This window comes from Melitaea cinxia, chromosome 18 (genome assembly GCF_905220565.1).
Source record: "Melitaea cinxia chromosome 18, ilMelCinx1.1, whole genome shotgun sequence".
Classification (NCBI taxonomy): Eukaryota; Metazoa; Arthropoda; class Insecta; order Lepidoptera; family Nymphalidae; genus Melitaea; species Melitaea cinxia.
The window spans coordinates 3,276,615-3,338,916 of NC_059411.1; the positions used below are offsets into that span (position 1 = coordinate 3,276,615).

The 62,302-nt window shown below is 32.8% G+C and overlaps 1 long non-coding RNA gene across 1 annotated transcript; it reads left to right on the forward strand.

Annotated features, from left to right (window-relative positions):
• The first annotated feature begins 29,427 nt into the window (after nucleotides 1–29,427).
• LOC123662306 lies at nucleotides 29,428–45,780 on the forward strand. Its single transcript, XR_006744477.1, has 2 exons — nucleotides 29,428–29,484; nucleotides 45,703–45,780. It is a non-coding gene; the product is annotated as an uncharacterized LOC123662306 (long non-coding RNA).
• The last annotated feature ends 16,522 nt before the right edge of the window (nucleotides 45,781–62,302 follow it).

A 62,302-nucleotide genomic window follows, 5' to 3' on the forward strand; every position in this document is an offset into this window, starting at 1 on the left:
TAACGTTTAAAATGCTAATATCAAGTGCGAAATGTGAATATAACATCTTAAAGCTACGGATCGAAGCATAGTTACCGCAAGTTGTATCGTTTGTTGATCAATCAACCTCAAAACTTTAACCATGGATATCTCTATAACTATGGGGTTTTGAAGTGTGAAAACCGTGTGAAACCGTGTGAAAACGTTAAATTAACGTGTGGAATGTTATAATTAAGTGCGAAATGTGAAAATAAGATGTGAAAACTATAGAATGGAGCATGAGTATCGAAGTTGTATTGTTTGTTGATTTTGGAGTCGAAATCGTTTTTATTTTTAAAATAGCTTATAAAATGTGAACATAATGTGTGAAATGTGAAAATAATGTGTGAAATGTGAAAAAACGCGTGTGAAATGTGAAAATAACGTGTGAAAGGTACGAAATTCTTCTTCTAACCTCAAAACTTTAACCATCGATATCTCCATAACTATGGGGTTCCGAGGTGTGATAGTGGTACCAGGGGTAGTGTTCCCCACCCTCCCCCCCCCCTTCCCCCCACGGTCCCGAAATTCGATTTTACCTAATCTAAAGCTTTACCTAAAATTATATAATTGGAACATATTTGCTCGCCATTTTGTGATTACAATTTGTCTGTGTTTTGCTACTATTTTCCGGACAGGAACTGGTTTTAAAACTGCTGCCCAAATTTGTTTTTTGTACTCTTCCTTTCATCACTATTACTAGATTCGGAGGACGCGTGATGTATCCCTCTTGTTCTGCGGGAACTTTGTTCCACAACAAACTTATAAGTTTCTTCCAGATCCAGAGTTCCCGCAGAATGTCTCGCGCACTCTGTGCCAGGGATACGGAGACTTCTTTTAAATACACCGCTGTGCCGACCATCGTACCGTCAGCAATAAGCGACGGACGATCGCGCCAGCTCGTCCCACCTCCCTCTCACTGGGCAGTCACTGCTGAAGGCATTGTGCTGAATAATATCAAGTTTCGCTCTTCGGCAGTTCCTGCAGGAAGGCGGGACTGATGCCGCGAAGTCCACGCAGTCTGACTTGAGGTGCGGACCGCCACAGTGGCTGCACGCGTCCACCGTTTCCACGCAGAACCTTTTGCTATGTCCGTAGGCGAGGCACCTCGAACACTGGACCAGCGGGGACTGGTCCTCGGCCTTTACCCTCTGGAGGTCTATATGCACGTACCTAACTACTTCGTTGACTAGCTTAACTTCAGGGTGTCGGTTTTTTTTGTGACGGTGTGCGCGCGCACCGTACAAATTTCATCATTACAGCCTATACAGTCCACTGCTGGACATAGGCCTCCACAAGTTTACGCCAAAAATAATGTGAACTCGTGTGTTTTGCCCATAGTCACCACGCTGGGCAGGCGGGTTGGTGACCGCAGTACAGGCTTTGTCGCACCGAAGACGCTGCTGCCCGTCTTCGGCCTGTGTATTTCAAAGCCAGCAGTTGGATGGTTATCCCGCCACCGGTCGGCTTTTTAAGTTCCAAGGTGGTAGCGGAACTGTGTTATCCCTTAGTCGCCTCTTACGACACCCACGGGAATAGAGGGGTGGCTATATTCTTTTGTACCGTAGCCACACAGTACTAATTTAGTCTCATCATTTTTCCCAAACGTGTCAAAAGAAGTATAACTTCAAAAATATAATAACGAAAGACGCAACAATGAAACAACGACATCATTTAATTAATCTAAATAAATTTAACGTCGAAATAACACCGATTTTCTCGGACGGTCGTGTAAAAAGTTAAAAATATCAACGTTAATTCAAAGAAAAATAAAAACAAAAATAACAAAGGAACGGCTCGCCCGTATCTTAAGCCAAACAAAACAAACTAATGATCCCACAGATCATGAAAACCACAAAAGTTAACGACTTAATTCATGTTCTTTTTAAATCCAATCCTTGAAGCTTAGAAAGAATAAAGCGGGCATTAAATTTCTTTATTACGTCTCCTAAATTGTGATACAGTTTAATTAATATTTGCTGTGACCATAATCAATTCGAGATGATCTAATTATTTTTGGAACAACAGGGCAGATTTGATATATTTTAAAGTAAATTATAATTTATAATTATAGTTATAAACTGTTTATATAAGAAATTTAATGGAATGCGTGACGAGGGCGTTACGAAAAGTGTGATCGGGCGAGGTGAACGGAAGTTGTGAGGGAGATATAAATTAGTGAGGATAAAAAGAGAGAGTTATGTTTTGTAAGTTTTATTTCAGTCATGTGCTTTGAAGAACACTCGTTTTTTTTAAACGAACAGGTAAAAAAATATTTTAGTTAGCGCGAGCCTTTTGCTATTGCAGTCAGCAATTAACATCGATATGATGTTTTTAAAGCCTATACGTGGGTAATGTATATTTTAATAGCAGAATGAGTATTTAATTCGATTTCATATTTTTTGAGTCAATTATAAGAATAACAAATCTGAGACTCCTTTTAATGTTTATAGGTTTTCTTGAGACCATCTCAACGCCGCGTCTTTAGGCTCTTATTTGTTCTCTATAATACGTAAATAATGACAGGAAAATAATATTGTAATACCACATGCAGGCATGACCGATGTATGCGTTTATATGTTTTTTTACAACAGTATTACCAGCTTGTTTAATGCTTTTTAATCGTTACAGTAAATAGTTAGAATACCAGATTCATATAGCCGCATTTGTTTTATTTTTTTGTTTTTCATTTTTTAATAATATTTTGCACTCGTAAAGTCGGGCGTAATGATACTCATAAAGTGAAATGTAAATCTTTCTTGACTACTAAGTTAAGTATGTACTTAAGTAACTAAAATTATATGTTCTTGATATTTAAACGAGAAATTTCAGACGGCTACCGTCTGCTTTTATTGTATTTTTACGATACACCACAATAAAAATCTTCATCATTATTATTTTTTTGAACAACTAGGTCGGCAAAACAAGTGTACGGCTCAGATGATAGTAAGCGATTACCTTAGCCTATACTCGTAGACGCCTGCAACATCAGAACCATCGCAAAAAACCCCTCTCCCCCCAGGAACCTTATTCACCACAGGAACACAACACTGCTTGAAATAAGTATAGTTATTATACAGCTGTGATCTTCTGTAAGGTCGAGATACTTCTCCAGTTGGTCTGCTCCAGATTTGGAACAAAATAATTCCTCCTGTGTCCTACCTCAGTCAAATGTGATACTAATGGCGTTACATTTTGAAACTACAATAAATCAATAATATTAAACCAGATAAAACAACAATAAAGGAAAGGAATCAAAAGCCTAGACACTTGAAATAGTAAGTAAACAGAACAATTACCTGTGAATTATTATGTATGAAAAACAACAACAAAAAAGTTAAATAAAACAGCAAAAGCCCAGATACACGCTAGATAAGAACGAACTTGAAGACTCAGTTAGAAGTTAAGTAACAGAACAAAAGTAAATGTACAGTAACGAAGGCAAACAATGAAATTGTTAAGCAACAAAAGATAAATACAAAGGGCATTTAGTTGGGCGATTCCATAGAAGTGCTCCCCACGATGTCACGACTTCAATACGAAAGTGCAGCTCCCTCACTTTTGATTTTAAGGTCTAAAGTATTTGAATAGAGCATAATTGTTGACTCACAAATACGAAATAGCAGTAATATTTTATGAGTTTAAGATGTTTCTAATTAATTAATGATGTTAAAACTGTCTGAGACAACAATTATAGGTGATAATGGCTACCAACTCTGTCTAGACTTTGATTCAATTAATCGACCGCCATAACCTAATAATAATATAATGGATGAATTGAAAATAATAGTTTTTATATTTTGGACAGATTAAAAAAATACAGAATCCAAAGGAAGAACGTAACAAAAAAATCAGAGAGAAATTAAAATTTAGTTGATTTAAAATTCACGATTTAGAAAAAAAGACAACTCCAGATTGGTATTTGAATTAATTTTTTTTTCCACGATTATCATTGTCATTTAGTAGCACGAGACGTCACGAAGGAACCCGTATAACAATATTGTATTTTATTTTTATTCCATTTTTCGTTTTGTTAGTTTTTTAACTTGTTGGTTTTGTGAAGAATATAAAGAAACTGACGTCTCCATTGCGATTTGTCACGCTTTACCGATGGAATGACGCTGCGATTTTCTCAAGACGATTTCTGATTTATAAACGAAAACCGTCTCTTTGCATGTTATATTACGACCTATTTTAAAACATTGCCCATGTTAAATCAGGCTAGGCCCCGTGTTGAGCGAATGATGACTTAATTTCGATCATTTGCTATGGATATTGGAATACACACCAATGCATTGCGTCTTTTATACGCTTGCTTTAAAAATAGTGCGTACAATTTTTGCTTTTTATTGCTCGGCTTTTGATTAAAATAATATAGCTTCGCTAGAGCCGGCAAAAAATTGTTTTATTTTACCCGTCACATTAAAGAGCACTGTTCTCGCCGTAATAACTTTCTGAGTATGTGATCACGATTTTAATAAGCAATATTAAAATACCACTTTTTGTTAGCAAAAAGTTATGGCGAACATTTTTAATATGGTAAAAGTTTATTAGAGTCGTATTAGGCTCTACATAGTATCAACGATGTACCATTTTTATTTTATTTACGTAAATGTATTTGTAACTGGAATTCTCATACCAGAATATTGTTTGTGTGCGTTAAATATCTATTTTAATTTCATGTTACTGAAAATACATTTAAGTGTGTTATTTTAACTATTTAATCCAAATATATACATGTAATATAATAATAATAATGTAAATATTTAAAAACTAACTATACATCGAACCAATTATTACAATGGATAAAAATTAAGTTTAACATATCGTGGTTGTCTGTTTCTATGACAAGAATGCCATGTGCAGGTATCAAACACTCAACCACCAGCTCAACAGCCATAAGCCAGTACTTGTGATAAATTGTCTAAAGTATTTGGACATAACACGAACTATATATTTCATTTGAGTGTAAATGAATTAAGCACTATTATTACATTTATTTTTGATGACAGGACGAACACTACAATAAATATAGAGAACAAGCCAAGGTACAACTGAAACATATCCTCAGGAGATATCCACTGCACACTTGTTAAGTAACCCACTGCATCCCATAGAGGTGCGGTTTATTCTCTACTCGACTAACTATTTCAATAGAATTTTAATTTGCTAAAGTTTTTTTCTGTCTTTATTGTTTGTTTGTAGCCGTGTTTATTATGTTACTGGATAAGTGATTACGATTTAAATATACTAAAAATAAAATTAATAATATAAATAAATCTTAGCTATAGTTGTAAGCCTTCTTGGTTAGTACACTGTTATTTACATATGTGAATAATGGGTTAGGATGTTTATTACTTTTTCATGTGGACACGAAAATCTAATTCAAGGCAAAATAGGCGACTTTTAGTTACTTCTGTGTTAGATATTTTGAGTTTATATCCATACTTTTTGTGCACTAATTTTTTTCAATAAAAATATCCTTTAACCTTATTTAATTTAGTTCAAAATTTATGAAATGTAGTTGTTTGTATCTACTTGTGTGTATGTTGTAAATAATGTTTTAGTATATTTTCAAAAAGTCCATTAAAAATAAATTTACATAGAAATCAAACATAATAATCATAAAATAACAATACAAAAACGTAAGACATTGTATTTTCAACCGGAACCCTTAGTCAACGTATTTATTTTCGCAAATAAAAAGTTATCAAATAAGGAATCCGTTAATAACTCTAAACATAAAATGATAATTATTGAAGTTAAACTTCTTTTGGCGCATTAGGGAAAAATGATGAGAATACATTTTAACGAAGCGAGCGCACACCGTCACAACAAACCGAGACACCCTGAAGTTAGCTAACGAAGAAGAAGTTAGCAACGTGAAGTTAGCTAACCAATGAACGCGCGCGCACACCGCCTTCTTAAGTTCTTACATGCGTACATAGGAACACACACTTTTTAACACATCAGACGTGTATATGTTCTAAAATTAAACTATAATACTTAACTATAAAAGTACAATAATTGACTATAAAACACACGAAATAAATTGGATTACTTTATACGTACCAATTAAAAGTCGTACGTAGGAACAACCGTGACAAGAGTATGTTCTAAGATTACATCGGATTTACGCACATAAATAACAAAGCATTGTGTTACGTAGCTCCGCAACTATCGTATTGTTAATTTAATGATAGATATTGATTATATGCAATAGACATAGCGGGCATAGCCGATGGGGACAGAATTTATAATTTAGATAGCCAGTTGAAATTGCAATTTAGATAAGTAATAAAGGTGCTTCGGGTATAACGTTTTGCATAATATTTTAACTGATTGGTTAGATATTGGAGGTTGATAGACGTGTTAACTGAAATATAATTTTGAGTCTTCAAATTTGTTAAACTATTAACTTTTAGACTGATTATAAGTCTTTTAAGTTTCAGAAAGCTGCAAATGTATATAAGTTAATATAAGAGTGAGGCCAAACGAGCGTAATTAAGTCAGTTGTCAGTTGCGTAATTTCTGCTGCGTTCGGTTTCATACAAAAGTGTGAGTCGGCACACAACTCATTTTGCGTTGCCGTCTGGCACGAACTGGACTTATTCATGGAACGCACCAGAAATCACGCGACTGACAACTCACAAAATTACGCTCGTAGTCCATACGTCTACCATTAAAATTGAAATAAAAAGTGGGTATAGACACTTTAGTATAGACTGGTTGTCGTTCGCGATTTCAGATGCGGGTAGTTTGATAAAAATATTTATGTTACTGTCGTCTATCAGCCGGTTCCTAAGTTAAATGACGCGCCTTCTACTTCTGGAACAGCTAAATATCCAAAACAGGAGAGATGATATATAATTCCGAATATAATGTTCCGATAAAAAAAAAATCGGTCAATCAATTTATGAAGTTTTGAGTTTAGATACATTTATACTGATAACAAAACGAGTGTGCTTTAGACCGTAACATTTTTTTACAATTTCGTCTGTCTGTCTGTATGTTTGTTCCTGCTAATCTCTGAAACGGCTAAGCCGATTTTGACGGGACTTTCACTGGCCGATAGCTGATGTAATAAGGAGTAACTTAAGCTACATTATTTTATTAATAGCTTTGCGAACTAAACCTTTTTTTACAAATTCCACGCAGACGAAGTCGCAGGCACAGCTAGTAGTAATTAAAATCCGAATAAACGTCAGCAGAATAGCTAAAATAAACGTTAACGTAACTCGTCTACAAATTATCTACGTTCGCGTTGCGGTTGAACAAATATTGTCTCATCACTCCATTAATTTGCATACAATTTCAACTAAAAACATATACTTTAAACGTTATTATAAAATCACTTGCAACAATTGACACGGCGTAATAAACATGGCTTATTTGAAAATTTTATGTTTCGTGTGCTCGTTATGTGATATAATGTTTAATTATATAGAAATTTTACATATTAACTGGGTTATAAAGAAACTAGGTATATAGCAGGGTAGTTACACAATAATTATACTGTTATCATTTAAATTTATGCTTCTAATTATTTTATAAGATTGTATTGTTTTTACTGTGATTATTATTTGTTGAAGTACCGGAAGAGCATAAAGATGGAGACACCATCTTCCGAATAGTTACTATCTACTAATATTCGGATTTACCAGTCACCATCTATGTCATCTATTGACGGGATTGTTGTCGTATAAATATGATAATTTGTAAGCGAAGAAGCAGTTATTATTGTTTATTGTATGGTTAACTTTGCTACTTGATAAGTGGCGTATAAGTGATTGGTGTGATAACTTATTTAATATAGTTAAAGTGTGCACTGTGAATGAATGACTAAAGATTTTTAGTGAGAAATAAGTGTTATATTGAGTATTTTCGTGCTCTCCGTCTGGACCCGGTGCCCTCTTCTTACTCTGAAGGCGGGACAGAGCCGCGTCCATTTCAGCCTCTGTGATGGGTGGTGGAACACCCTCCTCCTCGTCGTCTGGCGTCTGCCGAGCCATCATGGAGGCACGAAGCCCTCGGGTTCGTCGGGAAAGAGTTCCCCGCCGATCCTCTCCAGTTGCTCCGACTGGAGCGTTTCGCTGATGGGGGCCGACTGGGCGCGGAGCTTATTCCGCGCCCAATTGTACGGTCGGCCCCAAGGATCCTTCTCCAGACCCCCAAATAACTCCAGCCAGGCCTCCTCCTTGGCTCGGCATATGACTTGCTGCAGGATCTTGTGGAAATATCCTGCCTAACTTAGCTGTGTAGTTACGGCAGTAAAGAATATAGCCACTCCCACTCTTCCCGTGGGTGTCGTAAGAGGCGACTAACACGGTTCCGCTACCACATTGGTACTCGGAGAGCCGACCGATGGCGGGATAACCATCCAACTGCTGGCTTTGAAATACACAGACCGAAGACGGGGAGCAGCGTCTTCGGTGCGACAAAGCCAGCCCTGTGGTCACCAACCAGCCTGCCTAGCGTGGTGACTATGGGCAACACACATGAGTTCACGGCATTTTTGGCGTGAACTTGTGGAGGCCTATGTCCAGCAGTGGACTGCGATAGGCTGAAGTGATGATAAAACTGATGACGCCTTTGTTAAATCTATTTATTATTATTAATACGTGAATCAAAAACTTTGTACTCCTTTTTACGAAAATTGAGTAGAAGTAGAGAAGAAGAAGAGAATAGTATGAAATTTCGCACACTTATAGTTTATATAAAGGAGTTTAGAATGCTAATATTTTTTAACATAATGTATCAAAAAAAAAACATTAAATCAATAAAAAAAACATTACACATACTACTATGCATTTGACACACACACGCATATACCTATACTCTTTTGTTTATTATTATCGTAGTAGTCTTTGACAACAGAACCTTAATAATGTTCAAACTTACAATTTAAATTAATTATGGTCGAATTACGACCACTAGGCGAACACTAGTATAAATAATAACAAGATTAAATATTAAATAAAATAGCAAGCATTTTAGAACAACAATATCCCCTAATTAACTTCTAATTACAAAAAGTCACACGATTTTATTGCGTTAACTTAAATTTTTTTACTACATTCAAATTATTAACATATTCTTGGTTATAATATATGCACCATCTGGTAATAAATAACTATTAAACGTATGGTGTTAATTTAATTAACAGCGAATACATATAAACGTCAGTGTCACTACGGTATCACACACAGAATAAAATGTCAATATTATTTTCGTACTATAACAAAAATGGCGTCAACTCATATGTGTTTCCCATAGTCACCACGCTGGACAGGCGGGTTGGTGACCGCGGGGCTGACTTTGTCGCACCAAAGACGCGTCTTCGGCTTGTGTATTTGAAAGCCAGCAGTTGGATGGTTATCCCGCCATCAGACGGCTTTTTAAGTTCCAAGGTGATAGTGGAATTGTGTTATCCCTTAGTCGCTTCGTACGACACGCACGGGAAGAAAATGTTTGGCTTTATTCTTTACTGCTGTAACCACACAGTTTAATATAAAGTCAATATTATATTCATATAATTATTATTATAATATAAAATTAGAGGGACTGTTTAACCAGTTGTGAGTAAAGTTTATCCGGCAAATGTGTAACAAATAGACTTTAACAGCAGCAGTTAGAATAGGCCATTAGAAACGTGTTTATTTTAAAGTAGGAAACTACAACATTTAGAATTACATTTTCTAATAGAAATATACTATTAAAATAGTCGAATTCTATCGGTAAAAACAATTTTATATTGTTTTTTCAAGTTTATGCGAATTTCATTTATTATAATGAAATTACTTTTTCGGATTTTATCGCGGTTTATTAAGTTTTTTATATAACCGACGTTTTGTATACTTTTTAACCGACTTCCAAAAAAGGAGGAGGTTCTCAATTCGACTGTATTTTTGTTTTACCGACTTCAATTTCATTGACGAGTAATACAACGTAGATCGACGAAAAAATAGTCAAAATCGGTACACTCAGTAAAAAGTTATTACGAATTTTCGAGAGTTTCCCTCGATTTCTCTAGGATCCCATCATCAGATCCTGATTTCCTTATCATGGTACCAAACTAGGGATATCCCCTTTCCAACAAAAAAAGAATTATCAAAATCGGTACATCCAGTAGAAAGTTATGCGGTATAAAACAACGTAGATCGACGAAAAAAGCGTCAAGGAAAAACGCATTATTAGATATAACTCGAAAAGTTATTGTTAGATCTCAAATAAATTTAAATGGGACCAAATGACACACACTACCTTTCGATTAAAAGAAAATTTGTCGAAATCGCTCTACCCAGTCAAAAGTTCTGAAGTAACATACATAAAAAAAAAAAATACAGTCGAATTGAGAACCTCCTCCTTTTTTGGAAGTCGGTTAAAAATACATTCAACAAATTACTCTCATAAAAAATACAAGTCTCTTTAGAAATTCTTTTTGAATTGAAGAAATCGTTAGTCATTATATTTCAAAAGAATAACGTAACTCGGTAAAAGCCACTCAGTTCGTAACAGCAAATATTTAATCTAGGACACAGACTGTGTATGAATCTATTCGTAATTTATGTTAGTTAAATATTAACAGCGTTTTATTAAAGACAGAATTGAAATAAATATACATGTAAAATACGCGCACGCATCCGTGACTGTCTGCGTATTGTTATAATTTTAATTATTTTATTTCTTCTTCTAAATTTATAAGTAACTAGCTGACCCGGCGAACTTCGTATCGCCTAACAGTCGATTCTTTAATTTTTTATTTTTTAAGTTAATAAGTCAACAATTACATTATGTCAAAAATTAAAAATTATAAAACTTACAAAATTCTTTTAATAGTCACTAAAAATCACAATGAAAATTTTTTTTTTTAGAATTTTTCTTTCCGTAAGAACCATCCTCGTACTTCAAGGAATATTATAAAAAAAGAATTAGCGAAATCGGTCCAACCGTTCTCGAGTTTTGCGCTTAGCAACACATTCAGCGACTCATTTTTATATTATAGATATTCTGTGATAAATGTCATAAGATTGTTCCTCTTTTGTTTCTACAAAATTTTTAGAAGATTATCTTCTAAATGCTATGTGGATCTTGTTAGATATTATCAGACTGTATTTTACACTCTTCCGTATTTATTTTTACGAGTAACTGCGGAATTTCTTGCCGATTACTCTCTGTAGAATCTACATTCCGAATCGGTGGTAGCTTTACATTTAAAAAATAATCACTTTAAAATTTTAATTCGTAAAATGACGATTCGAAAGTGCTTTTAAAGCTTATTTGAATTTTTTTTTGACGTTGATTTTGGTTTTAATTTACGCAAAAAGGTCAACTTATTTTCTTCTCTATGGTCGATTCTATTGTTATATTATTTACATTAAGTGTGATGGAATTGGATGGTATGAAAGTATGAACAAATTTTGATGACAATCTACAATTTTATTGGTTAGTCAAAAATACTTTTGAGTTAGACAAGAGACAAAACTTAACATAAAACATTTCATTAAAGGAGTTATTTAATATGGAGTCTTGAATTTTGTTGTATTATTATTTATTTATTTTTTTGAATAAAAAGAAATACATTGATTTATATAAATTTCTTAATATTCTTTTACAATTACGAATCACTAAACATTATTAATGTATCAAAACCTTTACTACTGATACATATGTATATATAAATACAAATCTAACCGACAAGCAATAATACCTAACACCTTGATCTTGTACTGTGTTTGATTATTCATAGATCACGACATTAGCTATTTAGATAGTAACTTCACTTAGATACGTAGGATGGAACCAATAAGACAGTCACTAATACACCTTGCTAGGAATTAGCATCTCAAACGATTTCCCCTCGGTACTGTACAGCGAATTTATGAGAAATCTGGCTATGTAAACCAGTTACAACGCTCGTAAAGGGAACGTTTTAAGTTTTGTGTATTTATTATTATCTTATTTTATCTATAATAATGTTATATAGAGAAAATATATGATTTTTTATTAGATCGATTTTAAAAGTTATTTCAATAGGATTATACAATATCTATATGCACCTATACATCTATACAAATAAATAAAATTGGAGTGTCTGTTTGTAATATTAAAATAACTGCTTTTAACTAAACGCATGTGGATATATACACGGTACATAAATCAAAATATCATTATTTACAATTTTTGTCGTCTATCTATGTGTCTGTCTGTCTGTTTGTTCCGGCTAATCTCTGAAATGTCTGGTCCGAATTTACAGATAGCTGATGTAATAATGAGTAACTTCGGCTACTTTTATTTTAGAAATTTATTTATTTTATAACTTTGCGAACTGAAAAATAACTATTTCACACAAGCAATTTATTGCACAAAACCGCTCAAGTTACGAGAACATTATATGCTAACCAAGGATGTCATTTATTTAAGCCCTTACTTGTTTCTTTATAAATACATTCCGTTCCGATAAAATTAATATTTAAAATTAACAATATTCGTAATTTAAAAAATGCGACGACGGTCTTATACTCTTACAGACAATCCCCATTAATAAAGAAAATATTAATAATGCATATATGTAATAAAGTATGAAAATACTTATTTAAACTACACACCGTCGGAAATACTCCAATGCCGCGTAACTAACTTGTACTAATACCGCGTAACTACAAAAAAAAAAAAAAAAAATCAAAGTTGTGATTTCATGCGTAGGGGCTCTTTATAGCAACTGCTATAAATAACATGTAAGCTAACTAGCTTCGTCCCATGAGGTTGGCAGAGGGCTTTGTCTAATAAAAAAGCTTTAAATGATAAAAAGTAAAAACCGTGGCAGAAACAAAGTCATAAAAGTATACCCGAAAACCACGTATCTGCGTATCATGTTATAAAAAAAATGGTTGTTTTGTATTTTGCGCATGAATATAAAGGATTTTTCGAAGAATAATTGGACTAGAAAGTAAATAAACGTAATAGTTGAATCGCTATTATGTTAGTTACTCACTCAGTGAATGAATTTTGATTGGTAAAGATATAACAAAAAACGAGGTAAAATTTGTCAAATTTAATCAAATCCAATGTATTGTCAAAAGCTTTGATTAGGTAAGGTAAGTTGTGGTTGTAGTTTTTGTAAATAAAAATATGTAAATCAATTTAATTTCAGTTTATTTTGTAAGAGAAATGGGGCGAAAATCAAACTGATTCTTTGTATATAGACGGATTGTACACTTACACTCATCCCAGATACCTCCTCCAAATAAATAGGAGGAGGGACCCCTGAGGTGGTTCAAAAGATAATACCGTTATTATTTTTCTAAATTTTCTAAATATTTGTTAATACAATCAAACTCGCAATTTTATAATTATTACGATAAAAGTAATCGGTATAAAATTAATAACATTGTCCAAGTAAGCGACATCCACTCCAAATCAACTTTTAATTAATGATTAAATATTAAAACGTGTTAATTTCGTAACTTGATATAAATATAAATCAACTATCATTTATTTCTAAGCAAATGAGTAACAATTATGTATATATAATTAATCTCGACGTGATAAGAATGTGTTTTGACACCGCTAGATTATGTTACCCGCATGTTGCCAAGTTTAGATTACAAGTTACTAAGTAAACTCATTAAATGAACTGTTATGTAACCGAATATGCATAGTGGTACTATTACTGTTTAAGTAGCTATAGTTTTAAAGTTAATTTTGTTGACTAAATATACATAATTATTTTTGAACAGTCAGTTAGTCAGTTTTATAAGTCTAAACAATGACTAACTGTAATGGGTAAGTTATTTTGTTATGTTTTGGTTTTATGACAATATTATGATATTTAAGATCAGCTTAATCCAACACAATTTTTTTATAAATAAAGCTTACTTAATGTAACAGCCATAATTTCGCGTACAGAATGTTTTTCTCTGTATTAAGTTCTAAATCATTGAATATTTAAATAAAAACTGGTCACTATAGCGAGCAAAGTTATTTTTAAACAGGGTAAAACCGGGATAGATGCCTCACTTTTTGAAATAGCCACCTAATTTTAAAAATATGATTTTTATACGAATAATTTTTATTAATGTAGCTAGCTCAATCCTTTATGTTGAATTATGACTATTTTTTTTCAACCTAGCCAATGCAGATTAAGCAGAAATTAGCTTTTCGTGAACCCTTTTTTTTGAGGATAGATGCCTACCTATATGGATAGTTGCCTCACCATGAAAATAGTGAGTAGGATAGATGCCCTTTAAACCGTGTAAACGAAAAACTAAAAACCAAATGTTAGGTTAGGCTACTCCTAAAACATCGATTGTCTCCAAGAAACATGGGCCATAGCAATAAAGTTTTTTTTGTGTTTTTTATATCTTTTAATCGGTATAATTAGAATATAATTTTTATATCACACAGATTACTATATATATATATATATATATATAATTAAATATTTACAAGCATTTATTCAACAAAAGTATAAATTTTTAATTGTTGGTCTAAAATATTCATATCAAGTGTCAACATGCACATTGCACAATCATACTTTCTCATCGAAAGCTGACTGTAGGTTTTCTATAGTCCAAGAACATACTCGAGCTCGCACTTCTTCCTTTCTTTTATAATTTCGTGGCATAGTTCTGCTAGAATCAGTAAAACACCCAAACATAAATATACTTAAAAACATAAAAAATATAACAGACACAAAAAAATTATACATATAAACTTACTCTGTATATGGTGAATGAAGGGATAGATGCCCAGCCAAGGGCATCTATACCTCAAAAAATCAGGGCAACTATCCTTTGTGATTGGGATAGATGCCCACGTATTTTTTAAATAAATTATAAACAAAATAGCATCTATTTCCAACTATATGCAGGCTCAATGACCCAGTATATAGACGTGATAAAAAATATAACGGAATTTATTGCTATTTATAAAATTATACAACCTTAAATACTAACCTTTAAAACTATGACGTGTTTGTAAATTTCGCCACGGAGAAAATTACACACACGATCCAAACGCGTCCTTGCCACACGAATATCTGTGGATATCTAAGGTACGGGGCGTCTTCGACTCCTACTTATGCGATTAATTTTTATTTGTGACTTCGGGATGTTAGGTTTTTAGAACATGAGGCATCTATCCCACTGCGGCATCTCTCCCGGTTTTACCATAATTGAATTTTTAAAATCTGAGTCATTTGAAGATACAAGTAGACATTCCAAAGATTTTTAACAACATATTATATCATAACTAGCTGTGCTCGCGACTTTGTCCGCGTGGAATAGTCACTTTACATGTTCACCGCGTTTCTTTAAAATTGGCATAACTTTTTTTTTTATGTCACTAGGTCGGCAAACAAGCGTACGGCTCACCTGATGGTAAGCTATTACCGTAGCTTATAGACGCCTGCAACACCAGAAGCATCGCAAGCGCGTTGCCGACCCAATCCCCAATCCCCCCAGGAGCTCTGGTCACCTTACTCACCAACAGGAACACAATACTGCTTGAAAACAGTATTATTTAGCTGTGGTCTTCTGTAAGGTTGAGATACTACCCCAGTCGGGCTGCTCCATATTTTGAGCAGGAAACTCCTGCTGTGCCCTACCTCAGTTATTTATGAACCTATTGACATGAAACAAACACTAAATGTTAAACTAAGCTTGCCACAATACATAAATAAAAACCATATCTAAATCGGATAAGCCATTTCTGAGATTAGCGTGCACAAACGCACAGACAAACAGACAAAAATTCTGACAATCATCGTTTTATGTGCTATTTGCGTTCATAAATGTCCCAATAATATTTTTTCTCATATAACTTAAATGTACAGACAGCGACGCGTTACATTTTTATTATATGTATTGATTATTGCAATGATGTTTCTAACTAGTTTTAAATTACTTATTTTATTGATCTTATTTGTATTATTTTACAGCCTATCGTTTTGCATAACAATCAATATTCCTTTCACTAACATGTTGTCTGGAAGAAATTACTTTTTAGCAATAAGACCGCCTTGTTGTACAACATAATTATAATTGTACTGGTTTGTACCTTTCATTTTGTGTGCAGAAGAATACATCATTATTATTATCAAGACTAGCTTTTAACCCGCGGCTTCGCCTACGAGAACTACATGTTTTCGGCTGTTTTAATTTCTTCAGTCGAAATATAGCCTATATTTCTCGCTGATAATGTAAATTTGAAAAAAAAAATTAAAATCATATCAGTAATTTTTTAGTTTACCAATTTAAAAAATTAAAATCATGTCTTTTATAATATTAGTGTAGACTACAACTTCATCTACATTAATCTTAATTAAAAACATCAAAGAGAACTTCAATAACAATATCACATTAAAAATAATTATAAATGAAAACAGCTGACCGTTGACTCTCAAAACGAGAGCTTTCACAGAAAAACAATGTTCATTAAAACCTTTTTAAATCGACCCTATTAACAATTACAAACCGGAAACCCGGCTGGTTGGAAAGGCGATAATAATCTATACTTTTTAATTATACCAATAGGCCCCGCCCGGTGTTGTAATTTATATGAAAACGTCCAATCATATTAACGTTCGCTGACGTGTAGTGTCATTTTGGTATGGAGAATATTAATCATATAGTCGTTATGGTCTCAAAATTAGAATGCAACGCTTTTTTTTTTTCGAACACAGTTCGGATATGATTCGATCTGACATTGTTCCAACCTGTTCCTGTAGTTATTATATATATTTTTTTAAAAACATTTCGCTTATTGTCAAGTGTTAAATTCCTTTTTACAATATCAACTTTAATTAAAATTTTATATATCGTATTATAAATATTACTTTAAATGTTTAAATGTTTAACATAATTTACGAAAACTATTCCTTGTAGTATTCTACTTAATCCATATATTTATAAATATAATTCACAGCTGCTCAAGCGGATGCCTTCACACAAATTACGATTCAAAATAACATATTCCCTACTCGACACGACTGGCCATTGGGAGTTACGAAATTAACCATAATTGCTTAATTCTGAACCCATGTTTGCTCAGTAAGGTTCTAAGAGAGAGTGAGATGGCTATAGCAATGTTATAGATGTTGGTAAAGATGGAGAATCTTCAGAAATTTTGTTGATCGCCTTCCAGGTACGAGAAATAACGTGTGAAGGGATTGAAATTGGGATCATTAGATGGCGGCTTTCGAAAGTAATGATGTTCTTGATGAAAAAATACGACTCTCTAAACTGGCACAATAACTTTACAGTTTAAAACCTGATTTTAGAATGTTTATTATTTAACTAGGAGTCATTAATTTTGTTAAGAAGTCTCCCGACATTAATACTATACAAAATATAAAAACAAATACACTTAGTCCATTATCAATGGCACTATGATGGTTATAATGATTTATTGTGAGAAATTGATGTTTTAAGTCATACTTGATGCAAAAAAAATTGTCGAAGATTCGGTGTAAAAACTAGTTGTGATCTGAGTTGGAAATGATAGAGTAAATTAAAAAAAGTATTTTTTAAATATTTTACAATTCTAAATTATTTTATAAAACTTCTTCTTTATAAAAATCTTTTTGACTCTTTCATTTTTTTTTTGTTCTCTGGCTTTAGTCGCAAACTAATTTTAAAGATTAAAATATTATTTATAGGAATTTATTTTATTTTTTCAGATGACGTCGTGACCCGAATGCAGTCATTAAACAGGTCAGTTTAAAAAGGATTTATATTTTATATTACTTATTACTGAAAAATATAGCATGCAGGTTTTATGACCGCATGACCAATCAAAAATCGTAAAATATGCTTTAACGTATTCCTACTCAACACGAAGCGATAAATTTTAAAACGTAAGTGCTGTCGAATCTGCGCTGTTAATAGTGAAATTATTGATAATAAAAAGTATATGAGCGTTCAAAGAAAATAAACCATATAAGTTTTATTTCTAATTTTAAATCTTTGGTTATCGGTTTATTAATTATATACCATAACTATATCGTGTTGTAAATTTGAACAAATTGTCGATTTTTTTTTGATTTTCTTTTAAAAGTTTATTTTTAAAGCGAATTCTATGACACCATACTGTACAACAATTAAGAAAGTAGAACACTGAAAAGTAACTATTTAAACGTGAGTGAAGCCACGTGAGCCAGTTAACTCATACGAATGTAAAACTTACTAGTATAAAATTTCTCTATGAATTACTAAATGAACAATAGTTTTTAAAATTACAGCAAACATTTATTTATTCTAAAATATGTAATTTAATTCTCTCAAAACTTAACAATTAATTTACTTCGACAACTGAATGAACGGAAATATGAAGTTTAGTTTTGTTTCTCGATCGCGGACAGATTTCCGTTTTGTAACAATTTATTGCTCATCGATTGCTTTAATCGGTTTTACGTTTAACAATGATAAATAGTTACCGTTATCAATTATATTCAATAATTTTAAATACTTGTGTATCGTAAAGTTTCTAAATAAATTTGTTATTATTTCATTAAATACATCGGCGATGTTATTGCTTTGCAAAACTAGATATCTCTTTCGGTTTCACCCGTCTCCCACCCCCTCTTGTCAAATAATTGACAATTATAGTAAATAAAGATAATCTTAATCTTTAACTGAATTAGTTTGAATTATATTCATTATTTGATTATAATATAAACATATTATGTTTATTCTAAGATCAGGGCATCTTAAAAATAAGGTACAATAAATTATATTTCGTTTGTACAATTTAGATAACATAAAATTATATTTAATTTACGCAGTATATAGCAGCACTAGGTAATATTAACATTATGTTATATTCATAAATTCATTATATTAGTACAAAAACTCCATTTATTAAATAAACATACTTCGAGAGATAAATATTACTCATAAACTATACAAAACTAATTAACACTTTGCTTTAAGTTCAAGGAATAAAGTTACCAATAAACGCAAGAAATTCAGAATGATCGCGGTACACTCTAATGACTGTTGTAAACAAGAAAGAGTGATGAGCAAACAGCGAATCATCGAAAACTTACAATTATAACCTTTATTACAATCACTATAAGAATTTAGGTTCGAGGATGAAAGAGCGTTTGTTCCAAGCAAACAAAGTTTCGACTCTGATCTACAATAAAAGTTGTATAGCATATTTTTTCCGAGTATTTCGGGGGCAAAGGAAATTGCTAGCCCCGGGCACCGACCATTATATTCTTTTATATTAACGTAATCTCAGTCGCTTATATTTTTTCAAATCGAGCTTCGCATTGTGCTTACATAGACGCAGCAAGAATTTTTTAAAGTGGCAATCACATTATGGAGACCATTGAAAATTCGCTTTTCAACGGATGGAGAAAATATTTGATAAGGTCGTTCGAGACGTATCTATCTTCTAAAATTTTAAAATCAGAGAAAAGGCTTTTCTTATACGTTAAAAACTAGAAATTACCAATATTAGTAAATTATTTCTAGACATGAGATTTTTTTTTAATTGCAAGGTAATTTTATTTGCTGTGTGGTTACGGCATTAAAGAATATAGCCACCCCCTCTCTTCCCGTGGGTGTTGTAAGAGGCGATTAAGAGATAACACAGTTCTACTACCACCTTGGAATTTCAAAAGCTGACCGATGGCGGGATAACCGTCCAACTGCTGGCTTTGAAATACAAAGGCCGAAGACGGACAGCAGCGTCTTCGGTGCGACAAAGCCAGCCCTGCGGTCACCAACCCCCCTGCCCAGCGTGGTGACTATGGGCAAAACATATGAGTTCACGCCATTTTTGGCGTTAACTTGTCCTATGTCTAGGCCTATGTCCAATAGTGGACTGCGAAAAGCTGATGTGATGAATTTTATTTAGTTTATTTTTATTACATTTATTCAGAAAAATTTACAGCTATACATAACAAATTAGAAATACAATTAAAAACTTAAAGCCATTTAGAAGTTTGTACAATTAACAACTAAAGAGTGCTATATTATTTAAGAGTTTGAGAGTAAAACAAAATTAAAACTTAGGATGGTTCGAAAACCTAGCTGGATCATTAAACTGCTTAGACATTATTAGCTGTCGGAAGAGGAATATTCCGTGGTCGCGCCAGAAAAATTAGATCTGCAAATAAAGGAATTACGACGATAATTACTAATACAAGTCAGGTGGGTGGGGTGGAATAGGGCAAAATTACGAAAGAACCTAGTGGGTCATTAAATTTAATTCTGTTGTGGAAGTCTGGGTTATCTATAATATTGTTGACAATTTTATTTAGGTATACTAAATCAGAGACATTTCGACGAAGTCTCAGGGGAAGGAAATGGTATTTTTTACACCTAATGTAATGTACCTAAAATACTTTCCAACCAACACGTAACTTTTTATAATAGTTCAAATGATATCAATTTAATATTTTTAAAACAAAAAAAAGACCACGAAAAATAAATCACGAAAATTAATTAAAAACTTTTTGCATCCAACAGATAATTTAAATCCCCCATAAATCGGACTAACGCTTGTCAACGCGAAATCTCTTTCCCCGAAAACAGTTCTAAATTCAAGTTTGTATATGGAACGTTTATTAACTGCCAGTCCGACATGTTAAAACAGATGTTCCGTCTTCGTTTGACGGATGGGTCAGGCGAGGTCGGCCGCCATCTTGCGAGGTTCCCGCCAATCGTTGCGTCTCCAGGGTGCCTGTCAACGGGCGAAACAATTACCGAGATCGTGACTTTATTAAACAGACTAACTTGTAATCAGAGACGGTTTTTAAAACTTCCGTGTAATGTTATCCTGAGGAGCTTCTTCGAAATTTGAAATGTTTCGAAAATATCAGTTTCTACTTTCGACATTACTTTTACTATTTTATAAATAAGTTTTTAAAAATGGAAAGCGTTGAAAAAAAATATTAACAATATGTTAAAATTAAGATTTTTAAAAGATGAGGCATGATTGATGGTAGTTTGTATAATAATAAAAATCCATTTAATAACACAATATAGTAATGTTCATTTAAATAGCATTATATTAAGTCGCAACCTCCAACCAAAATGCACCTGTGCGGCGCGGACTCATTTTAATGAAGACCTTTTGGTTCCTTCGCAGGTGTCTGTGATTCTCGATCCCGAATCGACGTCTCATTATGTTGTTTAATTCATTATGCGCTTTGTTTTCTTCATTCGTTTTTTGTCCGCGAATAACTTTATTGTCTCCACCACGATTTATAATGCGACGATCCATTATAAATCGTGTCAGACCGCCTTAACATATGTATGTAATTAAGTTGTATAGTTTTTTTAAACGTTTACGACTATCAGGGGAAAGAATGATTCGAAATATTGCCAGTATAAAGGTTTACGTGCACACCAAAAAAGCATTTAATTCCCTCTAAACAATTGAGGTAAATTAGGCGGGGACGCGGTTGAGTTTTTTTTTTTTGTTTTTGTTTTAATGAAAACGAAATCAACCACGCACGGAAGAGTCGCATCGAGTATAACGTTTTATTCTTTTTTTTTTCTATATGGCTACATTTTGAACTGCCGACTTCAACAACTCTAGCAACATCGTTTTGCGTTTCGAATCTCGATTACGAACACTCATTGACGTTTGGAATATCTTACGGAAATAAGAATGTCTTTCAGCGATATAATATCTCATTCGGAAATAAACTTTAAACCTTGCACTATTAAGACGCTTTTCGCCCATCCCTTTTATTCTACACATGACTTACTAGAAATAGACAATGAAAAATCCTTTAAGATAAAATAAGAGAATCGACAAAGCTTGCCTATGACGCCATATCACTGTAATCCTTATTTCTTTCCAGTTAGAGCTCATCATCGCTTACACGTTTAGCGTCAGAGGCTTCAAATAAAAGTTATTGAATGATCTTTGATTAGATGATTATCGAAGGAGTTGCTTTGGATCGTGGCTCTGTACATTTTATATGGTAATTGAAATGTAATATAAGCATTCGCTTTCGAGACGCTCATTATCGGGGTTTTATGACGATCTCTATTGGTAATACGAGTGAAGAGGTTTCGTTTTAACACTGTAACTGAATTAGGTATTCGAATAATTATCGAGAACCGTGTATCGATTACATTACATTTAATGAGCGAATCGGATATCCAAGGTCATTTTAAACCTTGTATAAGTCAAGACCTACACCTTTATAGCTATAGGGCGTAAAAAAAGGACAAAGGGAGCAGCAGATGCAGCAAGCGTCTGAACAATTAATTTTATATAAAAATAACGTCTCTATCTAGAGGAAACCATTTCTCTGAAGATTTGACGTGTTATAAATTTCCGTGAATGTTTTTTTTTTCTCTCGTTTCGTCCGCCATATGCCCGTGCCATGTTTTATTCAGCCACAGCAAGGTTTGTTGGTCCACTGGTTTTTATGAACGTGCTAGTGGTTTAGTTTTGAAATGGGCATTAAAGTTTATACTTATTTATAAATACACATACATTGTTCTCAAACTGAATACGAATTTGAAGTAATTATGAACTGAGAACTTTTGTTTGAATCGTAAATTCGTTGCGAACTAAAATAATGTACGTATTTGTTTTTCGCGTCAGGAAAATTTTATCAAAATAACTTTTTTTTTAATCAACTCTTGCGATCTGAACCTAAAAAATTTATATGCAAAAATTTATTTAACCGAAACATGAAAACGCCATCAATATACAAATGGATTCAAACCCCTAGGCGACAGATGGTCGGACCCCACACTCATATTTCGATAATTTCTATACAATTTTTTTTTCGTTCCGAACTATTCAAAACATTAAATCAACAAATGGTTCCTTGACAAAGAGAGCCGATGGCGATTTTGCCACAATGAAATATTTACGCGAATTTTATAACAAAATACCGAAATGACCCATGAGAACTTAATTACTAAGATCTGCAACACAATTTTGATGTTTGTATTTTGAATTAATATAAACCTTGATTTGCGGTTTTGTCTGTGCTAAGTACCTACTTGATAGTTGATACTAATTGACAAAATATATACTTATTACTTATTGTTATTGATTAGAATTTAGCTTAGCACATTATTTTAAAACGTTTAATACTAAAGTTAAATAATGAAAAGATAATTTGTTGCAATATTTTTTCATATGTACAGTAATGTATAAATATATAAAATAAATATATATATAATAAAAAATATTTTTGCTATGTATTTGGTGATTTATTTGAAAAGAATAAGTAATCTGTTTCTTGACATCACTTCTTAGGATAATCTGAGTTCAGAGCCGTTAGCAACTTATTAACTAAAATTACATTTTTTGTTGAATGACGAGTCATATTTAATTTTTATTTTACTTAAAGATAATAATTTTCTAAGACTAGAGTTAATTATTATTATATGGAAATTGAACATTTATTTATTTAAATAATATTTTTTTTATAAATATGGCTGCAACATTAAAAAAATTTAGACACTAGAAAAACCAACTTCCTACTGTGAACCGGAGATTATCGAAATCTTAAAAATACACGGTAAAAACAATTTTATATGCAAATGCATGTTCAAAAAAATTATATCACAAAAAAAAATCAACAAATTAACATCCAGCTACAAAGCGCATATGGGTGGAGGATGGTCAAAGTGGTGGCGCTTAAAATTAGTTGTTTTAACTGGTGCCAAACACATGCTTAGAACTCTACGTTAAATTCTACAATAAACTTTACGGCTGTAAAAGGAGTTAATTTTTTTTTTCTAAACCATCGTTAAAGTTTGTTTACACCCGCACTTGTAACTAAGGGCTACGCGGTTGGCTACCGACTATCTTTTATACTAGTCAATGGTTCTGCCTTTGTGTATTTTATTCTCTTCAAGTGCCATTATATTTCGAGTGTTGTCAGTTTAAAAATTTAATTTGAAGTCGTTGTTTTTTTTTTAATAATTTTTTGGACATAAATGACGCATTCTTTTTTTATAGATTGTTTTGTTTATATTGTTCAACTTAAGGAATGCGAGTCGAGGACAAAACAGAAAATTAAGTGTAAAGACATTATATTAGTAAATAAAGGTTTCCTATTGGATGTGGACTTTACATAAAGATAGAAACCAGCAAAGATAACCAGCGTGACTTGATTAAGATTTATTGTTATTTGTTTTGTTTTGATGTGCTATTATTTATTTATGACTCATTATACGGATCTGTACTCAAAAGAGTGATTTATGCAATTTTTATATGTCTGTATGTTTGTTCTACAATCACATACAATCTGCTGCTCTAAATAAGAAGTGGTATAAGTTGGACTCAAAATATTGTGTAAATTTTATCTTACTAGTTCAAATATTATTAGATAAATAATACCAGTAAAATTGTAATGAAATTATTTTTATACAGATATTAAATAAAAAAATATCAATAGAAGGCGTAGGTCACCAGCTAATAAGAAACAAATTAAAACCAACATAAAGCATATATAGTTACGGGTTTCTGTAAAGAACTCATTATAGACGGCGCCACGATTCGCTTAAACCGAATATAAAATCATCATATCAAAAATTTCTATCTAATGGGTAAATCTTTCCATAGCTTAATTGGCTAGAGCACCGACACGGTCAGTCGGAGATGCAGGTTCGATCACCGATGGAACGGTCGATTTTTGATATGATATTAAAAAATGGCAACATAAACAAATTTATTTTACAACTCTTTCATTTCACTTCATCTTATTACTATCTATAAAGTTACCCCAAACCGTTAAAAAATACTTCGACCAACTCATTAAGCGTCGTCGAGCTAAAGATATTTTATGATGCTAAATATGCAAAAGCTGTAAAAACCAGCAACATTGCAATACCTAACAAAGTATGAATGGTAACATCAGTAGTAAAATTTTACACGGAGGCGAGAGCTTATAAAATGTTAATTTAACATCAGCGTTAAGTAAAACCAAGAAACAAAGTGTAGTTAAAAATAATATGCCTCCTAACTTTCTAGTTATGGTATCGTAAAAGTCTACTATTGCTGTAAAATGTAAAACTTATGATGACACTACCTCGTCTCTCGTTTGAACGTGGACAAAACATATTTAAAGAATATTATATAAATAAAAATACAAAAGATTATTTATTCCTTTGTTCAAATCAATTTTTGCGGTGGTTTTTGAGGTTTTTTTTTCAATTCCTTTAGTTACAGTTAGTATTCCATAATACAAATACTAGAACGTAACTCTTCGGATTACGTGCAATCATTAACTAAAGACAGAGGAGACACATTCAACATTTGGACACGAACAAATAGATTTACACTCGAGTTACCAAACTAGGTAAGCTAACCGACGTACTCTAACTACTGTTCATACATCGAGAGCATTAACTGATCTGTCAACTCGTATTTGACTCAGTCTGCAAACAATATCTCATATTACACTATATTTACTGATGTACAACAACGAGGGGTTTTTGCTTTTTATGTAAGTAAACAGATTCCTTCGATGTCACTAAGAATATAATACATTAGTATTTGAGTATATTGTGTGATGTTTTTTTGTTATAACGCTAAGCTGTACGAAAGGTCAACGTTCTTTTCAAATTTGAAATTCGAAATCTAGTAGGCAATTTTAACAAAATACAATCTTTCAATCTGCTAGCAGGCTTAAATCCATATGCAAACAAATTTTTTATTTCTTCCCAGATAACGACAAATATCTATGTGACTAATACTAAAGTATGAAATGGGGGAGGATCGAACCCGCGACTGCCAGCGCAACAGCCATAAGCCAGTGTGGTGACCGCTGCGCTTACGTGTCGTCAAAAAATGTCTCCCTTTGACAAATCTAGACTGAAACTAGCATTTAATAAAAGTTCTCTATTTATTTGTATATCACATTTCCTAAATAAATGTATTATTTACTTAAACCCAAAAATTAGTAAGATAGCTACAGTAAATTTTATTATACAACACTTCTTAGGCGTTATTTTAAAAAACTCATCCAAGCGTTTATCATTCAATAATTTAATAGTTCATCAATCATTTCTCAAAGAAAAGCAATTTATAAGACCTTATGCCGACACCTTCGATTTCTTACCTGATATAAAAATAATATAAAAAAAAAAACCGACAATAGCTCTGACGCAACGTAAACTGACCAGATATCTCAATTTATTGAGTCAACCTCAGAAATCGCTATTTGAAAATCTCGAAGAATCAATTTGTTCGTGGAAACGCTCACAAATTTGTGCGTTATAAAGCTTATCTTTAATATTTATGTCTCTATTCAGTTTTTTTTTTTTTTTTTTCGGTAAGTTCTTTATGAGAATACATTTTAATATCATTGATAGTTTGCAATAGTAATTGTTTTTGAATTTAGAATTAGAATTATTCGGTTCATTCGTTCCTATTTAAGTACGCATCATTTGCGTTCAGTGCTCCATGTCCTGCCAAAATTCCCCGATTTAAATAAAATATACAGTTCGATGCTATCTACAAAGACCATAAACTGCGTCGTATTTGACATCTCATTTTTAACGCAACCAAGGAAGTGTGAACAGTTAATACATTTAAATATAGAGACAAAATATTTTTATGGACTTCGGTAACCCTAAGGGTTGTTGCTTCTAAGAAGTTATAGATTTAATCTACTTTTTCGCTTTGAGCCCCGACACCGCTAACGAAGTTTAGTTTTGGTACCTGACTTTTTTTCAACTCGACGTCAGTGGTCGCCGGTGTCACGATGAGTGAACGAGATAGCCATAATAGATGGCTACCGATGGCTGACAGTTCGACTTTGGTATGCTGACAACATTCGATTTACGATACGGTATTAGTGATACATCTCTCAATAATGCTTGACTAATACTTGCAGTGGGAACGAAACAGGAATATACCTTTACGGAAATCTAAATGCGTGCGTTTTTATCTATCCTTCAGATATCGTACGACAAAACAAATGATAAGTAAAGCGTGCTGTTTCGAAATTTCACCCTAACACACATGTCGCAGGAGTTAACGCTGTTTTGTAAGCCGTATCAAAATTAAGATAATGGATAATGTCCGTCCAAATTTCTATTTTATTATTAGCTCCGGTGCTACACCAGCTGTCGTGTCTTTTTATGGAGTGGGCAGTGAGCGACCGTTAGATTGATGCGAGTTTATATCGAACAGGTAATGAGCTTTGAAATTTATAATGACCGTATATATTTCACAAACACCAAATGTCGGTCCAATTTAAAACTGCGATTACACTATTACAATGTTGACAGAAGTAAAATCGAATTCCACAAATTGCTCGCCATCATTGTTATTTCAATTTTCACGTGACGCCTGCACCCAATCAGATTAACTTTTGACATAGAAAAATAAACTGATACAGCTGTGTAGTTAATGTTGTCAATTGTAAAAGTGTCCGCTGTGTCAGATGTCATAACAAAGTTCGTTACCGTGATGTTTGTTTTCTTTGTCCGAACAGCGATTTAACCTAAATACATTCGCAAAGTGTTGTACCGAACATAATTTAATTTGTTTATTTGATAAGTCAAATATTTGATCCGATTCTGTCGATGTCGTTAGTTCAGTTCTCGTTCTGTCAATACGTCGACTAATAAAGGACAACATGACGATACATTGGCGGGACGTATAGAGCGAAATTGACGCGTATTTCGAACGCGTAGGATGTAATTTTCCCTTTGATTAGGCGAAACCAAAATGTTTCAACTGCAATTGGCAAGTTCTAATCAGTTGTCGGATTTCAATACTTATTACGTGTTATATAACACTCTTGAATAACGACGACTTCCATTGTTACGTCTGTTCAAAATTGCTTGATTTACCAGATGATCATGTAATACAAAGATTTTATCTTTCACTTATTCTTACATGACTGTGCTATTATTGCTTATTGTTACTGAAATTATTGTTAAAATAGGGCGAGAGAGAGAGAGAGAGCAAGATTTCTAAATGGCTTTTACGCATAATTTAATTTCAAATCTGTGTTAATATTGTTTTTTTTTTTATTATTATTAGAGTAAATATTTCTATACTAGAATTGTTACTGTGTCCATGAATAATATTATTTTAATTAAGCTGACATAGCTTTTTACGTAGTAAGCTCTATTTATTAGGATATGAAGCAAGTTTTCTTGCTACAATTACATGCGGACATAATTAATGTCATGAAATTATCTTTTAATCTATACTAATATTATAAAACTAAAGAGTCAGTTTTTTAAACGTGCTAATCTCAAGAACTGCTGGTTCGAATGTAATAAATTATTTTTGTGCAGATTAGAGCATTTACTTAGGAAGATTTAAGGCTATATAACAAAACGCTACGACCAATTGCAGGTGAGCATTCAGGAGAAAAGTTATTGTTTCCAATAATCTGTTTTATAAATTGTAATGAAAAATTATACAGACTTAAGAGAATAATATTGTATCTACAGATTTTTAGGTAGTTATCTCTATATATATAAAAGCGAAAGGTCACTCACTCATCACGAAATCTCCGAAACTATAACACCTACAAACTTGAAATTTGGCAGGTAGGCTCCTTATAAGACGTAGGCATCCGCTAAGAACGGATTTTACGAAACTCGACCCCTAAGGGGGTAAAACGGGGGTTGGAAGTTTATATGAAAGTTCTAAGTTTTTTGAAGTAAGAGACTTGAAATTTAAAATGTAAGCTCTATAGATAGTGAAAAGGTGTCCAAATAATGTATCTTTAGAAATCAACTCCTTTTTGGGGTTAAAACGGGGGATCGTAAGTTGACTCACTGATCACGAAATCTCCGAAACTATAACACCTACAAACTTGAAATTTAGCAAGTAGGCTCCTTATAAGACGTAGGCATCCATTAAGAACAGATTTTACGAAATTCGACTCCTAAGGGGATAAAACGGGGGTTGGAAGTTTCTACGACAGTCCAATGTTTTTGAAGTAAGAAACTTGAAATTTAAAATGTGTGCTCTATAGATGGTGAGGAGGTGTCCAAATAATGCATCGTAATTTATAAATATAAAAGAGAAAGATCACTGACTCACTCATCTCGAGAACTCAAAAACAGCTGGATGGTCCATTCATCCAGGATGGACAAAGATGAAATTTGGCAGGGAGGTAGATTATAATTAATAGACGTCCGCTAAGAACGGATTTTGCGATATTCCACCGCTAAGGGGTTTAATTGGGGTTGATAGTTTGTATGAAACATATACAGCAGGGTCGGTTTAAAGCAAAATAACCGCGTTGCAACCCTATGTGATCAAGAAACATTTATATTGATCACTTATAACTTTTAACTGAGGTAGGGTACAGCAGGAATTTCCTGCTCAAAATATGGAGCAGCCCAACTGGGGTAGTACCTCGACCTTACAGAAGATCACAGCAAAATAATACTGTTTTCAAGCAGTATTATGTTCCTGTTGGTGAGTAAGGTGACCAAAGCTCCTGGGGGGATTGGGGATTGGGTCGGCAACGCGCTTGCGATGCTTCTGGTGTTGCAGGTGTCTATAAGCTACGGTAATCGCTTAACATCAGGTGAGCTTTACGCAGTAGTACAAAAAAAATATATTTTTTTACAATATCTAACCTTTACGTTACTAGAATACTTTTTATTTATCCCTGTCGTCACGGAGTTACGAAGGAGCGTGCGTTACACTATTCTGTGGCATATAGTTACGTAGAACCATATTAAAAACTAAATTACATGCAGTATATTTAAACATATTTACACTACAATACTATATTATTACTACATTTTTTCATACCACAATTCTGACGAATTCAACAAACCATTTTGTTAAGCGCGACGCGCTTCACGCGCACGTAGTTGCGGGCAACAGTTAGTGTATTATAAAACAAAGTCCCCAAAAATGTATGTGATCGATTCCCTCAAAATCTACGGAACGGATTTTCATGCGGTTTCATCAATGGAGAGAGGGCTTCAAGAGGAAGGCTTATAGAACGGCTAAGCCGATTATGATGAGAGTTTCACTGGAAGTTTGCCGGGAAAACTTTGTGTCACACCGATTTCAACGCGGGCGAAGCCGCAGGCACAGCTAGTCTAAATATATAATTTGCGTGGTTACAGTTGAGTATAATAATAAAAACATAAGAATGTACCTAATATGTACAAAAATATAAACAAATGAAGAATTTGCAGTGAACTGCGTGATGTCACTAGCCTAAAATCAATTTTTAAGATCCTAACGACAAGGAATAACTTAACAAAATTCTTCAGATTTGACCATCCTAACTCTTTAATTTTATCATAATGTATTTAGTATTGATGTAGACAAGTACGGATAAGAAAATACAAACAATTTCCGTCTCCTAAAACTAGAACCTAAACAATTTCACGAAGTGTAAGTTGTTTAATCATAATAAGCATTCCTTAACCGACCACTACTCGACGGAACAGAGAATTCTTTAAGCGGTGTTGGAGTACAGTAAAAAGTTTTATTACCAAACATATTACTAGCACAGAACATAGTTTAGTAATATACGTTCAGTTTTACTACAACTTTATTGTTAGTTGGAGATTATAATATTTTTTTTCCTTATTGCATGTGTATAATTAGTCCCTGAGTTTAATTTCGTGTTTTGAAAACGAGTGGCTTTTTCAGTTTTTTAATTATGTTTCCCGTTACTCAATAAATAGCCTAGGCTTTCGCAAACTTCTAACCATTGCAGCTCATTTCAATTTTAGAACTATAGGTACCTGTTCTTATTTGTTTTTATAAATCCCGTAATAGCTTGAATAAAAATTGAATGTTGTTCCATAGTAAATATATAATAAGTAAATATCGAAATAAATAAAATATTAAATTATTAATTTAATTTATTATTTCGATATAATTATATCGATTTAATAAATTAAATATCGAAAAAATTAACACAAGCAAGCAACAAGGTTGCAACTGTAAAAAATAAAATGGTCTCTTCTGGTGTGATAAAAAATCCGGCTTAAAGGTCCGAAAAAAGAAATTATAGACAATGCCATATTAAAGAGCATCAAATAAATTCACTAGTATTCCAGTGCTATTTAAAAACGCACAACTAGAAAAGACAATAGTTGCTAAAACAGCTGGCAACTTAAAGGCAAAATAAAAATATCAAATAAAAAAGATAATATACTGCCTATCTTGTGTATCGAACGTAAAATCTCATTAAACAGCCAAGTTTATGAAATTTTTATAAAAAAGTACCAGAAATAAATTAATGGTTTTGTTTTTATATAATAATATAAACTAACAAGCTGGCTTGTTATATGCTAAACGTTTTTTTTAAGCTGAAATATAACAAACGTATCGACATAATAAAGTTTGTATTAGTGAATAATCGTAGCGGATTGCATAGCATAAGACTTTTCTCTCTTGTTTCCCAATTGTGGGCGTTAAGGTCATTATGGTAAAGTACTATACACTAGCTGAAACCACTTATAGTTTATTCAGCGCGGTTCCTTTTTTTTGTCAGCGGTAATTATGACCAATGTCTTCCGTAATTTTTTTATTTAAGTGACACCTTATATTAAAATGATAACTAAAATTATTGCTAAATCTACTTTTTCTAGAAGTAGTATGTTAATAACATCCGTTTTTTTTGCAAGATACAAAATTGACAAAGATTTTGGTTAAAACTTGTATTTATATTTGTGAGTAAAATTATTTCTCGGCATATATTTGATCGATCACCGTCTTTCCGTTCGAGATTGTACATAACTCAGAGATAATTAGCATAAATTAAATAAACATATCAAATGCGACATTTACAACGAAAGTCGGAGTCAACGCGAATATTATTTATAGAAAATCTCATGTTTTCGAACTGAGTCGCTTTTAATTGGGAACGCTCAAAGCTTACCTAATATATCAAGCGCTTATCCGACCTGATAGTCTTATTTTGTAAACAATCTTATTATAAATTTATTATATAGTTTGCTGGGATTTTGATAAAATCTATACACAATTCAGCCTATAACATTCCACTGTTGGGCAAAGGCTTCTTTCTCCACGTAGTAGAAGGATTTGGCCTTAATCCACCACGCTGCTCCACTGCGAGTATGTTGTACTATGAGTAACGATCGCTATCAGGTATTTACGATAACGACTGGGCCGGACGGCTTTACGTGCTCTCCGAGGCACGGTGGGGAGACCCACAAGAACAGACATCCAAACCAGAAAGAAATATTTGTACAAATACAAATATCCACCCCGAATAGGAATCGAAACCGCAAACCGTCGGTGTTTTACAGTCCAAGGTTTATTTGAACTAAAGTGATTTTGATAACTCTAGGACTAGGGATTAGAAAACTTCATCATTGAGACCATGGGACATTGGAACAATAGTTTTTAACAAAAAAGCGGATGGACCAGCAAGTGATTTTAAAAAAAGAAGAAAAATTATGGAGTGATAGTTTTTTTTATTTTTATTTTTTATTTTTACTTGGGGACGCCTATGTCCAGCAGTGGACTGCAATAGGCTGCAGTGACTGACTGACTGATAGTGATTTTTATAGATAAAGAAAACTTACAAACTCTTCAACTTCTCAACTGTTACTTAACAATAAAATGAATATTATTAACTTTGGTTTCCACCTTAAATAGCGTATTTTACTGTGCGGTACAGAAAACAATTTTTTTAAAGGATTTTTTTTTACAAAAATGCACCTAAATTTCCACGACAAAAAGAAAAATTTAACAGTCAATCAATTATCCATTTTTTATTGTACACAGCCATTCTTGGCCAATATAAGTTCAGAATGATTATCACAGCAATAAAACCATTCAACGGTCTTCGAGTGGGTGTTTAATCTTTGTCTGATTCTAGTACTCGAATTGACTTGAACGCGATAAAACTCTTGATTTTATGATAGTGTGATAAGGAAACATTGTTCTTCTTGGGTGGTCAAATAATAAGATGCGTGTTGATTTAATGAATCCCCTAACGCTTTTGTTTGTTTTCGTTTCATAACTACGGAAACCATGACTGATGGAAGACCGCGTTCTACTTCGCTGGTAAAGGATACCGGCTTAATAGTTTCTAATGTAAATATTGATGCTTATCTAAAATCTATGAAATAAATTAAAAATTGAATACTCAAATGTTGTGTATTATTTTTATTTTTATATAGAAGTCTGTCGAGTTTTTCACTTTATTACTTTATGTTTTACGCGAATTTTTGAGTTTAAAATAATAAGAAAAACATTATCAACACTAATTTATTAATAAAATAACTTTCCATTTTTAGTAAGATTATTAGTTATCAAAATGTTCTGCAAATTTCAAGCTATTTCCAATGTCCAACATCACTTTTCTAGGACTCATTTTATCTGGGAATAAAAACACGATCACGATCCTGTAACAAAAATTATACAAATGCAAATATCCATCCAGACCAAAAATCGAGCGCACAAATCGTCTGTGCACAATCGTCTAGCCTACATGGACAACACACCGGAGCTGTTCTTATAAAAAACATACATATGAGAGAAACCACAAAAGTTACGTATGCAGTCTATACACAAGTTCAAACGCTTAAAGTCCCTTCGGTCTTCACGACTATTAAAGCAACTCCGACTGAAGCGGGCACTCGGCGAAAGAGTCATCTTTATACCTACTTGATAAACGCTTTTAGAAAGCATAATTAGGTTAAAGAAACTACACACCAGACTAGAATTACTTAAAAAATTCAATAATGGTCACACAAATTTGCTTGCATAACAAACTAGCTAAAACAAAATTCGCCATCCACCAAACTACCGTGCCAAATTTAACGTACAGTTTTTCTAGTAAATAATAGCCTCTAAAAATTATCACACAATAAATATATTTAATATATAAATATGGTACCCTAAAATACAAACAAGAACTTGACAATTTTATATAACCGATGCTTCAAAAATGTTTCTTGTATCGATACAGCGGACGTAGCAATGTACGACCATTTTCATTGATGTATAATTTATAAAAGTTCCCCGAAACCTCGGCCAGGGCTGCACGGTCGCATTCCCGTGATATTTCATCTCAGTGACATCTGTCAGCTCGAACACGATCGGGTTTGTCGACGACGTTTGTATTAATTTCCTTTTACTCTCCCTTATTGGTTACGATGGCTTTATTTTAATTTTATTTCATATTCAGACGCTGTTCATACTTCGATATTATTATCTTTATTTGACTTTAAGCTAATTAGTAAAGTCATATTATTGTAAGTTATATTATTTTTCTTATCAATCTCGCCTAAAGTTTTAACTCCTTTAAGTTTCCTCTCGATAATTTTAAAGTGTTCAGTATTCTTATCTCAACTACTTTAATTTATATTTTCAACAACAATCTGAACACTTTCTATTACGTTAAATCTATATTTACAACTCCATTACTCAAATAGCTAATCTTCTTAATTGTACCAACTGTTTTTAAAAATTCAATCAAAAAAAAAAATCCTAAAATTTCTATCAAAACTTTCCTCTCGGACAGGTCGAATTTTACCTAATGAAACAGTTACCATTCCGGCTAATGAAAGTTTGTACAAATAAAAATGTTCTTAGTTGTCACTTCACAAACGATCGAGTCCGTCCTCAGCATTCGTGTTAATTTCCCTTAGCTCTGGTTTATGGGCGACGATTGGATTATTTCCGAGACGACTTTCCTCTTCAATCTAAAATAAGCTTCGTTTATTTAAATCCTGTTAGTTTTAATACATTTTGAGCGTCTTAGTTTTTTGAATCTCAATCTTGTTTTCTAATAAAATGTTTATTGAAGAGTTTGATAATTTCTTTACTGTATTTTCTTCTTAATATTAAACTTGTATGTTTGTGTGTGTTTTATTATGTTGACATTTATAGTGCAAAGTTTTCATATATATTTTAACGGCTACCTATAAATTGAAAATATTTTATTTTGGCGACAGATTGGTGAAATGATAGAAAACTTTTAGTACTTTGACACTTCAAACAGTTCGCCTCTGAAATAAAACTCAATTTACTTTTATTATCGTTGCTTTTACTATTTTGTACCTATATTAAATAATATTTTTGAATAGTTCAGTATAAATCCCATTATGGTTAATATTTCTGTCTTAATTCTGACTCAATAATAAAATAAATATTTCATACATAACAATACAAGAGCGAGTATATTGAAGCTATAAAGTGCGGTATTTCACAAAAGTGCAACAATATTTAAATAATAATAAAATTTAAGTAATAATTTTAACGAATCATTAATTCCCAAATCTCCATATCAGTGAATCACTGGTGAAGGGTTTGATAAATCCGAAATGGATAAAGTTTTGACAGCAGTTATTTGTTTTATTGTACTTCTATTTGTTCCACAATTTATCTTGTCTTATTCATATGATACTTTCTAAATCATTCAAGATGATCAGGCTATAGACTTAGTAGTATAGTTTTTGAACAATTTTAAACAAAATCCTCAATTTTTTTCTTTAGTCATGACTTGAACTATAATATACTTAATATGACTTTCAAAAAATTAATTATGCTTTATGCGATAAGGCAACCTTTTGTACTTTTTCTTGTTTCGTCATTTTTTTTTTTTTGAAATTAAACATTATTAGAAGGAGAAAAGAAGGTTTACTGTTATGAAACAGAATACCTCGTAATCCTTAACGCAAAACGAAAACACTAAGCAAAACTGTACAAAAAATATCTAAAACATAAGGAAGGGGAGACAAAAGTGCCGTACTACAAAAGTTTTGCCGAAAAAAAAAAAACGAAGAAAACAATTAAGTCGTCAACAGAAAAGTTCTTCAACTCTTATACTAAATGGGATAAAATACACTTAAGGGTTTAAGACAAATATCAAAGTTTTCGCTTTGACGCCTACAGTTGTATGTTGTCCTTAGAACAAAAACTATACATAAAAATCGTAAATACTACCCAGTTACTGCCGCTTAAAACTGCAAAACGAAAAGTTATATAAAGCTTGGAATTAGTAATAGGGGCACAAAAATAGTTCTGAAAGAATCAACATTTGCACTTATAGTTTTCACTAGCGACAGTAGCATTGGTTCGTTTTTTGTCCATATAGTATATGCTATTGATCAGAGATGTTACGTAATTTTTTACGTGATTTTTTTACATTTTTTACTTTTTTTTTTTTTTTTGTTCTAAGACATGTAAAATCTACTGTCATATTAGTTGGCAAAATAAAAACGATTGAATTCTATTAATGACACAAATTTTGAATTGAAATTAAGGAAATAATTTCATTTTTTTATAAAATTATTTCTTTGCTACTTGTTTTATAGTTTCAAAATCAGTTATTTTTCAATTCAATTGAGGTCCTATAATATTATTCTAAAAAACAGCAGTGAGTCATATTTCAATCAATCAACTTCTACTACTTTAGACATTCCTTTGTTCCTTGCACAAAACTCTGTCAGTGTTTTTGTCTTCAGTGATTCTTGCAACAAAAACTGTTGTTCGGCTGTCGCCTGTTTTTGCTAACTGACAAGTTACTTCAATCAGTCTTGAATAATTACCTCATTATTTATCTTGCAATTTATTTCGTCGGTAATTGCTATCAACGCCTCTCAGAGTAATTTACAGTTTAATTGAGTTGGATTCGTATATGCTTAAAGTTTCGGGACACTTAAGATTTTGAGGATTTATTTTTATTTAACAATAGACTTCTCTAGCGGTTTCCGCCATGTTGACGTTTATAGCTCTACTGTTCTGCTGTTATGTGACATTTATCATGATGATAGCCTATCGCTTTCTATAAAATACGGTTTTGCGATAACAATATTAAACAAAATAACTTGTTAAAATGTTTTTTATGTATTAGAGAAAAAATATTGAAAAAACGATTTTTTTTTAATAGGAATAAATAATCTCGGGAAGCCAGGCTTTCCAAAAAAGGAAATACATTTATTTATTAAGTTGGGAGCTATAATGAAACACAAAAGTACACAAAGATGCATCAATACCCAGGTGTTCACGTTAAAGATTCAACAACCCTCAAACCTGTGGAGGTAATAAAAAAGAAGAAAGATGTCACAACTTGAATATTATTAATAAGTGACTCAGACTATCACTTAGTCGAATCGTTTTGTCTCAAGGAATTACCCAATAAATTCGACAAATCGCTTTATACGAACTTTATTAAAAATAAGAAAAAGTAGCATTTATGTAATTGGCTCCTATCCAAATTAGTCGAGGGACGTTTTAGGGTGTAATATCTTTTCATAAACTTGATGATATATTTTGGGAAGAACAAAAGGAACGAGCCGTCAACCAGTAGGTACGGCCAAATTTAATTACGATAGGGAAAGATAGAAGTCTAAAAAACAAAACTTGTAATTGTCTTGTTTCCTGCTTGCCAAGATTAAATTTAAGAAATTATTTAGATATTCTTTTTTTTAATGTTGAGTTGTTTTTATAGTAATGACTTAATGAATTTGTTTTGAACTGAAGACATAATTATTGAATTTCAACTTTTTAGTTGACATAAAGGACTTTATGTATATTTTGGGTAGCATGAACTTTTATACATTTTTTTACATATTTTATACATATATATATATGTATTTTACTTTAATGCGTTTTACATTTCAAAATTTACAAAATACTTTTTTACTAAACTTCTGCTTTCCGAAAATTTTGCATGTTTATATAATTTCTTTAACAATTAAGGCGTCGAAGAAATTGTCAGATAATTACCAAGAAAGTTGTTCACAGCAATTTTTTGAATCAATAACACACGATAAAGTCACCGTGTTTTCGTGCTTCTTTGTGTTTTCCTTTTTTACTTCTGTCAAAGTAAAAAATGCTTAATTTATATTCATTTATGATCGTAATTTGAGATCGTTGCAGAAAAACTACACACATCATTTACCTAATACACTAAATGTCAATCAATCCTATCAAATCTTCTGAGACCTAATTCTTCTAAATCGTTATCTTGGAGCAAATTAACCCATATAAGAACTCAGCCTAGAGGAAAAACGTTTGCTGGCTAATCAATCAGTCTTAAGCCTTACTGATTGACGAAATCAAGCTCGGAATTGTTGAACGGTGACAAATGATACGGTAATTGTCGTGGAAGAAAGAACAAAGATATATTTTTTAACGGGAAATTCGTATTTGAAATAAATTGTACGATTGATGAGCTGTTGAGGGATCGGAAAACGAATGTCAGAGTTATCCTTGATCGTTGTAGAGTAAAAGCAAGTAGAAGGTTGAAAAAATAATTAAGATACTGTTGCTTATTTGCTAATTACTTAAACTTACTCAAGGATTAAACTCACAACATTGGCAGCTACTCTACTTCATAGGGGAAGCGGCTTATATTCAGCAATGGAATGTGTATCTACTACTGTTAACTAATGGAAATATTCGGTTCAATATACATTTGCAATGAATCATACCACGATGTTATCTACCTTAATAATTTTTCGTCATCTAAGATGCGTTAATAGAGAAATATAGATATGATAGAATCTTGCTAATATTCTAATTTATTTTGTCTTTATTTTCCAAAAGAGGGTAGTTAATAAAAATCACGTTTGCAAAATTTATGTCGTATTTTACAGAACATATTCAACTTCCATCTTTTTATTACTCTGTTTAAAAAACGTTTCGACTTCTATTCCCAGCCTTCTTCAATCTGTGTCGGCCTCGGCGTTGAAACACAGAGATTTATGACCCCAATACCTTACGGATGCGAGTTTTACTTAACGTTTTTACTTCTGTTAGCTAAACGATCTATTTTGCAAATAATACGTTTATTCGTCAATGTTCTTGTATGTTATTTTAAAAACTACATGTTTATCAACAGGAATTTTACATCTAAATTGTATTTATATTGTATCTGAATAAATCTTAAGACAAATATTTTAAACTGAAATTTCAAGTGTAAATTTTTCTCAAATTTAGAAAATATTATCCCATTTGGTGGTAAAGAAAAATATTTTGCGAAAACTTGGAAATATTTGTGTTAAATTTAGTTTTTGAGATGTTTTATATAGCACAGATAAAGCGTATTATTCGGTGCATGATTACATAAAAGATATTACTAATTTTGTACTAAAACACAGTTTATATATTATTTTTCAAAAGAGTAACTGCGAAGTTTCTTTCCGATTCTTCTCTGCAGAATCTACATTCCGAATCGGTGGTCCGAATCGAAGCTTTACTTTTACAAAAATAATAAACACCTTAGAATTTTAATTTGTACAGTGACGATTCGAAAGTGCTCTTCGGGCCTGTTTGAATAGAGTCATTTTTGATTTTGATTTCGATTTTGCACCAATCTGCTGTCGAGTTTTGTGGTATCGAATTAGTCTCTATTAGTTAGCCCATAAACAAGTTATAAAACAATATGTTATCTAAAGATATGAAACATAATTTATGACAAAAATACTCTCAATAACCTTTCATATCGTAGCATATAACGTATTTATAAAACGATACTAAAAAAAAAGTCGAAAAATCTTTACGAAGTTGCTCAATATTTTCCGAAACAAACCATAAGTAAGTCGAGATAGAATCGACCTCTGACTTTCATCCGCTCCATAAATTCGGTTTTGAGTTAGCCGAAAAAACTAAAACGCCTCCAAATTTACGACCACTTACGTCGTAACGTGTTTTGCGAACCCGAACATTTAAACTTTATCGTATATTACGAATTTGGTTTATATATAATAAATAATAAATTGTACAAAATAATAATAATAATATGTTACAAAAACTATACAGAATATAATCAACTGAAAAGCACGGTTTCGTCCGCGTTTATGATTACTAAAGTTAAAACAATTTTGAAATCACCGTTTTAACCAACTTCAAAAAAGGAGGTTCTCTATTTGACTGTATTTTTAGGTGTGTTTTAGTTTTTTAACTAATAAATGGTACTTATTAATGGTAAATATTATTCTTCATAACTTTTTACTGGGCGTGTACCGATGATTATTTTCTTTTTCGATGATTATTTTCGTTTGCAAGCAACCACAATCAATGATAAGGTTAAACATGACATTCAAGTTCATTAGATGACAAAGTTCAATTGAAACGCATTAAATTTAAGTTTTAAAGCAATAAGTATTTGAATTTGATGATAAAATTCTGATGATTAAACTATGTGTTAGTTTTCATGGTATATTCTTATTTTATCACTCGCTCGCTTCAGTCTGTAATATCCCACTACTGGGCATAGGCCTTTTTCCCCATGTAGGAGAAGGATCAGAGCTTAATCCACCACGCTGCTCCAATGCGGGTTGGCGGATATAATCCCTACTAGGAGTAAGGGTCGCTAGCAGGTGTACATGATAACAACCGGGACCGACGGCTTAACGTGCTCCCCGAGGCACGGTTGGGAGACCCACAAGGACTACACAAACACCCAGACCACGGCAAACACCTGTATGGCTGATACAAGTGTTTGTCATGTGCGGGGATCGAACCCGCAACCGCCAGCACAACAGATACAATCCTGGTAATGGCTGTAACCGTTGCACCAGCGCGGCGTCTTATTTTATAACTAACAATAAGTATGACGACGGTATATTTCAAAAGATGTATACCGAAAGTCATATTTTTTATGTTTATTTCCATCTGATCAAACAACTTTGTCACACTAGTTTTTCTATCGAATCACGATTGTACAAATGTTTAGTTGTCGTACGTGCGTTGAAAATCTTTGAACAGGATGAGCTAAATGTTCCGAAATCTAAACTTTTTGTCGCTTCCTCGTCGTTTACAACAAAAAAGTTGTTTGTTTTTCTTCTTTTCGTTACCATTTTGTAAAACTGCTGAATCTATATTTTTAAATTTTATCATAAAATCAGGTGAGTTAAAATGTGTTGTGTTTGAGAATGGAAATGTTTAAATTTTCACATTTCGGTCATACATAATAACGTTTGGTTAATAGAATTTAAATTTTAATTTAACTTAACTCTTTCCATAGAATTCATTTATCTGTTTTAATTATGTATTCATATCATTAATTGAATTAATCCTATTAAATACATTATAATTTGTTCAAAAGCCAACGTAAATTTTTATATTCATTTCAGAAAGTAAAAAAATTTTTCGACACCAGAAATATCCAGAGAGAAAATAACTTATATTATTTTATATTCCTCATAGCGTTATAAAATATCTATCGCTTTTATAGCCTTAACAGTTTTGACGTCATTATTACAATAAAAAACATTAATCACTTAATATCCACTGGTAATTAATAAATACTATAATTTCATAAATTTTATTTATTAATTACGATCCTGCGTACCATTTAACAAGTTCACGTTTACGTAATAATTTCAAAAGTTATTATAACATTTATATATTTAATTAAGAATTTTAATATACGAACTCTTTTAATTAATAACATTTTGTTATGTAAAAATTAATTCACGTCCTTAAGCGTGACATGTTAGAAACGTGACTTCTAAGATTCTTTGAGCCTCATTAAATAATGAAAATTACTGAAAAAGGCACGACATCTGTGTGCGTGTTACAACGTTTTTCGAGCGTCGAATTAATTAATGTACGTTATATATTAATTTAGCTTGAGTTGCTTTTGATTAAAATACGCAAATGGTTCGCTGAGGTATTTGTTGGATTATGTTCAAAATCTTCACGGTTACGGAAAATAATACAACCAATTGTAATTGTTTTCTGCTATTTAAATTATATAGTATATAGAGTACAGCTATTTTAGAAGAATCAAAAGGTTGTGTTATTTTTATTGGGCTTTATAAAAGTACGTGTAATCACGTGCGTGAATGTGTAAAGTGTAGTTTTCTGCATTGAACTTTTTAATTCCTTAATCGACATGTTTTTTGTTTTGTACATCACAAGGGTGGCAAACAAGCGAACGCTCTGACTAAATAGTAAATGGATATTGTAACTTATGATGCTGTATTGTATGCAATATATTACTAATTTTGTACTAAAATACAGTTTATATATTATTTTTCAAAAGAGTAACTGCGGAGTTTCTTGCCGATTCGTCTCTGCAGAATCTAAATTCCGAATCGATAGTAGATTTACTTTTACAAAAATAATAAAGACCTTAAAATTTTAATTTGTAAAATGACGACTCGAAAGTGCTCTTGGGGCCTATTTGAATTAAGTTGTTTTGGATTTTGATATAGACGCCTGCAACTCAAAGAGCATTCCAAGCGTGTTGCAGACACCTTGGCTAACTTACTTACCACTGGAACACAACAATACTTGAAAGCAGTATTATATGGCTGTGACTTCTGAAAGCTAAATTACTTCCCTAGCCAATCTGATCCAAATTTTGAACAAGATATTCCTAGTAGTTCCTGGTGGTGCCCTACATCAATAAAGAACTGTATGTGTGTTTCTGTGTATATTGATAATGAAAAATAAACGCATAACACTTAACGGCCCCCAACAAGAATTTCTCCTGTGTCGGGGTCCGGAAACACACACAATACAGAAACACAGACGCCCAGACCAAGACAAACGTCTACATGGCCATTACACATGTCAGCAGTGATAGAACCCGACTCCCAGCGCAAAAGCCAGTGCTGTGACTGCTGCGTCAACGCGTCGTCGCTTTCTGTAAATTTTAATATACATATATAAAATTAACAGATATCTAAAAACGGAAATAAGTAACAGCATACGTAATTTTTTATTTCATATTTGTAACAAAACACACAAATATTTTACAACAACGCTAACATTAATAAATGAATCAATGTATCATACAAGTGCAGTAAATCTTTGATTTATGTTCCTATTACCCTCTTTTTGTCTGTCCGTCTCTTTTATATAAACGACACCAACTACAAACGCGTTTGTCATGGCTTTTGTCATTCATGTCTAGATATCAAAGGATGGTTGATTTTATTATTTTCCACTGTTTTGGCGGTGTATGAATAAAATGCCTTTGATTTATGATTGCTACTGACTTCTGCGTGTTTTATTCTAACAATTAATAAAGCTGTGATTTTTAAATTAACTCAACTAGCTTGTTTAAGTATTTCTGTAATTAATTTCGATTTATTTTTTATTTTTAGCATAACAGCTCAAAAATTTAGCTATAGTTAAAATATAGCTAAATTTTTGACTACGTTTTTGCTAACAAAAAGTTAAAAGAATTATTGGTTTTGACCAGTTGTTATAAGAACGTACTAAACTAGTTTGTAGATTTATTTTTTGGAATTAGATTAGTAATTATTGTCCGTGACTACCATGTGTAGGCTTTTCAAACTCGAATAAAGATTTGATTCGAGAAGGTCGGGTCCATGGGGTCTGTGCATTTCCTCTATGTCGCAAGCATTACTTTCGTCTCCCGTCTAAAATTATGTTTTCAATCGTTTCATTTACTCTGAGAGATTCGTGGTAATTTCCTCGAGAGATCGTGCCGTGTACCCACGGATATTATTTACGTTGGTTATTAATATATTTAATTAAATACGAAAGCAATTAACACGCAGCAGTAATTATTTAAACCGCTCTCCTAAATATTAAACCATAGATTTCAATTTCCAACAGTATTAACTTAGTAACGACCACACCATGCAGTTATTACACAAAATAACAATCAGACAATTTGCAGGTCCATTTGTTCGACGCCAATTATGTGAATTAATGTTGGAGCCAATTAGGTTACATAGTATGAAGTTAGCAATAAATTAGAGGAAGCACCAATATCGCTTGAGGCATCAATTTTCTCAGCATTTATAAACAACGCAGTTTTGTTCAATCCTGTTCTATTAATAAGTTAGCATATTCGCTGTCAGAATTTAATGATAAATTGCTTGTAAGCAATATTTTTATATCTGAAAATAGTTTTTGGTTTCGTTGGATCAAATTTACCACATCGTTTGTTGATTAGTTCCAAGCGTAGTTAAAACAAATGTAATTAACCCTCCGATTAAATTGCACTAAAACTGTAAATACAATTTTAAATTTGTAATACAGAATATTTCTCAAGTCTGGAAAAATTACAGGGTGACACCCCATTTACAAGATTTTAAGACCAGAAGAAGCAATAAACAACATTGAAGACAGTGTATAAATTATAGCAAATTCGTTAGCGAAAACCCGTGTATGCTAATCGTACTTGTTAAACTGGATGAAGCCATCAAACGGGACGGTAAAAACCGTCCACGACTATTTTCATTCATGTTTATGTCTAGAGACTCCCCGTGCGACGGTGAGTTTTATTGACAACATAAATACGGTCAGAGCCGGCATGTGGGTTACAAACGTGCAGAGCTTTCGAATTTTTAAAGTTTAATTTATCGTTTTTATCTTCTTCACCTTTTTGTTTTCTCACTATTGAATTTCAGTTTTACGAACGGAATCGAATTGTTAATCGAGTTGTTTAAGCTTATTGTTTTACTTATCTTCAATACTTTGTTCGAATTTGTAGGGATTTTGATTATAATTATATTCAACACCATTAATAGAATTAATCAGATCCCTTTTAGTAAATATAGGTGATAACATCGAAAATATAGAACTGATTTTTTTTTTGGGTTTGGCAAAAGAAATTTTGTTAACGTCAATTTGGCGAGTTATCATCTCCGCAAACTCGTTATGCAAAACCAGTATCCAGAATTCTCGTTCTAAAACTCATGTTAGCGAGACGTGTTCTAATTTTAATCACAATGATATGCACTCACGTAGCGAAATCAGATTCTGAATCCAAATCGAACCACGTGCGCGCAATTATAACTACTATACAGAACTCCAAAGTAATTTCTAAAGACCCAGTTTCATTTGTACCAAAACTTGTAAGTACATCAATATGTAAATTACTTGTAGTGTGATTTAGTTTACATATTACATTATATCTAAATTTACTTAAACATAACTTTATGTTTTAGTAGTTAGTAGTTTTTTAATCTGTTTGCATTATAACGGCTTCTCTTTTGTGTGAGAGTACACATCAGTGTTAATTTATTTTTGTGTTTGACAGTCTGTACCTAAAATAGTGTCAGCTAGATTTCAAGGAAAAAATATTTCGAAAAATAAAGTTAATAATTTCAATTTTACCAGCCGAATATAAACTATTACTGAAATAAAAATTATTATTATTACCTAGATATTTATACTATTTTCCAAAGCTCTGTAGTAAAACCTTTGCTGTACCTTTAACATTTTAGTTTCTTATGTAAATTATTCGCGGATTAGCATGAAGAATTCTAATAGCATCTTAAGTCTTCAGTCACGTACGGGATTCCTTGTAAATTGGCGTCGTAAGAGATCTTAATTAAGTCGCTTCAGTTTTTAGAGACGTCGCGGGCGATAGTCGTGAGCCCGCCCGACTTGGGATGTTTAATTTCCAATACAGTTACGAATGTTCGTTTATATTAAACGTCAGTCTGTGGTTGGGTTAACTAATAGTTTTTAGTCACTTTTTATTTTAAACACTTTATTTATAAAATGAGATATTAAATTTTAAATATTTATACTAATATTTTAATAAAAGATTTATAAATTATATGTTTTCAATTTTCAACGTAGAAAATGAATATGTGTTTATATATAGATCTATAACAAATATATAAACTGAAAATTTTGTATTTAATCCAATAAATTAAGGAACCGAGGTAGGGCACAGCAGTAAATTTAATGCTCAAAATATGGAGTAGCCCGACTGCGGTAGTAATTCGACCTTACAGAAGATCACAGCTAAATAATACTGTTTTGCGTTCCTGTTGGTGAGTAAGATCACCAGAGCTTTCGATGCTTCTGGTGCTCCAGGCGTCTACAAGCTGCGGTATTCGTTTACCATCAGGTGAGCCATACGCTTGTTTGCCGACCTAGTTATATAAAAAAATAATAATTAAAAACAAAACAAAAAACCCGCCTGCGTGAAGAACAACTAATAGAAAATCAACTGAAAAAGCTGGAACAAGATAAAAAATCAATATGCACACAAAGTCAGCGAAATAAATAGAAACAATATCAAACATTTTGTGCTGTACATTTAAAATATATTAATACGGTAGTCCTTCAAAACTTTATGCAACGTCGTAGATAATATGCAGTCGGAGGCATGAAATTGAAGGATAAGTCAAATCATTCTCTCTTTGCACAAAGTTTTGAAGGACTACCGTATTAATATATTTTAAATGTACAGCACAAAATGTTTGATATTGTTTCTATTTATTTCGCTGACTTTGTGTGCATATTGAATTTTTATCTTGTTCCAGCTTTTTCAGTTGATTTTCTATTAGTTGTTCTTCACGCAGGCGGGTTTTTTGTTTTTTTTTTTTTAAATTATTATTTTATTTATGTCTTTTTAGTCAGACAAATTACGTAATCGGTTCAATTCATTAAAACAGTTTACATCATGTGGTTGATTAAGTAACTTTTTAGGGTCAAGAGAACTGATAGCAAGCCCGGAGAAAGATCTCACTCTGCTCAAAGCAACGTAAGCCTGACCTTTAGCAAATAGGTGACTGCTTAAGTCAACAACTATTAGTTTTAATATAATGAAATTATTACCTATTAAAATTATTTGTTTGTATTTGGTATTATGTATTTGTTATTGATTTTATTAATGTAATTGTAAATTGGTGTGACATTTATTCATTTTTATTTGTAATTTTAATTGTATGTTTTTTTTAACCATTGTATTTTATTAGAAAGGCTACACCCCGAAGTTGATCGTCGCCTAGGAGGCGAGTTTGGCATGGTATAGGCGTGGGAAATAGCAAAGTCCACATTTTTTAAACTTTAATATTGTATTTCTTTATTAGTATTACAGTAATAATAATCATGATATACCTTTTTAAAATCCTTGTATTGTGCCCTTCAATTTGATACCCATATTGTAGTATTCGAGAAAAATTTTTTTTTTTCATTAACAACAATGGCTTCGCGCAGCCACCATGTTTGGTTTTTTTTTTAATGTCACCTATCTAAGAACACTTGGGCAGCTAAGACGAACCTAACGATACCTCAATTATGTAAATCCGTTCAGTGGTTCTATAAATATGAGGTAGTAAAGAATATTACATACAAATATACATACATACAAGATACGCGCGAAAAACATAACCCTTCCTTGGCAGTCGGGTAAAAATAATAAAAGTTTTTTTGTTTAAAAGATTTTTTATTTATAACATAAGACACACAAAAAGAGATATGCGCCTCTAAACCACATCAAACACAATACAAATAAAACCACATGTAACGCCAATTAAAATAAAAAAAGCTATCTTAGATAACAAAGTACATAATCCGGTAGTAATAGTTAGTTACCAAAAACTCATTGAATTGTTTATTTAACGGTATGGATTAGTTCGACTAAAACTCTCACAAATTCCGAGTATGATTTGTATAGAGAGCAAACATTTATTTAGTAGGCTTTTGACTTCCATACAGCAAATTTTTTATAACAAATTTGAATACAAAATTTTCATACGGAACTTATGCATAAAAGGTCTTACATTTGAACTATTTAACGATTGAAAACCTCATAATTCTAAATGTAACAGTTCAACGCGACCTCATTTCTGTAAAAAGATAAATATTGAAATAAACTAAAATTAGTTGCACACTTAATTAGGGTGATTAAAAAATGTTTGAGTTTTTTATAACCTTAAATTCAATAGAGTAACACCAAAATTTAAGTGTGAAGTAATGTTTCCTGAATAGATTTTTTTTTCTAATGTAACTAGATCGGCAAACAAGCGTACGGCTCGGTTGATGTTAAGCAATTACCGTAGCTAGAGGTCTGCAACACCAGAAGCATTGCAAGCGCGTTGCCGACCCCATCCTCAGGTTCCTCCAGGAGCTCTGGTAACCTTACTCACCAACAGGAACACAACACTGCTTGAAAACAGTGTTATTTAGCTGTGATCTTCTGTAAGGTCAAGGTACTACCCCAGTCGGGCTGCTTCATATTTTGAGCAGGATGTTTAATGCTGTGCCCTACCTCACTTAAATTAAAATTTACTGGCAACTTTTATTATAATTACATCAAATGATAATTAATCCTTAAGCAATGAAAACTTTTTGAAAAAGTATAATTCAATGCCCCATTCTTGAGCAGTTACAGAACTAGTGACATTGTTAGTAAGCTAAAAAATATGTGTTGCTGCTTGCGCTGCGGCTTCGATCGCGTTGTCTACATTTAACTTTCCGTTTTCTTGTTACATATATTTTCACGGTCAATCCGGTAATTTTTGAGTCTCAATTACAAATAAACAAAAAAATTTAATCTTTCCACTTATTAGTAATGTTTATAAAATCTTTTCTTTTACTAATCTTAAAGGTCGAGTGTGTTTTAGATTAAGTTCACAAAACAGTCTGCATACATGGACCGTGTTAACAAACTGGGGTTTTATGTTAAACGGCGTTTATTAATGACACGTGCAGAATCCCCTGCGACAGACTGGAATTACTGAAACCATTCAAACTGAATGTGAGAGTATATAATCTTGATCTCTCTTATATTTCACTCTGTAATAGTTATATTTGACGATTTATTTTGACGCTGCGACACGACCAATTAAATTATAAGTAAATGAGCGTTGAAGTCTTGTGATAATAATATATATGATTTTGTAAATATCAAAATAAATGAAGCAGAAGTAATAAGAGTTGGAATAGTTTCTAATATTTGCATTCGACGAAATATAACGATGGCATATGAATATTAATCTAAAGCCAGACCTGGTAATACCCGAGAAGAAATTTTTCATGATCCTTAGCAGGACCGGACCGGTCATGCCCGATCTGGACCGGATAAGGTATGTAACACAGAAGATTTGTCTGGACATGATCAGGATGAGATGAGATTTCCTGATCGGGTTCAATCATCTGCGTTACATATCTCGCCTGGTCCGGGTCAGATATATCTGGCACTATCTGGGAATACCAAGTTGAAGAATAAGAAATATAAAGAACTCATATAGAATAAAAAACCTCTTCTTTTTAACCGTTTCCTTTTCTTCATGCTACATATAAATATATCTTCTAAATAAATGAAACGTCGAAACTGTCGATACTTCACCAATTTTTTTTATTTTAAATAAACTGGTGAGAAGCAATAAATTCAGTCTTATCTAGCTCTCGAACAGATTCAATACGTTTCCGTCTCTCGTGCCAAGTCCTAACCTACCCCTTACAAGGGGTGACACTGGGCCATTGGTAACGATACTGTTGGCATGGCGTTTTGCGAAAGCTGCCAGTACACATCAGTCGGAATGTGGAACGCCTCCCAAACTACATTTCTAAAAATTAGGTTACATTGTTTTCTTCCGTGGAACGTAGCTTGTGAAATTGGTAGCATTATTTCTTTTTATGTATGCCTATACAGCTTGAAAGAACATTGGCATACATATAGCACGATGTGTCCTTGTTATGCCAAGCAGTTTTTTTTATTACTTGTTTTTATTGTGATATAATGCGAGTTTAAGTTTGTGGGTAAGAAAGTTATATTTTGTTAACAATCGAAGAGTATAAAATAAAAGATAATAAAACTATATTCCAGGCCCCGGCGTAGGCCTCTTTGCCCAGCCCCCTCTTTGCCCCCCTTAATCAGCCACGCTGCTCCAATTTGGATTGACGGATATATTCCCTACTAACCACATGAGTAATGATCGCTATCACGTGTACATGATAACAACCGGGACCGATAGCTTAACGTGCTTTCTGCGACACGGTGGGAAGCCCACCAAGGACTAACAACCAGACCGGAAATATTTTGTATAAACACAAATATCCACTCCAAGCGGGAATCGAACCTGCAACCATCGGTGTTTACGTGCCGACGACGAGGCACATGCACCATTACGCCAGAGCGGTATACATACATTTGTTTATTTTTATACAAACACTTATTTTAAAATAAGTTAAATGCTGTTTCAATTTTCTGTGTACTAGGGGAACAGAACTGTGTAAGTTCTCATGAAATACGAACGTGATCGCATCTTATCGAATACAATACTAGATAACCCACGCGGCTTGAACTACGATTATTATAATTTTAAATATTTTATATTAGTAGCTTTAAGGATTATAAAGTTTTATTACATCAATGATATCTGAATACTTATGCTTAAAATGGTTAATTCTCAACTGAACCCACCCCCAAAAGAATTCCTGTTTCGGGTGTTCAAATATGTAACAAAATTGTCCAGACTAAAATAATCATCTATATAATCTATACTAAAATTGTCATGCGCGAGCATCAAATCCACGAGCACTAGAACAACAAGCAGTTACTGTGAATAAACCAATCCGTCACCTATATAAGCAACGATTAAAAACAAACATATATCTTCGTTATATTAGCGTAGAAATATCGCATACTCTTTTATAAGCATTTTTTAAATTATATTTATTTTAAATAATGACGTAGGCTATTACAGATTAAAAAAGCTAAGAAGCGTTGGTGGTCGTAACCGTAAGTAAAAAATAAATTAATATGCGCACACATCCACGACGTAACCCGCTCGAGTGTTGAGCTAGCGTTTAGCACAACGATAAAACATACCAGTAAGTAATAGGGCATATACTCACTGCTACCTATTTTTTTATATTTATTAGTTAACCTGCATTCTTACCCGGTGGTAACTTCACTCATAAAAATAATAAGAAAAATAATTAATATGTAAAATGACGATTCGAAGGCACTTTTGAGTTATCTTCTATTTGAGCTATTTTTGAATTTAATAGATTTTGAAAATTTAGTTGGCCATATTATTTTTACAAAAAAAAACCAAATAGTGTTCTGAATCAATTTTACAATAAAAATTGTCAAACAAAACATCCTGTGTGCCTACGGTAGTAAAGAATATAGCCACCCCCTCTCTACCCGTGGGTGTCGTAAGAGGCGACTAGGGGATAACACAGTTCCACTACCACCTTGGAACTTATAAAGCCGACCGATGGCGGAATAACCATCCAACTGCTGGCTTTGAAATACACAGGCCGAAGAAGGGGAACAGCGTCTTCGGTGCGACAAAGCCAGTCCTGCGGTCACCAACCCGCCTGCCCAGCGTGGTGACTATGGGCAAAACACACGATTTCGCGCTATTTTTGGCGTGAACTTGTGGAGGCCTGTGTCTAGCAGTGAATTGTGATAGGCTGAAATGATGACGATGATGATGATGATGATGATGATGATGATGATGATGATGATAATAAAACATAAAGTGTGTGTTCAAGTTTGATTTTGATATGAGAGGTATAGATTTAATAAATTGCTTTTAATTTATTTTTGCTATAATCTATATCTATATATTCCTAAAAATCCCCAAATTTACAGAATCATGTTTTATGTCAAGAATTACAAAAAGTACTCATTGTCAAATGAAAAAAACTACATTTCCTATATATTGTGTGAAGTGTAAATGCTCCATTTCGAATTTTATTTTTCAAACGAAAAATACTATTTTCAAGACAGTATAGTTTTCTATATATAAGAAATAACTATTCAAAATCAAAAAAGGTCTTATTAACATTTACTTTTATAATACCTGAAATAGTACCCATTCAGAAATATATTTCAAAAATAATAATGTAATAAAAAAAAAATAAAAAAATATATCATTAAAACGGTCTTCAATGTGTGCACACCCTAGCTTAGCTACTGGATAAAGAACGAGTCGACGACGCGGCCGCCATTAGCCGGGCCGAGGCTAACACCAGAACAAACACGAAAACACATCTTACCCTCTTAGTTAAAACGTTTGACCAAAACAAAGAATAATGTAAAAATACGTCGGCGTAGGATAAGTGTAATTGTCTGGGCAATATTAATACATTACAAGCTTATCCTTGACGTTGTGGGAAATTAGTGTTTTCGTTTAGGTAATTGTGTTTTTGTGTTTCAATACTGTTCTACCCTTTTAAGTAATTGTTACGTATGTATTTGCGGTTAATTTTAGATTAACGAATAAAGTCGAATAAACGCTTTTCAGTTTTGAGTAGGATGCTATCTTTATGTTAATCACCTGTTGTTGTTTGTACCCGGTTGTTATCATCTACACCAGATAGCGATCGTTACTCAATATATTCGCCAACCCGCATTAGAGCAGCGTGGTGGATTAAGCTCTGATCCTTCTCCTACATGGGGAAAGAGGCCTATGCCCAGTAGTGGGATATTACTGGCTCAAGCAGAATCACCTTGAGGCACATTTCCACCAATGTATTCTCCTCATTAGATTCGTAAAAATATAGAGAAATTTAAAATAGTTTTTTTTTACCTTGTATACTTATTTTGTAAGTCGATAACAAATAATTTGATTCGTCGAGGCAGTAATAATATTAATTATAGTCTTTATAAGGGTATCCCTACTAATATTATAAATGTGAATGTAAGTTTGTTTATTACGCTTTCACGCGAAGACTATTTAACTGATCAAAAAAAGTACAATGCAAGCGAAGCCACGGGTAAAAGCTAATATATGATAAATAAAATTAATCTATTTAAAATTATGTACCTGTTTTTTAAATACTTACGAAATTTTATCCTACGTCTACCGTTAATTGTCTCGTCTTTAAATTATTTCCTGAATGTCACTGGTTTAGGCCACACGGACATTCATCCTCAACAACCAATAATGATCCTTACCTCTGTAGATTTAAGCAAATAAATTCTTTGCATCCTGTTAACTGTTTATTCGATATATGCGAAAACTACATACTTAACCCATCACCAAGAAACTTTGTACATATTTTCTTGGAGGTATAAGAAGTAACATAGGATACTGTTTATTAAAAAAAAAATCAATGCGAGTAAAGTCGCGGGTAAAGGCTAGTATAAAATATTCTTCTCCGTATGTAATCACTGGTTATATCACAAATCAATAATATAGGTTGTTTATACTATCTTTTAAAATGTGAGTGAATCTCGAATCAAGCACTACGTTGGTAAATCAGGATATGTCCCAATGGACATCAAAGTCGGGTCTGTCTTCATCAATCTTGTGGTTACAGAAACATTTACATACGAGATAAAATATCTCGTACAATAGAAAAATAGTGTATATATTTTTTCAACAAGAATACAATAATAAAAGAAAAATCACGTCCATAATCAAATCCGAATCGTCACTATATTAACACACAAAGAGAATTCTAAAGAGATCAAAATTATGGTAACATATTTAAAATAATTGTGTTTGCTCGCAAACGAAAAAAAACCGACTTCAATTACATCGACAAGTAATACAAAGTAGATCGACGAAAAAATACAGCAACTACGCGTTATCAAAGATTACTCAAAAAGTAGTTATCAGATCTCGATAAAATTTATATGTGACCATATGATAAACATTAGCTTTCGATTAAATTAAAAATTATCAAAATCGGTACACCCAGTAAAAAGTTATTACGGATTTTCGAGTTTCCCTCGATTTCTCTGGGATCCCATCATCAGATCCTGGTTTCCTTATTACGGTACTAAACTAGGGATATCCCCTTTCCAACAAAAAAAGAATTATCAAAATCGGTATATCCAGTAGAAAGTTATTGCTGATTTTTAAGAGTTTCCCTCGATTCCTCTGGGATCCCATCATCAGATCCTGGTTTTCTTATCATAGTACTAAAGTAGGGATATCTTCTTTCCAACAAAAAAAGAATTATCAAAATCGGTAGATCCAGTAGAAAGTTATGTGGTATAATACAACGTAGGTCGACGAAAAAAGCGTCAAGTAAAAACGCATTATTAGATATAACTCGAAAAGTAGTTGTTAGATCTCAAATAAATTTAAATGGGACCAATTGGCACACACCACCTTTCGATTAAAAGAAAATTTGTCGAAATCGCTCCACCCAGTCAAAAGTTCTGATGTAACATACATAAAAAAAAAAAATTACAGTCGAATTGAGAACCTCCTCCTTTTTTGGAAGTCGGTTAAAAACAAATGTATGAGTAACGAAGGTCTAGCTTTTAAGGTAGAAATAAGATCTTAAGTAAAATCATTGTGAAGAGATTTACGTAGTCCCCTTGATTCGATCTAAGCTCGGTCTGTAGTGTTAACGACAAAAAAGGTCTACCTTATTCAGTCAGGCACCTAAGTTATAAGGGTTTATGAATTCGGGATACAAATATGATAAGAAATAAATTAATTTTGGTAATTACGCTAGCTTTGTTACTGCTAGCTGTCTCGGCGAACTTTGGCCGTTTTTTTCTTTTTTTTTTTTTTAAATAAATAACAATAAATAAATAATGACATTTATTTCGGGACTAGCCCATATAGTGTTATAACCTTATTACATTTATATATTTACAATTTTGTCATATCACATGGAGTTTTGTGCAATGTCGCAGCATTGGACATAGAACAAGAAAATTTACTTAAATGCATCTTTTTTTATTGTTTCCTTGTAATATATACAGTACAGAGATCCGATATATAATACAAAAAAAAGAGATCCGATCTGGTGCAGTTATTAGGAAGTCGTGTGCGTACATATATTATGACGATTCATTTTACTTATAAAGATACTAGCTGACCTGGCGAACTTCGTATCACCTTATTTTTTTCTGAAATATAATAATAACATAATATATCAAAATAAAATAGAGCCTATCTTTTAAGTTGGATCGAACTGCACATGGTGTGCGAATTTTATTATAATCGGTTAAGTGGTTTAGGAGTCCATTGAGGACAAACATTGTGACACGAGATTTATATATATTAAGATATTTTTAATGACACTGGTTTATAAATACAGCAATAATACGTTATATTTGTTTGCGCTAAATTACTACATTTTTAAGAAGGATAATACTATGTAAAATACTGTATTGTATATAAAGTAACTTCACGACGACGCGTTGGTGCAACGGTCACAGCACTGGTTTGTGACTGCACTGGCGGTTGCGGGTTTGATATCCGCACATAACAAACATTTGTATCGGCCATACAGATGTTTGCCGTGGTCTGGGTGTTTGTGTAGTCCTTTTGGGTCTGCCCACTGTGCCTCGGAGAGCACGTTAAGCCGTCGGTCGGTTGTTATCATATACGCCTAATAGCAATCATTACTCATAGTGGGGAATATATCCGCCAACCCGCATTGGAGCAGCGTGCTGGATTAAGCTCTGATCCTTCTCGTAAATGGGGAAAAAGGCCTATGCCCAACAGTGGGATAGTACAGGCTAAAGCGTTATATATATATAGTATACGATATTTAATACCTCTATTTTGTTATTTTGTTCTTAACAAAGCAATCTGACACCTAAACATCTTTCTAACCACAGACATATATAAGACAACCTACGTACATATCTACTGTAACAAACTTATTTACTCGTGAACACGTAATAATGTGATTACATAGAAGACACGCGGATAATTAAGATTGATATTAGATACAGAGCAAAATAAGAAAATACAAGTAAATACTTATTAGACTATTACAACTTGTACAAAGATACACCAATATTATAGTTAAATTAAGAGGGCCTATAATTGTGTTTTTTACATGACTAGGTCGGTAAATGACGACGCGTTGGTGCAACGGACACAGCCATGGATTGTGCCGGTTGCGCTGGCAGTTGCGGGTTCGATCCCCGCACATGACAAACATTTGTATTGGCAATACAGGTGTTTGCCGGTCTGGGTGTTTGTACAGTCCTTGTGGGTCTCCCCACCGTGCCTCGGAGAGCACGTTCAGCCGTCGATCCCGGTTGTTATCATGTACACCTGATAGCGATCGTTATTCATAGTAGGGAATATATCCACCAACCCACATTAGAGCAGCGTGGTGGATTAAGCTCTGATCCTTCTCCTACACGGGAAAAGGCCTATGCCCAGTAGTGGGATATTACAGGCTGAAGCGTAAGGTCGGTAAATAAGTGCACGGTCCTCCGATGGGAAACTCGTTGCCGATCTACATCTGATACTTCTCATGAGCTCTGATTAGCTTACTTATCATATGAACCCAGCCCTATTCGAGAAGCCTATTATTTAGCTGTGGTCCTCTGTAAGTTTGAGGTTCTTCCCCAGACGGGCTGCTGTAGATTTAGAGCAGGATATTTTTTAGCTGTGTGGCTACGACAGTAAAGAATATAGCCACACCCTCTTCCCGTGGCTGTCGGGAGAGGCGACTAAGGGATAACACAGTTCCACTACCACCTTGGAACTTAAAAAGCCGACCGATCGCGGGATAACTATCCAACTGCTAACTTTGAAACACACCACGCGCCATTTTTGGCGCGAACATGTGGACGCCTATGAACAGCAGTCGACTGCGATAGGCTGAAGTGATGATTTCCTGCTGTGCCCTAACTTTATAAAAGTAAATTTAAAACTAAAATTATTTCCATTTAAAAAATCGTAACATCACATCTTCAAAATATTTTGTTGAGCATATTTCCTGCTGTATCCTAACCTCAATAAATAAAATTTTAATTTTCTCAATACAGGGGGAAAGGCTTTAACTCTGTTTAAGCTAAGCTCAAGAAAAATTATCCATTACTGCCGAAGCTGTATCTATAGTAACGACTGTATAGTAATTTTGAAAACAGTCGACCGACGGCTTTTTTTGGTTTCTAAATATATCGAGTGTATAAAAAAGTTTATGCATCACATATATTAATTTTTTATTTCATATTCATTGTTAAAAATATTTTGTAAGAATTCTCGAATGCCAGTATAATAATAATAGTAGTAAAAATTTTCATTTAAAAATCGTTAAATATTTCTTTGCGAGACACAAAGAAATGTAGGTTATATACTTATTTATACCTTCAACAAGATTTCTTTCAAAACTTATCCCAAGAAAATTAGTTTCGAAATCAAAGGGAAGATATCTTTAATTAGATGTAGTGAGAGCAAGAATATAGCATTTTAATAATTAAAAAGAGATCTCAAAGATTTGGCTTAACGTATACAGAGGTGGGAGTCGAGAGCGTAAGATTTGCACCTTGCATTTTCCTAATTAGTGTTTTCACAGTTTTTTTCTATTTGTAATTTACTCTCATTCGTGTTTTAAACACGTTTTCTTAGAAATTTTAGAGCTAAATTTTGCATTTAATTTTCTTGGGAACTTTAGTGTTTATTATTTTTTTTTTCGTAGTTAATATAATTTAATGTACCTAGTATAAGTTTATTATATCGTTTTAAGGTTTGAGGTTCTATTTACTAAGGATTAATTCATAATCAACAAGGCTGATTCATTTCATTATTGTACATTAATATGTCCAAGTTTTAATCCTGAGATTATGCTGTCTTTAATAATATTTTTTAATTTTTACAATCATATTTGAATTCTGTTTCTAGTTTTTAATTTTAATGCAAGTATTCCATCTTATTCATCAAAATTTCCGATTAATCGAATCGAAAACCAAAATTCAAACCTCTAACTCTTAGTTTGAAAGCTTAAAAACTAATTTATTTTCTTTCTACAAACAATATCTCAATGATTCGTTTTTCAAAATACTCGATATTTATTTATGAGGCAATGTTTATTATTACAAAATCTTCCGATGCAATCGAACACCGAACACATCTAGTCAAGTTGACAAGAAAGCGGCGTCGAAACAAATTTTATACAAAAAGTACTACCTGAGTAGTGGTGGCCAATCGTACACGAGCGATGCTGTCAACGAGAGAGGTTATAAATAGGGTGCGTTTGGTAAAATTCATTTAGTACCAAACAAGCGCGCGTATTAGATGCACGCGTCCTTTATAATAATTATTACGCGCGGACTTAATCGCGTATTTATAACGATAAAATATTTTATTTAAAATAATATTATGTCAATTGATTTTAAGTGAGTTTAGTGTGTTGTGAATGATCTAAGTGTGTTCAAAATATGAAACTTTTGGATTGGATTGAATTAGTGAATTTTAGTGCAGGTTGGTCTTATTTTTTTTTTAATGTGTGAGACATTTATTGTAATTAAAATGTTTTTGGTGTATTTTTGTAATAATTGATAAATGTGTTGTGTCATTATTGTATAACACAATGTAGAAATTTTACAAGTAGATTATTCTCTTAAACATAGTTTAAAAGCTAAGTGAGTGATTTTAGCTAAAAAGATTTTATGCGTCGGCTTCCGCCAGTTAATAGATAAATGTTTTATTATATCAATAAAAGAAAAGAATAATACTTTCATTATGCAAAGTAACAGCAAGTGATTTAGTAAATGAAAATTAGTTAAGTAATGATATTCAACAAAAACTACCTTCAAATACATTAAAAGATTGAAGAGTTGGTTGCTAAAATTCTCAGATAATCTTTTGATTGAAAAGTTAATAATACAATGCTACAAATTATAAAAGTGTAGCAATCGTTTCATTCAAAGCATTTCCAAATATTTTGAAATACTTATGTCGACATTGATAAAACACAATTACGAGGGGACAACTAAATTATCGAATGATTTGATGACACAAATCAATGGCTATAATTTAATATATAAATTCTATGAAAATTTATATTTTAAACACAAATCATAATTATTAAAATTAACATTTAATAACATTTGATTTATTAGTATATTGTGTGTATTGATACGTATTTGCGTCTAATTAATTGAAACATAGCTTAGTTAGTTTGAATTCCGTAAATAGATCTAATAAGTAAGCGATTACAATATTATCATTATAATATCATATAGTAATATTCTTTGACATTTATCTAATATGATTAAATTTACGTTTTACATTTTTGTTTTTTCAATTTTAACCAACTTCAAAAAAGGAGGGCTTTAGATTAAGAACCGTCGAATTATCTAAGCTTAAAATTTGACCGTTTATCGACATAATTTGGTTACAAAAAAAAATAAGGCTAAGATCTAGATTAGGTAAAACCGAATTTCGGGACCGTGGGGGGATGGGGGGGGAGAGGGTGGGAAACGCTACCCCTGGTACCACTGTCACACCTCGGAACCCCATGGTTATGGAGATATCCATGGTTCAAGTTTTGAGGTTAGAAGAAGAATTTCGAAAGTTAGAGGAACGCTTGGCTCCGGCGCTACGGGAAGTGCAGCCCTTGCGTGCGAAAGCACGCTCACTCATGCTCCGTACAAAAAAAACCGAATTATGGGGTTTTTGAGTGTGGAGGGTGGAGGGTGTAGGGGAATCTATACAAGGTAACACTGTCATACCTCAAAACCCCATGGTTATGGAGATATCCATGGTTAAAGTTTTGAGGTTAGAAGAAGAATTTAAAGCTATTATAATACCTTTGAGCTCGTACTGTTTGCATTGTGTGACAAATCGACACTTTTAAACAAAATAACGCGTCAGACATAATATTCTAATAAAATTAGTAACATTGCGTGCTAGAATATAGGTTTAGAAATTCGAAAAATACCCAAAACCGAATCGGAGAACCCCACTGTCCACGTGGTCTTGGTCTGTCCTACCCCTAGAGTGTTTTTTTTTGTGCCGCGGAGGCGCGAAGGGAGGGCAGCCCTCGCCCGCCGTGCGAAAGCGCGCGAACGAATGCGTAGAGGAGCGGCTGAGGCTGGTCGCCGAAGGCGACCAGCCTCCGCTGCGGAACGGAGCATGAGTGAGCGTGCTTTCGCACGCAAGGGCGGAAGGGCTGCACTTCCCGTAGCGCCGGAGCCAAGCGTTCCTCTAACTTTCGAAATTCTTCTTCTAACCTCAAAACTTTAACCATGGATATCTCCATAACCATGGGGTTCCGAGGTGTGACAGTGGTACCAGGGGTAACGTTCCCCACCCTCTCCCCCCCCATCCCCCCACGGTCCCGAAATTCAGTTTTACCTAATCTAAAGCTTTACCAAAAATAAGCTTAACCTATCTAACTTCATAATTGTGTTTGCTCGCAAACGAAAAAAAAACCGACTTCAATTACATCGACGAGTAATAAATACAACGTAGATCGACGAAAAAATACTCAAGTAACTGCGCGTTATCAAAGATTACTCAAAAAGTAGTTATCAGATCTCAATGAAATTTATATGTGACCACATAACAAACATCAGCTTTCGATTAAATTAAAAATTATCAAAATCGGTGTACCCAGTAAAAAGTTATTGCGGATTTTCGAGAGTTTCCCTCGATTTCTCTGGGATCCCATCATCAGATCCTGCTTTTCTTATCATGGTACCAAACTAGAGATATCTTCTTTCTAACAAAAAAAGAATTATCAAAATCGGTAGATCTAGTAGAAAGTTATGCGGTATAATACAACGTAGGTCGACAAAAAAAGCGTCAAGTAAAAACGCATTATTAGATATAACTCGAAAAGTAGTTGTTAGATCTCAAATAAATTTAAATGGGACCAATTGATACACACCACCTTTCGATCAAAAGAAAATTTGTCGAAATCGCTCCACCCAGTCAAAAGTTCTAATGTAACATACATAAAAAAAAAAAAATACAGTCGAATTGAGAACCTCCTCCTTTTTTGGAAGTCTGTTAAAAATACGGTTCTTAATCTAAAGCCTAGCCAAAGGAGGAGGTTACTCAATTCATATATATATGTATGTTCTGGGATAACTTCGTCATTTATGAATCGATTTAGATAATTATTTCTTTGTTTGAAAGAAGATATCCCAAGTGTGGTACCATGATAAGTAAACCAGGATCTGATGATGGAATCCCAGCGAAATCGATGGAAACCCTCGAAAATCGTAGTGACGACTAGTGCTTTTGTTAATTTTTTTCGTCTACTTATGTTTTATTACTTGTCGATGTAATTGAAGTCGTTTTTTTTTATCGTTTGCGAGCAAACATAATTATAAAAATTATTTTACTTAATGAATGCTACGTTATTTTTAAGTGATACAGGCTATATTTTAACCGAAGAAACCAGCAAAAAAAATGTTTAATACAAGCGCGCGAAGCCTCAAACGGATAGCTAGTACATCTATACTAATATTATAAAGCTGAAATTTGTTTATGAGCGCTAATTTTAAGAACTAATGATTCAAATTGAAAAACTATATGTTGGATGGTCCACATACCGAGGAAGGCTTAAGTCTACTTTTTTCCTCAAATTAACGCGTGTTAAACCGCGGGACAGAGCCAGTAATGAATAATGTGCATCTGAGTAAATGTGTATAAACTGTACACTGACTATTGGATAGTATAATTTATACATCTATTACTTTTATATGACGAGTTTGACGACCTCAGAGAGTAGTTTAAGGTAACTCTTTTATATACATATGCGTTTATTTTACTATATCGATATACATATAATTCTTTATTCATTATATTACTAGCTGACTCGGCAAACGTTGTCTTGCCGCTAAACGCTATTTAAAAATATGGGTTGGTGGTAGAAGGGTGAAAATTTCGGGTTGTATGTATTTTTCAACGCCAAATCATAAAAAATAATAATCTAAAAATTAAAAAAAATTAGGGGTGGACTACCCTTAACATTTAGGGGGGGTGAAAAATAGATGTTGTTCGATTCTCAGACCTACCCAATATGCACACAAAATTTCATGAGAATCGGTCAAGCCGTTTCGGAGGAGTTTAACTACAAATACCGCGACACGAGAATTTTATATATTAGATTTTCAAATAACAATTTTGAAATGGTGATGAAGTACACTTTAGGTAAGAATTTCACAAAAAAAATATATAAAAAACGAATGTGCTTTAGACCACACGACTGAAGTAAAACTTCTTCAGCAATAGGCCTGCACTGTGTCTTAGATATACGAAGCGTAACTGGCTATGAGAGAAAGAAAGAAAAAAAAACTGTACTCGCACCTCTCTCTCTTGCTCCGTTCGCCTCGCCAGATCAAAATTTTCGTAACGCTCTTGTCACGAATTCACTAGCGTACTCCTCAAGTCAAGCGTGCATAAGAAGTTTTACTTAAAAAAACTGATATATTTTATACGAGACGATATCAAAGACACGAATAGACAAAATATTCAAAATGGCAGTCATTAGTCATCCGCATTGAAATGCTATTTAATATTCGTTCCGGCCCGGATATAATATAGGCATTTTTCGTTGCCAATACAATATAAAAGTAATCTAGGAAGCAGAGTCGCCCCTCCTATCTCCTTAAACTTATTTTATAGGCCATAAAGGCGTGTTTACACACAAATGTCTCAATGCATTGAACGTTTTATTGCTGGAATGTTGAATTAAAAACGGACTATTTGGAATCAGTCCATGTTAGGACTCTTGTAACATACTTTTGTGTTTTGAATCTATATCGAGATGTTAGTGTAATTTGTCTATAAAATTTTAGTTTTAAAATGAAATTTGAATTTTTACGTATGTGTCTTTTGTTTCTTTCTTACTTTACATTAGCGTAAACTTTTTTATTGTTTGTATAGTTTACAATAAAAATTAAATAATTATAAGAATTCAAATACATTTTTTTAATCACTAATGATTTAATTACGTTAGACTAGATAACTCGTATTATATTAAAGATACATTTTTAAGCTTG